Below are 72,089 nucleotides of genomic sequence, written 5' to 3' on the forward strand. Positions count from 1 at the left end.
CATGAGGTGGAATCTCAGGGTGGTTTTGATTTGCATTTCCCTGATGATTAAGGATGCTGAACATTTTTTTCAGGTGCTTCTCAGCCATTCGGTATTCCTCAGGTGAGAATTCTTTGTTTAGCTCTGAGCCCTATTTTTAGTGGGGTTATTTGGTTTTCTTGAGTCCACCTTCTTGAGTTCTTTATATATATTGGATATTAGTCCCCTATCTGATTTAGGATAGGTAAAGATCCTTTCCCAATCTGCTGGTGGCCTTCTTGTCTTATTGATAGTGTCTTTTGTCTTACAGAAGCTTTGTAATTTTATGAGGTCCCATTTGTCGAATCTTGATCTTACAGCACAAGCCATTGCTGTTCTATTCAGGAATTTTTCCCCTGTGCCCATATCTTTGAGGCTTTTCCCCACTTTCCCCTCTATAAGTTTCACTGTCTCTGGTTTTATGTGGAGTTCCTTGATCCACTTAGATTTGACCTTAGTACAAGGAGATAGGAATGGATCAATTCGAGTTCTTCTACATGATAACCACCAGTTGTGCCAGCACCATTTGTTGAAAATGCTGTCTTTTATCCACTGGATGGTTTTAGCTCCCTTGTCAAAGATCAAGTGACCATAGGTGTGTGGGTTCATTTCTGGGTCTTCAATTCTATTCCATTGGTCTACTTGTCTGTTGCTATACCAGTACCATGCAGTTTTTTATCACAATTGCTCTGTAGTACAGCTTTAGGTTGGGCATGGTGATTCCCGCAGAGGTTCTTTTATCATTGAGAAGAGTTTTTGCTATCCTAGTTTTTTTGCTATTCCAGATGAATTTGCAGATTGCCCTTTCTAAGTTGTTGAAGAATGGATTTGGAATTTTGATGGGGATTGTATTGAATCTGTAGATTGCTTTTGGCAAGATAGCCATTTTTACTATATTGATCCTGCCAATCTATGAGCATGGGTGGATCTTTCCATCTTATAAGATCTTCTTTGATTTCTTTCTTCAGAGACTTGAAGTTCTTATCATGCAGAACTTTCTCTTCCTTAGTTAGAGTCATGCCAAGGTATTTTATAATATTTGTGACTATTGTGAAGGGTGTTGTTCTCCTAATTTCTTTCTCAGCTTGTTTATCTTGTATGTAGAGAAAGGCCATTGACTTGTTTGAGTTAATTTTATATCCAGCTACTGCACTGAAGCTGTTTATCAGGTTTAGGTGTTCTCTGGTGGGATTTTTAGGTCACTTATATATAATGTCATATCATCTGCAAATAGTGATATTTTGACTTCTTCCTTTCCAATTTGTATCCCCTTGATCTCCTTTTGTTGTCGAATTGCTCTGGCTAGGACTTCAAGTACTATATTGAATAGGTAGTTCCTTGTCTAGTCCTTGATTTTAGTGGGATTGCTTCCAGCTTCTCACCATTTACTTTGATGTTGGCTACTGGTTTGCTGTAGATTGCTTTTATCATGTTTAGGTATTGGCCTTGAATTCCTGATCTTTTCAAGACTTTTACCATGAATGGGTGTTGGATTTTGTCAAATGTTTTCTCCGCATCTAATGAGATGATCATGTGGTTTTTGTCTTTGAGTTTGTTTATATAGTGGATTAAGTTGATAGATTTCTGCATATTATACCATCCCTGCTTCCCTGGAATGAATCTTTGTGGGAAGCCATTGCGGACTCCCTGGCCAGCCGGATGGAAATCTGTGCCAGGCAGTAAACTGCTTTACACGCCCATATTTGGTGGATGGCTCGTCCTTAATCCCTGATTGGCTGAGCAAGCCTGCCTGGTGAGGTGATGTGACCTGTGGTGATTGGTGGGGGCGTGGTTGTGGTTGGAGTGGGAAAAAAAAACCTTGTAACCAGAGAGTTGGGGGATTTGAAGAGAGAAGCTGCCTGAGTAAACTGCTTTAAGAAGAACTGGTGGTTGCGTTTTTCTGGCTGGCCGAGTTGGACGCGACAAGTGGTGCTGAAACCTGGGACCGACTCCCCCACCGAAGAGGTTCAGAACTTTCTGCACTCAGGGTCTGTCGACAGGATGTGTATGGTAACTCACCATCCTGGGGTTGGGATTAGGCTCTCTGTAAAGAGACAATTAGGCTCTCTGTAAAGAGACAATTAGGCTCTTGGTAAGAGACAATTAGGTTCTCGGTAAAGAGACAATTAGGCTCTCGGTAAAGAGACAATTAGGCTCTCGGTAAAGAGACAATTAGGCTCTCAGTAAAGAGACAATAAGGCTCTCAGTAAAGAGACAATAAGAATCTCGGTAAAGAGACAATAAGGCTCTCGGTAAGAGACAATAAAGCTCTCTGGCTCTGGAGACGAGAAAGTGAAAGTAAGATGGTAGTGAAAGTAAGAGGGTAATAGGGACAGTCTATGGATTACTTTCTTTTTCTAGCCATTTGGGTAACTTTGGTTTAAGGACTGGCCAAAAGGATGGCCGATTCAGGAGTCAGAACAAATATTACCAGGCCTGGGCTATGCAAAAAGCCCAGACATAAGTGCCAGGGTGCTCCCTTGGAAAGATAAGGAAGGGCATGATGGGATGTTTCAACCATATGTGCTTGAGCTGCCCATTCCCTTATGGGGTAGGGATTTGTTGAAAATAGTGTCCTATTTATGAGCAAGGATCGTCCCTACGGCCATTTGGCCTCAAAAGATACAGTTGAGGGTTGATTCCTTGCATACTTTAAATGATTTTCAGAAATTGTTAGGTGATATCAATTGGATTTGGCCCTATTTGAAGATCCCAAATGTTAAATTAAAACCTCTGTTTCAAATTTTAGAAGGAGACTCAGAGTTAAGTTCCAAAAAGGAATTAACACCTGAGTCTAGAAAGGCCCTTACCCTAGTGGAAGAATTGATTAAAGCCCAGCTTCAGCGTTGTAGAGAAGGGTTACCCATCATTTTGATAATATTACCTACTGAGTTGCAACCCACAGGATTATTGTGGCAAGAAGGCCCATTGTTATGGATCCATTCCAAAATATCTGCTGGGAGGACATTAGATCATTATCCTACAACAGTGGCTTCTTTAGCTTTGATTGGAATTCATCATTGTTTACAATTTTTTGGTATAAAACCCAGCTCTATTGTAATCCCTTATGATGGGTATCAGCAAAAGGTCCTAACAGCAGATATTGATGAATGGGCTATTTTAGCCTTTATTAATGAGGGCCCATTTGATAATCATTATCCCAAACATCCGTTAATGACCTTTTTAAAGGAATATCCAGTCATTTTCCCTCAAGTGGTGAGGAAAACACCCATTAAGGATGCAGTTAACGTGTTTACTGATGGATCAAAAACCGGTTGTGGAGTATATATGGTAGAGGGGAAAGATCCTGTGGTCAGGCTGTATTATCCCTGTACTCCAGGGTACAGATGGTGGAAATACAAATAATTATTGAGGTCATTAAGGATTGTGATTTTCCTTTTAATCTAATTTCAGATTCACAATATGTAGTTAATTTAGTTTTATCCCTAGAAGTGGCTGGCCAAATAAAAGCTCATAGTACCATCCAAGCCTTGGCCTTACAATTACAGAAGTTACTGTGGGAAAGAGGCCAACCATTATATATTGGACATGACCATGCCCATAGTGGGCTTCCAGGACCCTTAAGTAGGGGAAATGGTATTGTGGATAATTGTACTCGTATGGAGTTCATAGTTTTAGCATCCCCTATGGAGTTAGCCTCACAATTTCATTCTAAATTTCATGTTAATGCTAAAACTCTGCAGAGAAAATTTGGAATCTCTAGAGCACAAGCTCGGGATGTAGTCACTACCTGTGGATGTTGCTTTGAGTTTCAACACCCGCCTTTTTATGGAGGGAATCCTACAGGATTGCTCCCTCTACAGGTGTGGCAGATGGATGTGACACATTTTTCAGAATTTGGCAAATTGAAATACGTTCATGTATCCATTGACACATGTTCAGGTATAGTTTATGCATCTCCCATGGCAGGAAAAAAGGCCTCCCATGTTATACAGCATTGTTTGGAGGCCTGGGCAGCTTGGGGTAAACCCCAACAACTTAAAACAGACAATGGCCCTGCATATACTGCCAAAACCCTGGTGTCTTTTTGTCAACAGATGGAAGTACAAGTTAAACACGGCCTGCCATATAATCCTCAAGGCCAAGGAATCATTGAATGAGCACATAGATCCTTAAAAGAATTACTAATAAAACAAAAAGGGGGAATATGCTATGGCCATACCACAAAGATCAGACTCTCCTAAGCTCTTTTTACCTTAAATTTTTTGCAATTGGATAAGGAAGGTCGCTCTGCTGCTGAACGACATGCTAATACCAGCCCCAGTAAACTGGGGTATGCTAAATGGAAGGATGTGCTTACAGGATCATGGAATGGTCCGGATCCCGTGTTGGCCTGGGCGAGAGGGTCTGTTTGCATGTTTCCACAGAATCGCGCAGAGCCAGTGTGGGTTCCAGACTGTCAAAATGAAGAAGCTGACCTTGCTGGTGATGAGCATGTGTCTGCCCCTGATGGGTGCAGAACCCAGATGGGGGATACTGTCGGTGTTTAAATTGGACTGCAAATTTTGATGGCAAGATGAATGAGCTTCGGTCGGCGATTGTCACCATGAATTCTACCCGAGTGGATCCTGGCTTGGCATTGGGAAAGAATGGACTGGGATAGGTGCCCTCACTGTGACCCTTGTTTTGGCATGCATGTTGTGTGTGTGCTGTATGTGTTGGTTGCAGAATGCCCAGGTCTGCACTGCCGCCATGGTGGTGCAAGCTTTTGCCGCAGTGGAAGCAGGGTAGTCACCTCAGATTTGGCTTGCTGCCATGAAGAATAAACAATGAAACCATCGCTCCTTAGGGTTGTCAGGCTAAGCACTGCACAGAGGTTAGTCTGGAAGCTGTTTGACAATCTCTGGGATCTTCATCCACAGAGCTTGCTTCAAAAGAATATAAAAGGGGGAATTGTGGGAAGCCATTCCGGACTCCCTGGCCAGCCGGATGGAAATCTGTGCCAGGCAGTAAACTGCTTTACACGCCCATATTTGGTGGATGGCTCACCCTTAATCCCTGATTGGCTGAGCAAGCCTGCCTGGTGAGGTGATGTGACCTGTGGTGATTGGTGGGGGTGTGCGTGGTTGTGGCTGGAGTGGGAAAAAAACAGTTGTAACCAGAGAGTTGGGGAATTTGAAGAGAGAAGCTGCCTGAGTAAACTGCTTTAAGGAGAACCGGTGGTTGTGTTTTTCTTGCTGGCCGAGTTGGATGAGACAAAACTTACTTGGTCAGGATGGATGGTTGTTATTATGTGTTCTTGGATTCGGTTAGCGAGAATTTTATTGAGTATTTTTGAATTGATTTTCATGAGGGAAATTTGTTTGAAGTTCTCTATCTTTGTTGGGTCTTTCTGTGGTTTAGGTATCAGAGTAATTGTGGCTTCATAGAATGAATTGGGTAGAGTACCTTCTGATTCTATTTTGTAGAATAGTTTGAGAAGGACTGGAAATAGGTCTTCTTTGAAGGACTGATAGAACTCTGCACTAAACCCATCTGATCTTGGACTTATTTTGGTTGGGAGACAATTAATGACTGCTTATATTTCTTTGGGGGATATAGGACTGTTTAGGTCATTAATCTGATACTGATTTAAATTTCTTACCTGGTATCTGTCTAGATATTTGTCCATTTCATTCAGGTTTTCTAGTTTTGTTGAGTATAGCCTTTTGTAGAAGAATCTGATGGTATTTTGGATTTCTTCAGGATCTATTGTTTTGTCTCCCTTTTCATTTCTGATTTTGTTAATTATGATGCTGTCCCTGTGCCCTCTAGTGAGTCTGGCTAAGGGGTTATCTATCTTGTTGATTTTCTCAAAGAACTAGCTACTTGTTTCGTTGATTCTTTGAGTAGTTCTTCTTGTTTCCACTTTGTTGATTTCGCCCATGAATTTGATTATTTCCTGCCATCTACTCCTTCTGGGTGAATTTGCTTCCTTTTGTTCTAGAGCTTTTAGGTGTGTTGTCAAGCTGTTAGTGTGTGCTCTCTCTAGTTTCTTTTTGGAGGCACTGAGAGCTATGCGTTTTCCTCTTAGAAATGCTTTCATTGGTCCCATAAGTTTGGGTATGTTGTGGCTTCATTTTCATTAAACTCTAAAAAGTCTTTAATTTCTTTCTTTATTTCTTCCTTGACCAAGGTATCATTGAGGAGTGTGTTGTTCAGTTTCCACGTGAATGTTGGCTTTCTATATTTATGTTGTTATTGAAGATCAGCCTTATTCCATAGTGATCTGATAGGATGCATGTGACAATTTCAATATTTTTGTATCTGTTGAGGCCTGTTGTGTCACCAATTAAATGATCAATTTTGGAGAAGCTACCATGAGGCTGAGAAGAAGGTATATCCTTTTTTTTTAGGATAAAATTTTCTGTAGATATCTGTTAAATCTATTTGTTTCATAACTTCTGTTAGTTTCACTGTGTCTCTCTTTAGTTTCTGTTTCCATGATCTGTCCATTGATGAAAGTGGGGTGTTGAAGTCTCCCAGTATTATTATGTGAGTTGCAATGTGTGCTTTGATCTTTACTAAAGTTTCTTTAATGAAATGCTGCCCTTGCATTTGGAGCATAGATATTCAGAATTGAGAGTTCCTCTTGGAAGATTTTACCTTTAATGTGTATAAGTGCCTCTCCTTGTCTTTCTTGATACCTTTAGGTTGAAAGTCAAATTTATTCAATATTATAATGACTACTCCAGCTTGTTTCTTCAGACCGTTTGCTTGGAAAATTGTTTTCCAGCCTTTCACTCTGAGGTAGTGCCTGTCTTTTTCGCTGTGATGGGTTTCCTGTAAGCAGCAAAATGTTGGGTCCTGTTTGTGTAGCCATTCTGTTAGTCTATGTCTTTTTATTGAGGAATTGGGTCCATTGATATTAAGAGATAATAAGGAAAAGTAATTGTTGCTTCCTATTATTTTTGTTGTTAGAGTTGGCATTCTGTTCTTGTGGCTGTCTTCTTTTAGGTTTGTTGAAGGATTACTTTCTTGCTTTTTTTAGGGTGTAGTTTCTGTCCTTGTATTGGTTTTTTTTTCTGTTATTATCCTTTGAAAGGCTGGATTCGTGGACAGATATTGCGTGAATTTGGTTTTGTCATGGAATACTTTGCTTTCTCCATCTATGGTACTTGAGAGTTTGGCTGAGTATAGTAGCCTGGGCTGGCATTTGTGATCTCTTAGTGTCTGTATAACATCTGTCCAGTATCTTGTGGCTTTCATAGTCTCTGGTAGAAGTCTGGTGTAATTCTAATAGGCCTGCCTTTATATGTTACTTTACCTTTTTCCCTTACTGCTTTTAATATTCTATCTTTATTTAGTGCATTTGTTGTTCTGATTATTATGTGTCAGGAGGACTTTCTTTGCTGGTCCAGTCTATTTGGAGTTCTGTACGTTCTTGAATGTTCATGGGCATCTCTTTCTTTAGGTTTGGTAAGTTTTCTTCTATAATTTTGTTGAAGATATTTGCTGGCCCTTTAAGTTGAAAATCTTCATCCTCATCTACTCCTATTATCCGTAGGTTTGGTCTTCTCATTTTGTCCTGCATTTCCTGGATATTTTGAGTTAGGATCCTTTTGCATTTTGTATTTTCTTTAATTGTTGTGCCCATGTTCTCTATGGAATCTTCTGCACCTGAGATTCTCTCTTCCATCTCTTGTATACCGTTGCTGATGCTCACATCTATGGTTCCCGATTTCTTTCCTAGGGTTTCTATCTCCAGCGTTGACTCACTTTGTGTTTTCTTTATTTTGTCTACTTCCACTTTTAGGTCTTGTATGGTTTTGTTCAATTCCATCACCTGTTTGGTTGTGTTTTCCTATTTTTCTTTAAGGACTTCTACCTCTTTAGCAGTGTTCTCCTGTATTTCTTTAAGTGAGTTATTAAAGTCCTTCTTGATGTCCTCTACCATCATCATGACATTGCTTTTAAATCTGGGTCTAGCTTTTCGGGTGTGTTGGTGTATCCAGGACTGGCTTGGTTGGAAGTGCTGGGTTCTGATGATGGTGAGTGGTCTTGGTTTCTGTTAGTAAGATTCTTATGTTTGCCTTTTGCCATCTGGTAATCTCTGGAGTTAGTTGTTATAGTTGTCTCTGTTTGGAGCTTGTTCCTCCCATGATTCTGTTAGCCTCGGTCAGCAGACCTGGGAGACCAGCTTTCTCCTGAGTTTTAGTGGTCAGAGTACTCTCTGCCAGAAAGCTCTTCTCTTGCAGGGAAGGTGTACATATATCGGGCATTTGGACCTGCCTCCTGGCCCAAGATGAAGGCCCTTAATGAGGTCTGTCCCAGAAGCTGTGTAGGTTCTGTATTCCACACTCTCACCTGGGCAGACTAGTCTCTGAGGGATCCAGGAATCAAGATGGCTCCCCCAGGTGCTCTGGCAAAGCCCTCCCAGGCAGGGAGAACACCTCTCCTCTGGCAGGGAAGGTGCTCTGTTGTCTGGAGACCGAAATGGGGTCTGCCTCAAAAGCTGTGTTGCTTTTGCCTGTCCCAGAAGCTGTGTAGCTTCTGTAGTCCACACTCTCACCTGTGCAGACTAGTCTCTGAGGGATCCAGGAATCCCAGTGTTTACATCTTTATCTTCCACAGGGACACACTAAAAGGAGGAGACGTCACAGAGCTAAATCAATCAATCTTTCTTTCTTTCTTTCTTTCTTTCTTCCTTCCTTCCTTCCTTCCTTCCTCCCTCCCTCCCTCCCTCCCTCCCCCCCTCTCTTTCTTTCTTCCTGGTACTAACTGAAATGGTTAGTTCTTGCTCAATTCTCTTTCTTTTACAAGGCTAAGTTCAAACAGCAGGAGTGCCTTGAACCACACAGAGCCCTGTGGGCAGCTTGGTACTAGGTGAGTTTGAATACCGAGCTCACACTAGCAACCTTAGGAACCGTGGGACAAAGATCCAGGTGTTCTAAGTCCCCATGGTTCTGTTTTCTAGTCCAGTTTCTACCACGGTCCTCATGGAAACAATTTTATATCATTCTTTCTTTACTTTTCTTTCTTTTTATATTTTTTTAGTTAGATATTTTATTTATTTACATTTCAAATGTTATCCCCTTTCCCAGTTTACCCTCTATAAACCCCTTATCCCATCCTCTTACTCTGCTTCTATGGGGGGGCTCCCCCCACCCACCCATTCCCACCTCACCAGCCTAGTATTCCTCTACACTGGGGCAATACGCCTTCACAGGCCCAAGGGCCTCCCCTCCCATTGATGCCAGATAAGGCCCCTTCAGCTCTCTCCATCTGTATTAGTTAGGGTTTTACTGCTGTGAACAGACACCATGACCAAGGCAAGTCTTATAAAAAACAACATTTAGTTGGGGCTGGCTTACAGATTCAGAAGTTCAGTACATTACCATCAAGGTGGGGAGCATGACAGTATCCAGGCAGGCATGGTGCAGGAGGAGCTGAGAGTTCTACATCTTCATCCAAAGGCTGCTAGTGGAACACTGACTTTCAGGAAATTGGGGTGAGGATCTTAAGCCCACACCCACAGTGACACACCTACTCCAACCAGGCCACACCTATTCCAACAAGGCCACACCTTCAAATGGTACCACTCCCTGGTCCAAGAATAGACAAACCATCACACCATCCTTCCCCTAGCTCCTCCATTGGGGTACCTGTGCTCAATCTGATGGTTGGCTGAGAGCATCCATGTCTGTATTGGTCAGGATCCTGCAGAACCACTCATGAGACAGCTGAATCAGGCTCCTGTAAGCAAGCACTTCTTGGCATCATCAATAGTGTCTGGGTATGGTGTCTGCATGTGGGATGGATCACCAGGTGGGGCAGTCTCTGGATGTCCTTTCCTTCAGTCTTTGCTCTACTCTTTGTCCCTGTATTTCCTTTAGACAGGAGAAATTCTGGGTTAAAATTTTGGAGATGGATGAGTGGCCCCATCCCTCAATGTGGCGGGGGATGGGGGGGAGTGTGCATTCCTAACTTCTGGATATGGTCTTCACAGATTCTCGCTCCCCCTTTTGGGGTATTTCAGCAAATGTCATTCCTGTGGGGTCCTGGGAAGCTCTTGCTTTCCTGGCATCTGGAACTTTCTTTTTGCTACCCCCAGTTCCTTATCCCCCATTGCTACACACCTCTGTTCAGTTTCCTGATCCTCTCTTCCATCTTCTCCCATACCTGATTCTTCTGCTCTCCCCCTCCCACTTCTTTTCCTTCCAAGTCCCTCCCAACCTCTACTTCCCTTGATCATTTTTTGTAACCTCCCCCACCCCTCAGCCTGAAACCTGTTTGCTCAGGTTTCACTGTTTGCATCAGGGTGGAGCTTGCCGCTCAATTGTTCTGCCACACCCACTGCTGGAGCCTGCCGCCTTGCTGTTCTGGAGCCATATACATGGTCACCCTGCACTGGACCCCAGAATTATTTGGCGGGAATTAACCCTTTCCCCCTGCTTCATAACTCGGTGCACGGATTAGTAAAATTGAGCTTTGATCAGAATCTGATTTGACTTAGCTCCGTTCTTTCTTCCGTCCGTCTAGTTCCTTTCTTTCAGCTCGAGCTGCCATCTCAGTCATACCATTCCTCACGAGCCACTGGTTGGCCTGCAACAGTTTGGCGCCCAAACAGGGATCTGAAGAATGGCAGAAGGATGCTGAGAGAATGCTGTCTGTGTGGAGCTCCATGGGACAAGCAAATGGTGTTCATATTGGGCACCAGAGCATTTTTTAAAAGTGTTGCTGAGGGTGCGGTATGATACAAACTAAGCTTGAATCGGCACTAACCCAACTCTGGTTCTGCTTTGGTCAGCAGCATATTAATCGGAACTAGAAACTGGAATCAGGTGGTTGTCCGCAGCTTTTAGGAGCTGTTTCAGGCGGGAGAAGGTAGGGTTTAAAGTTATGGATCAGGCGGTTGTCCATAGTTTTCAGGAGCAGTTTCAGGCCAGAGGAGTAAGGCTTGAAGTACAATTGGTAAGAAATTTTTTAGGTAGGATAGATTGCTGTTGCCCATGGTTCAAGGAAGAAGAAACAGTAGATTGCGGAACCTGTGAGAAAGTTGGTGAGGCCTTAAAAATCACTCAGGCAGACAATTTTACCTTAGGTCTCTGGGCACTTGTAAATGATGCTATAAAAGATGCCACTTCTCCAGGGTTAAATTGTACTCAGGCAGAGCTTGTAGAATCTCAGGAAGAGTGCCTATCGGAGAAGGCTTTCTCAGAAAGGGGTCCTCTTAACTCAAAAACTGATAAATTTGAAAACTCTGACGATGAACTAATTTGTAACAAAAATCACTCAGATAGAGGAGCTGCCCATTATTTTGGTGAGAATTGGTTTTCTTGCGAGTCTCCCGCTCCACCTATGGTCCCCACCTTGGGAGGTGCTACTCATAGAGACACGCAAATAAGCAAATTAGAGTTTGAAATCAAGCTTCAGAGGTTGACTAATGAGCTTCAGGAGCTAAAAAAGATGTCAGAAGCAGAGAAGAGTAACTCTTCTGTAGTTCACCAGGTGCTGCTAGAAAGAGCTGTGAGTCAGGCTCATGGGAGAGGACAGAATACGTTTAATATGCCAGCCTTTCCTGTGGTCGAGGTAGTTGATCAGCAAGATACTAGGGCCAGACATTACCAGACTTTGGATTTCAAGTTGATAAAAGAGTTAAAAACGGCTGTTGTGCAAAATGACCCTTCAGCCCCATTACTCAAGCGTTACTGGATACAGTCGTGGAGTCACACTTAACTCCCTTAGATTGGAAGACTATTTGTAAGGCTATCCTGTCAGGAGGAGATTTTTTGCTTTGGGATTCTGAATGGCGAGACACTAGTAAGAAAACTGCCACTTTAAATGCTCAGGCTGGTAAATTAGACTGGGATAGAAACATGCTTTTAGGAGAGGGTCCATATGAGGGACAGACAAATCAGATTGATTTTCCTATTGCAGTGTACATGCAAACTGCGGCAGCTGCACACCATGCTTGGGGATGCTTGCCAGTCAAAGGAGATATTGGTGGAAGTTTAGCTAGCATTTGGCAGAGTTCTGATGAGCCTTACCAAAACTTTGTGGACAGGCTTTTGATTTCAGCTAGTAGAATCCTTGGAAAGTCGGACATGGGAAGTCCTTTCATTATGCAATTGGCTTATGAGAATGCTAACGCAATGTGCCGAGCTGTGATTCAACCGCATAAGGGACAGACAGATTTGGCGGGATATGACAGTCTTTGCACAGACATCAAGCAGTCTTGCGCGATTTCACAGGGGGTCCACGTACAAGCAATGTTCTCATGGAAACGAGGGAATAATGCATGTTTTAAATGTGGAAGTTTGGATCATTTTAAAAGTAATTGTCCTAAGAACAAAGGTGCTGAGGTTAGACAAGCAGGCCGTGCCCCAGGAATTTGTCCCCGGTGTGGGAAGGGCCACCACTGGGCAAGAGAATGCAAGTCTAAACCAGGCATTTTGAGCCGCTTGGTGCCGGGAAACAAGGGAAGGGGTCAGCCCCAGACCCCGACTTACTCAAAGAAAACAGCTTATGGGACTATAAATCTGCTGCCCAGCCAACAAGATCCGTTTTTGAGCTTATCAGGTCAAACCCAGGAAGTCCAAGACTGGACCTCTGTTCCACCACCCACTCAGTATTAACCCCAGAAATGGGAGTCCAAACTCTGTCTACCAGAGTCTTTGGATCGCTACCTGTAGAAACCTGTGGCTTTCTTTTAGGACGAAGCAGTTCTATTGTAAAAGGCCTGCAGATTTATCCAGGTGTTATAAGTAATGATTATGAGGGAGAAATTAAAATCATATCTTCTTCCCCTCGTGGTGTTATAACTGTACCTGCTAATCAGAGAATTGCTCAACTTACTTTGATCCCTTTACGTCAGTCACTGTATAAATTCTTTAAAAATGAGAGAGGACAAAATAACTTTGACTCCTTTGGCGTAAATTGGGTGCAATCTATCACTAATCAGACGCTTAACCTTAAATTGACATTTGATGGAAAAAGCTTTGAAGGATTAATAGATACTGGGGCCGATGTAACGATTATAAGAGGGCAGGACTGGCCTTCAAACTGGCCCTTGACTGATTCATTAACTCACCTTCAAGGAATTGGGTACGCTAGTAACCCAAAATGTAGTTCCAAATTACTAACCTGGAGAGATGGGGATAGGAAATCAGGAAAAATTCAGCCATATGTTATGTCAAATTTGCCTGTAACTCTGTGGGGAAGAGATCTGTTGTCACAGATGGGCGTTATTATGTACAGTTCAAAGGAGATGGTGACTAAGCAGACATTCAGGCAGGGACCCCTGCCTGGTCATGGACTAAATAAGAAGGAACAGAAAATTAAGACTTTTGAGGATCCTAAACCTCACTCTAACACAAGAGGTTTAAAGTATTTTCAGTAGCGGCCACTATCTTGCCTGCATCCCATGCCGAAAAAATCCAATGGCTTAATGATATTCTGGTGTGGGTAGATCCGTGGTCTTTACCTAAAGAGAAAATAGAGGCTGCTTCTTTGCTAGTGCAGGAACAGTTAGAAGCTGGACATTTGGTGGAGTCTCATTCTCCTTGGAATACACCAATTTTCATTATCAAGAAGAAATCAGGTAACTGGAGACTGTTACAAGATTTAACAAAAGTTAATGAAACCATGGTACTTATGGGAATTTTACAACCGGGGCTTCCCTCTCCAGTAGCCATTCCTAAGGGATATTATAAGATTGTTATAGATTTGAAAGATTGTTTCTTTACAATTCCTTTGCATCCAAAGGATTGTGAAAGATTTGCTTTTAGTGTTCCTTCTATAAATTTCAAGGAACCCATGAAAAGATATCAATGGACAGTTCTCCCGCAGGGGATGGCTAATAGTCCCACCTTATGCCAAAAGTTTGTGGCACAAGCCATTCAGCCTGTTTGACAACAATGGCCAAATATTTATATCATTCATTTCACAGATGATGTCTTGATGGCGGGAACGGACCCCCAAGATTTGCTTTTGTGTTACAAGGACTTACAAAAAGCCTTAGCTGACAAGGGATTGCAAATTGCTTCTGAAAAGATACAAACTCAGGATCCTCATAATTATTTGGGTTTTAGACTCACTGATCAAGCTGTTTTTCCCCAGAAGATTGTTATTTGTAGAGATAACTTAAGGACCTTAAATGATTTTCAAAAATTGTTAGGTGATATTAATTGGCTTTGCCCCTTTTTAAAGCTTACTACAGTGGAGTTGAAATCTTTATTTGATATTCTTAAAGGGTGTTCTGATCCCACTTCCCCTAGATCCCTAACCTCAGAAGGATTGCTGTCTTTACAGCTAGTGGAAAAAGCTATTGAAGAACAGTTTGCCACTTATATAGATTACTCCTTGCCGCTGCATCTGTTAATTTTTAATACGACTCATGTGCCTACGGGACTACTATGGCAAAAATTCCCTATAATGTGAATACATTCAAGGATTTCTCCTAAATGTAATATCTTGCCATATCACGAAGCAGTGGCACAGATGATTATCACTGGAAGAAGGCAGGCATTAACTTATTTCGGCAAAGAGCCAGATATCATTGTTCAGCCTTACAGCGTAAGTCAGGACACTTGGCTGAAAGAGCATAGTACAGATTGGTTGCTTGCACAAATATGGTTTAACAGAACTATAGACAGCCACCACCCCCAAGATAGGTTGATACAATTTTTAAATGTACATGATGTGATATTTCCTAAAATGACTTCCCTACAGCCTTTACATAATGCTCTATTGATTTTTACTGATGGCTCCTCTAAAGGGCGAGCTGGATATCTTATTGATAATCAACAAGTTATCATAGAGACTCCTGGCCTTTCGGCTCAGTTAGCTGAATTAACAGCAGTACTAAAGGTCTTTCAGTATGTACATAAGGCTTTTAATATCTTTACTGACAGTTTATATGTTGCACAATCAGTACCCTTATTGGAGACCTGTGGCACATTTAACTTCAATATGCCATCAGGATCCTTATTTTCAGAATTGCAAAACATCATTCTCGCCCGGAAAAATTCGTTTTATATTGGCCACATATGATCTCACTCTGGTCTTCCTGGACCTTTAGCTGAAGACAATGATTGCATTGACAGAGCTCTAATAGGAGAAGCCTTAATTTCAGATTCTGTTGCTTTGGCCAAACATGATCATGAAAGGTTTCATCTCTCTAGGCATACCCTAAGGCTCTGACATAAGATCACTAAGGAGCAAGCAAGAATGATTGTAAAAGAATGTCCTAAATGTATTACATTATCTCCAGTGCCACATTTAGGAGTCAATCCTAGAGGCCTTATGCCTAATCATATTTGGCAAATGGATATAACCCATTATGCAGAATTTGGAAAACTAAAATATATACATGTTTGTATCAATAATTGTTCAGGATTTCTTTTTGCCTCTCTGCATACAGGAGAGGCTTCTAAAAACATAATTGATCATTGCCTGCAAGCCTTTAATGCCATGGGATTGCCTAAACTTATTAAGACAGATAACGGGCCATCCTACTCTAGTAAAAATTTTATTTCATTCTGTAAGGAATTCGGTATCAAACATAAAACTGGAATTCCTTATAACCCCATGGGACAAGGAATAGTTGAACGTGCTCATCGCACCTTAAAGAATTGGCTTTTTAAGACAAAACAGGGGCAGTTATATCCCCCAAGGTCACCAAAGGCACATCTTGCCTTTACTTTATTTGTTCTAAATTTTTTGCAAACTGATATTAAAGGTCAGTCTGAAGTGGATCGCCACTGGCATCCAGTTACTTCTAATTCTTATGCATTGGTAAAATGGAAGGACCCACTAACTAACGAATGGAAGGGTCCAGATCCGGTTCTAATCTTGGGAAGGGGCTTGGTCTGTGTTTTTTCACGAGATGAAGATGGAGCGCGGTGGCTGCCTGAGAGATTAATTCGGCAGCTGAACACAGATCCTGAATCTTCTTGTAAGTATCACTCTGAGGACTAAAATTCCTCTTTTGCATAGAATTCAGTTGGGAACTCAGGCTCCCAGAAAAGCTGTTTTCTTTCTACTCTCAGAACCAGCTCCCCTACAGGAGGCTGGAGACTGAGCTTTAGCTTTACAATTTACAACTCTATAAAGTACCTGGACTTCCCCAAAAGAAGATTTGCATTGCTACTTTCTCATTGTCTGGATCTCATTTTCTTAAGCAAGTCAATCAACATCCTCCAGCTGGACTGTAGCGGGCATGCATCCCCGCCCCCAAGAGCGTACAGGTGGCGACTGCTATTTTCATTCAAAGGACATTCCAGAACGTTTTGTGCCTTTAGGTCTGATTTGAGATTTAGATTTACTATGAAGGCTGCTAGATAGGCAGATATTTCAAATATTAGAAGAGATTGGTTTTTATTCTGATAGACAGGCTTAGTCCCTTAGCTAGTCTCTGGTTTTTCACCCTTGCTGTTACTGCAAGGTCCTCTTAGTTTCTCAGGCTGTGGAAATAACAGAGATGAGAAGGGTGACCTCCAGCTCCTAATTTAGCCACAAATTGTGGTGTTACTAATGATATAATTCTTATCTAGGCCTTGCTAAATCTGAGGTTGACAATTCTCCTTTAGGAGCTGCACAGTACTCAGAACTGTGCATACTTATTTGTGATCATACAAATACAGTATGGGTACTGCTTGTGTGCAGAAATTTACTGCAGGGGAAGGTCCACCTTGACCATTTCTGGGTTCCTTGTGAGATGCACCCAGTTTGGATGGAAGTTGGTATCTAGTTCCAGTTGCAACCAAAAATATCTTTCTAAGGCTCTGCCTCTCCTCCCCAAAAGGTACCAAGAGCCACAAGTGTGGGTCGTGACAGAACCCACAGGAGGAAATGGGTCAAATCCCCCCCCCGCCCCCAAGCCAAGGTTAAAGCCCTCTCATCTACGGATGAGAAAATCATTTGATCACCTCAGTTAAGCGTGGCCTTATTAAACTTAATTAATGGGGGGGGGGGAGAGGTTGGAGGCCATACCATTAGAAGGGCAAGCCCTTCTCAGCCTCCCACCCTAAAAAGCCAATTGTCCTTGTACTATGGAGCCGGTCGTAACCCCCTCTTCTCTGTTCCCCCCCTGTCGTCCAAGAATGTGGAGGAATATCCACATACTCTTCTTCAGTGTTATTCATAATAAAGTGCCTTTCAAATTCATACAGTTAGCCTTCGCCAGGGTTCCAACACCCTGTAGCTGACTACTTAAAATTCAACTAGGAAGTTACCTATTCAGTAACTAATTAACATTATAAAAGACAAAGCCAACGGCTCAGGGCTAGTCTGCTAGTTGTTTACTAGGACAGAAAGGACAGTCTTATCCAGATACGGTTTACCATAAGAAAAGTTAGGAAATCTCACGGAGACGGGTTTCTTCATTAAGCCCTAAGAATTCAGGCAGAACTATTGAGCATAAATAAATTTTATGCCTCAGGCCAGCCTTTCCTTTTTTTTTTTTTTTTTTTTTTGATTAACAACAGGGAGGAGATGTAACTCACCCATCCCTCCCCTCAGGCTGGAACCCGTTTGCTCAGGTTTCACTGTATGCATCGGGGTAGAGCCTGCCGCTCAATTGTTCTGCCACACCTACTGCTGGAGTCTGCCGCCTTGCTGTTCTGGAGCCATACACGTGGTCACCCTGCAACTGGACCCCAAGATTATTTGGCGGGAATTAACCCTTTCCCCCTGCTTCATAACTTGGTGCACGAATTAGTAAAATTGAGCTTTGATTAGAATCTGATTTGACTTAGCTCCATTCTTTCTTCCATCCGTCTAGTTCCTTTCTTTCAGCTTGAGCTGCCATCTCAGTCGTACCATTCCTCGAGAGCTGCTGGTCGGCCCACAACAATTTTTCTTCCCAGTTTAGGTAGGACTGAAGCATTCACTCTTTGTTCTTCCTTCTTAAATTTCATGTAGTCTGTTAGTTGTATTGTGGGTATTCCATGCTCTTTATGTAATACCCACTAATCAGTGAGTACTTACCATATGTGGTCTTCTATGACTGAGTTACCTCACTCAGCATGATATTTTATATATCCATCCATTTACCTGTGAATTTCATGACATCATTGTTTGGTTTTGATTTTTTAATTAGATATGTTCTTTTTTACATTTCAAATGTTTCCCCTTTCCTGATTTTCCCTCTGAAAACTCCCTATACTCTCTGCTCTCCTTCTGCTCACCAAAGGACCCAATCCTGCTTCCTGGCCCTGGCATTCACCTACACTGGGGCTTAGAGCCTTCATAGGACTAAGGGCCTCTCCTCCCATTGATGAACGAGTAGGTCATCCTCTGCTACATAAGCAGCTGGAGCCGTGAGTCCCATCATATGTATTCTTTGGTTGGTGGTTTAGTCCCTGGGAGCTCTGGAGGTACTGGTTAGTTCATATTGTTGTTCCTCCTATGTGGCTGCAAAACCCTTCACTTCCTGGGTACTTTCTCTAGCTCCTTCATTGGAGACCCTGTGCTCAGTCCAATAGATGTCTATAAGCATCCTCTTCTGTATTTGTTAGGTACTAACAGAGTCTCTCAGGAGAGATCTATTTCAGGCTCCTGTCAGCAAGCACATGTTGGCATCCACAATAGTGTCTGGCTTTGGTGATTGTTTATGGGATAGATCCTCAAGTGGAGTAGTCTCTGCATGGTCATTCCTTCATTCTCTGCTCTACTCTTTGTCTCTGTAACTCCTCCAATGGGTATTTTATTCCCCCTTCTAAGAAGGATCAAAGTATCCACACTTTGGTCTTCATTCTTGAGTTTCATGTGGTTTGTGAATTGTATCTTGGGTATGCTGAGCTTCTGGGCTAATATCCACTTCTCAGTGAGTGCATATTATGTGTGTTCTTTTGTGATTGGGTTACCAAACTCAGGATGATATCCTCCAGATCCATCCATTTGCCTAAAAATTTCATAATTTCATTGTTTTTAATAGCTGAGTAATACTCCATTGTGTAAATGTATCAATTTTTCTGTATCCATCCTTCTGTTGAGGGACATCTGGATTCTTTCCAGCTTCTGGCTTCCTTAGACCCCAACCAGCATAGCAGGGAGTAGCTATTGAAAAATCACAGAGGTGTCCAAAGGTTAACCAAATCTGTAATTATAAAAAGTTCAGCCTAATAGCACTCAGGGAGTTGTGAATGTTATAGGATTATTGCCAAGCAGCAGGGTTAGGCTAATGAGGACCTAGGACTTAGGACCTAGCCAAAAAGAGTAGATGCAATCTCCAAATGAGGCTAGGCCTATCAGCTCCCACTTGGCAGAGCATTAGAGAGGGCATTATGATACCCCTTAGGATGAGACCAGAGACATCAACTAGCTATGGTTCAGTGACCATCTCAGCTTTGCCCAGGGATATGCAGGTACTGAAGGACACATTAGCAAGAAAAATTCCACTGAGCTAGCTGATGACTAGGCAGAAACCCATGTGGGCAGGAAGGTTAGTATGAATTCTGGACCTTCAAACATAGAGGAGGTTTGTGCTCAAGAAAGAATTTCTTTTTAAGGCCTCATGCTTCCAGGGAAGGTTTGGGGGAGTTCTGAGAGAAGTTCCATTTCAGTGATGCTGAAATGAGAAGCAGAAGAGTCACAGAATCCCTCAGACTCTATGGAGCAGTGACCAGAAGTTGTCACCACTATACCCATAAGGAAACTGGAAAACCCAAGCAAAGTATATGAGGCAGAGAATGATAAAATGTGACCTGGAAGTTTTTTGTTTAACAAGAACTTCAAAAGTGCTTTGGACACAAAAGGATGAGAATAGCAGCCATCCTAAGTCAGCTCCCTCTGGCTTTGTTAGTGCAAAGTTTCTATCTGTATTCTGTTTACTACTATCAATGCTTATTTATTGGGAAAAAATTGGAAAGATGTGTATAAAAATATTATCAGTTGTAAACACATTGATGGGATCAGAGAAATGCAAATGCCATTTTCTAAAGTTCTTCCAATTAATTACTTTCTTTGAGTTAAAATAGGTCTGATGTCGCATGGCTACCTACATTTTCTAGAAGAGCAAGCAGGCTTAGAGAGATCAAATGTCTAATCCAAGATTACAGAGAGACCTAAATTCACTAACACTAAGGTAAAGGAAAGTAATACATCTCTCTTCATTCCTATCCTCCTCCTCTGCCTCTTCCTCCTCCTCTGCTTCCTCCCCCACCTCCTTATCTTTCTTTTCATTCTTGTCCTTCCCTTTCTGTTCATCTCTCTCCCTTCCTCCCTCACTTTCTCTTTTCTGTTTGTTTTTCTTTTGGATTATATAGTTATATTATCTGTGTAGTTAGCAATACATAACACAGTATAATAAAGTATTTGAGTCTACTACAAATCTTAAGATCATAAACCTTTGGAACATTGGGAAAATTGTTAGCTTCACAAATAATGGCCAGCTATTTGTTTTCTGTGTTTAATGCCCAGTTGCACTTAAACTGGGACAGATATATTAAGAATGCACTAAGAATTAACACATTTTAGAAGAGTAGGTAGGCTCCTCATGGATCTTCTGCACTTGCTCTGATCTCCAGACCTTATTCTTAGGATTGCCCCTAGTGGTGAAATAGAACACCAGCTGTAACCTCCCTTCTCCCTGTCTACTCCTTCTGTGGATCCCACAGAACATCCTCTCTGGCCTCCGCTCCATGCTATTACTGTATATTCCCTGCCCCCCAACTTGGGCAGACATACCCTACTCAACCAAAGGCCAAAGCTGTCAGATGACCAGGTAGTCTAGCCTCAGACGTTTTCAGTTCTTTGTTCCCCACGACCTAATCCTCAGTCACACCTCGTGCTGCGACAGACCATCTCACCCTGGCCTTGCCCTTTCCCCAGCCTCCAACACCAGCAAGCATTCCCATGAACACAGCAGCCAAAGAGGCCAATAAAATTAACAAGGCATTCTCTGAAAATCCTGAGAGGAAACAGAATCTGTGGAACAAAACACCCACTCAACAAAGACAAACCCAGAAATCAGCACCTAGACCTATGGTTACCTCAAACTCAGATGCCTAGATGCCAGCATAAGAACACAATCAGTAACAGCTAGGGAAATATGTCTCCATTATAGCTCAGCTACCCAACCCCATCAGGTCCTGAATAATCCAACTCAACTGAAGCACAAGAAAAGACCTTTGCCCAGCAAAACTTTCAATCATTATAGCTGGAGAAAATAATGTATTCCGTGATAAATCAAATTTAAACAATGTCTATCTATAATTCCATTGCTACAGAAGATTCTAGAAGAAAAACCCCAAACTAAGGTTAACATTAACCATGGAACATAGGAAATGAACAATCTCATACAAGAAAAAACAAATGAAGGGAAACATGCATACATCCCCCCAACACAATAATAGGAATTAACAGTTATTGGTCATTGATATATCTCAATGTCAATGGCCTCAATTTTCCAATAAAAAGACACAAACTAGGAGATGGATGTGAAAGATGATTCATCCTTCTGCTGCATACAAGAAACATACATCAACATTAAATATATCCATTGTAGTAATAGACTCAGAGTAAAGGATTTGAAAAAGATATTCCAAGCAGAAAGAACTAAGAAGAAAGCTGGTGTAACCATTTTAATACCTAACAAACAGACTTTAAACCAAAATTATTCAAAAGAGGTGGGGAAGGACACCACATACTCATCAAAGGAAAAAGCCATCAAAACTACATTTCAATTTTTGATAGCAGTTCCCAAAACACAAGGGCACCCATTTCTGTAGAAGAAACACTACTACAGCTTAAGTCACATATTTCACTTTACACACTGATAGTGGGACACTTGAATACTCCACTCTCACCAACAGACAGGTCATTTAGACAAAATGCTAAATAGAAGTGCTGGAGCTAACTGCGTTATAAACCAAATGAACCCAACAGATACTTACTGAATATTCTATCCAAACAAAAAGATATACCTTCTTCTCAGCACCTCACATAAGTTTCTCCAAAACTGACCACAGAATCAGACACACAGCTAGTCTCAATAGATACAAGAAAATTGAAATAACTCCCTGCATCTTATCAGGCTTGGAGCTTTATATCAACAACAGAAACAACAGAAAGCTTACAAACTCATGGAAACTGAACAGCTCTCTACTCACTGAAACATAGGCCAAGACAGATCGACAGAAATTAAAGACTTCCTAGAATTCAATGAAAATGAAGTCACAGCATACCTGAGCTTATGGACACAGTAAAAACAGTGCTATTTGGGAAGTTCATAACACTATGTGCCTTCATAAAGAGAGTTCGTATACTGGCAACTTAGCAGAACACCTGAAAGCTCTAGAACAAAAGGAAGTAAGCACACCCAAGAGGAGATAGACAGCAGGAAATAAACTCAGGGATGAAATCAATAAAATAGAAACAAAGAAAACAATACAACGTATCAGCAAAAAACAAAGAGTTCTTTAAGAAAATCAAGAAGACAGACAAACACATACCCAAACAACTAAAATGTGTAGAGGCAATATCTAAATTAACAAATCAGAAATCAAAAGGGGGACACAAAAAGATACTAAGGAAATCTAAAAATATCATTAGGCCATACTTCCAAAATCTGTACTCTATAAAATGGGAAATTCAAAAAGTGATGTTCAATCTTTTTGGTAGGCACCACTTACTACAGTTAAATCAAGATTAGATAAACAATTTTTAATGGAAATGTGCTGCTTTTTTTTTTTTTTTTACAAAGAGTCTCATAACATGAAACTATTTAAAAAAGAAAGTTAGACAAACCATCCCTACCTGCAGAAGTAGGTGAGACAGGGTAACATGAGTTGTTTTGCTTGCCTGAGACTCCTGGGAAGGTATACACAGAACTAATAAAAAATGGCTTGTATTAACTTAGCCCAAATAAAGAGTCCCAAAAGACCCAGTCATCCCTTCTAGAAGCTCAGTAAGAACATCTGAGCAGAGCTCCTAAGTTGTTATTGAGCACTTCAGGATTTTGCCTTGTGGTTGTTTCCTTTCCATTCATACCTCGTATGGTTCAAAATGAAGACCTGGGACAGGATGAACAAAATAATTTTTGGGAAGAGCTCCCCAACACCACTGCCCCAGACTCTAGTCCCTATTTCCTATTTAGTCCCTGAGAATATTATATTTAATATATTTCATATGAATTCATAGAGAATAGAATAAAATCTGAGAGACTGTGGAAAAGTGAGGGACTTGGGGAACAGGCTAGAGCTGCAGATCTTGCTCAGGCCAGCTTGACCTCTTCTTTGACCCTTTTGGCATCTGGCTTCTGGCTTCTCCTCTTTGGTTTACCCTCTTCATTTTTTCTCTTCTGGATCTTTCTCTGTTTTATCCTCTGTTTTGACTCTTTTACCCTTTTTTTTTTTAATTAGAAAAGTTCTTGTGACCACCTTCACCCTCCTCATCTGAATTGGAAAAGTCTTTCTTACAGACAATATCCTTGTCAGAGAAGCAGATGGAGATGCGTTCATCTGGATCTTCCTTATCCTCTTTTTCCACTCCCATCTATGATGTCATCTTCAGGTATTACCTGCATTTGGACCCCAGGGGCTTGAGAGAGTATTCTCTAGTTCTCAAAAAGCAACTGCTTGATGTTTTCCAGGTTTTCATCAGTGTTCTGGTTAGTCATATTGGAAAGACTGTTGTGCTTAAAATATGGTCCAAAGTATTCAAAGTAGTCACTATATGGTAGCTCATTAGGGATCTCTGTGTTCAGGGTCAGAGCTGTCTCTTACATCTAGCACAGAGTGTCTTTATGGATGGCCCCTCCTTACAGCATTAACATAGGCAAGTTGAAACTCTTGACAAACTCCAAACATTGGGCATTCTATCTTTGATGGTCAGATAGAAACAATCTAACTACTTCATGTACCAGGAATCTGAGCCCCATTGTAAGGCCACTGCACTTGATAGGAACTTCTCCATTACTTTGGATATGTTGGGCTTGGAAATGGCTTCATGAGACTCATTATTGGTCTCATCTTATGTTAGTTAACAGAATAGTACTTGCCTTTGACATCCCTAATATTCTGTAGGCCCCCAGTTCCTGGGAAGTACTTTCGGTATTTATAAAAGGACACAGTCATGACTTTGTGGTACAGAAGACCTCTTCTGTGTCATCCCCATAGTGAATTTAAACGTCAATATATAGCACCCTTTGATGACACTTGAACAGCTTCAAGAAGACTGAAATAGTATCACCGATGTAACAGAAGCTAAATGCTTCAGACTTCTTTGTATGACACCTAGTTCACAGCAATGTGCACCTGCTGCACCTGTCAAAGAGCCATCAGTAGACAACCAACAGAACTCAAAGAAGCCATCAAATACTGGAAAAAACTCACCAACATTTAATCTTTATATCTGCATGCGATAGTCAGACATGTTGTCTGGGCAATATAATGTAAGAATTTAATGTAGTCATCACAGTGGTACTTGGCCTTTTCCTCAGCACTGACTTAGTTCAACTATAGTTGAACAGCAAATTTTGAGTCATGCAGATTCAGTGAGGCTTCATTGGGTGGCTTTGTCCATAAGGTAATTTCCAAGCATTCCTGTCATAGTAATAACAGACTTTCCTGCACAGACATGTTCCCTGCCCAGTTCTTCTATCAGTCTTCAGATAAACACATCAAAACAATAACATATCAAAAAGATTATCCACCATGATCAAATAGGCTTCATTCCAGAATGCAAGGACAGTTCAACATACAAGAATAAATCAATGTGATTCACCATACACATAAATGGAAAGAAAAAAACACATGTGACCATCTCAGTAGATGCCAAAAAAGCCTTTAACAAAACCCAATACCCCTTCATGATAAATTTCCAGGTGAGATCAGAGATATAAGAGACATACCTCAATGTAATAAAGACAATTTATAATAAGCCTATAGCCAACATCAAATTAAATAGAGAGAATCTCAAAACAATTTCACTAAAATCAGGAACAAGACAAGATTGTCTAGTCAATGTAGTACTTGAAGTTTTAGTTGAAACAATAGAAAACTGAAGGAGATACAAGTTGGAAAGGAATAAGCCAAAGTATCACTATTCACAGATGATATGATACTATATATAAGTGACATCCAAAATTCTACCAGAGAACTCCTCCAAGTTGATAAACATTTTCAGCAAAGTGGTTGGATGCAAGATGAACTCACACAAGTCAGTAACCCTCCTTTATACAAAGGACAAACAGAGTGAGAAAGAAATCAGGGAAAGAACACCTTTCACAATAGCCCCAAATAATATAAAATATCTTAGGGTAACTCTGATCAAGCAAGGGAAAGACTTGTTTGATAAAAACTTCAAGTCACGAAGAAAGAAACTGAAGAAAATATCAGAAGATGGAAGACCTTCCAGGACCATGGATAAGTAAGATGAGCATAGTAAAACTGGTGTTCCCATCAAAAGCAATCTACAAGTTCAACTCAATCTCCATCACAATTCCAACAAAGTTCTTTACAGATCTTGAAAGAACAATTTTTTTATTAGATATTTTCTTCATTTACATTTCAAATGCTATCCTGAAAGTTTCCTATACACTCCCCCCACCCTGCTCCCCAACCCACCCACTACTGTTTCCTGGCCCTGGCATTCCCCTGTACTGGGGCATATAATCTTTGCAAGACCAAGGGCCTCTCCTCCCAATGATGGCTGACTAGGCCATCTTCTGCTACATATGCAGCTAGAGATACAAGTTCTGGGGGTACTAGTTAGTTCATATTGTTGTTCCTCCTATAGGGTTGCAGACCCCTTCAGCTTGAAAGGACAATTTTTTAACTTCATATGGAAAAACAAAAAATCCTGGATGGTTAAAAGAGTTCTGAACAATACATGAATTCCTGGAGGTATCAATACTCCTGATTATAAGTTGTGCTACAGAGCTATAATAGTAAAAACATTTTATTGGCCGAAAAACAGACACATTGATCAATAGAATCAAATTGAAGACCTATACAGAAATCCACACAGCTATGGTCGGTCACCTGATGTTCGAAATATATAATCGGAAAAAGAAAGCATCTTTAACAAATGGTACTGGCCTAATCGGATGTTTGCATGTTGAAGAATGCACACAGATCCACATTTATCATCCTGCACAAAATTCAAGTCCAGTTGGATCAAAGACCTCAATTACAACCAGATGCACTGAACCCGAGAGAAGGGAAAGCAAGAAATAGCCTTGAAAACTTTGGCACAGGAGGCAACTTTCTGAAAAGAACATCAATAGTGCAGGTATCAATAACAATTAATAAATGCATCCCCATAGGTAAACAATAACATCAATCAATTGGATTCCCAAACGTCCCAGTGACTAAACCACCAACCAAAGAGTACACGTGGGATGACACATGACTCCAGCTAGAGATGTAGCAGAGAACTGCCTTAGCAGGCATCACTGGGAGGGGAGCCCCCTTGTTCCTGTGGAGGCTTGATGACCCAGGGTAGGGGAATGCTAGGGTGCTGAGGAAGGAGTGTATGGAAGGGTGGTAGAGCACCCTTATAGGGGCAGGGGAAGGGCAAAGGGATAGAGAGCTTGTGGAGGGGAAACTGGGAAGGGGAATAACAATTGAAATGTAAATAAATAAAATATCCAATAAAAATAAAAAAAATAAAAATAAGAAAAAAATAAATGGGACCTCATGAAATTGAAAACTTTCTGTAAGGCAAAGGTCACTGGCAATAAAACAAAATGGCAGCTGGCAAAAAGAAAAATATTTCACCAACTCCACATCTGATAGAGGTCTAATAATCTAAAACACAAAAAGTATTCAAGGAACTAAATATCAACAAACCAAATAACCCAATTAAAAATGGTACAGATCTAAACAGAGAATTCTCAACCAAGGAATTGCAAATGGTTGAGAAACAGTAAAAGAAATTTTCAGTGTTCTGCTCCTTACTGGCTGTAGCACTCTGGAGAACAGGCTCTGCACCTTGCCTAGGCAACACAGTGGAGCTGGCCCTGATGGTGAAAGCATGGACGAATCAGCTCTGAGAGTGTAAAAACAGGAGAGCTGGCTCAGCTCTTGCTCGCTGCAGCACTTGGGACAGTGGGGTCGGTGTCTCTTCTGGGCAACACAGTGGAGCTGGCTCTGGAGGTGTGGGTGCAGGTAAGCCTGCATGAGAGGGCATGAGAGCTGGAGAGTTAACTCTGCCTCCTGCTGATGGCAGCACTGGGTGAGCTAGCCAGAGCAGTGCTAGAGAGGTCATCCTGATAGTACAGATGTGAGAGAGCCAGTGGGTTGACCAGCTCAGCTACCACCCAGGCCCAGATCCAGGGCTTTGTGTTGGCCCACCCCAAACTCTACATCATTTGTGAACTATTGGAGTGAATGAAAGGTCTGGTTCTGCTAGTCCAAAGCTGCAGGATCACCATGACTGAGGGCAACAACAGGATTACTGGGAGAAGTCCCAGTGAAGATCCAAATAGTGATGGTGTGACAGAAGCCAGAGACCTCGAACCAGATCAATGACTCATTGCAATGACTATTTGCAAATGAAGATGTGTGGACAGAGGGATATACTATTGGACACACTGTGGCACACTACAGCTTCTGCCATGAGATGTTTTCTATGCTATGCTATGCTATGCTATGCTATGCTATGCTATGCTATGCTATGCTTTGCTTTGTTTCCTGCACTCTCCCACTCTCTGAAAGGGGAGGTTGCAAGGGCAGAGGGCAGATGGTACGGGACAGAGAGATGAGTAGGACTGGGGTACATGATGTGAAACTCACAGAGTTGATACAAAAGTTGAAAGAGAGAAATGTTCAGCATCTTTAGCCATCAGAGAAACAAAAGTCAAAATGACTTTGAGATTCCATCTTATACCTGTCAGAATGGCTATAAGATCAATAACATACATGGCGGCTCCTTCTGGAGAGGATATGGAGCAAGGGGAATTTTGGTGGTAGGAGTGCAATCTTGTATAGCCTCCATGGGATTCAATATGGTAGTTCCTCAGAAAATTGGGAATTCATCTACGTCAAGACCCAGCTATATCACTCTTAAGCATACACTCAAAGTATGCTCCATCCTACCACAAGGACACTTGATAGACTTCATGTTTCTAGTGGCTTTACTCATAATAGCCAGAAACTGGAAACAACCTAGATGTCTCTTAACTGAAGAATAGATAAAGAAAATGTACATTTACACAATGGAGTAATACTTGACTGTTAAAAAGATGACACCATGAAATTTGCAGAAAAATAGATGGAATTAGAAAAAAAATCATCCTAAGTAAAGTAACACAGACCCAGAAAGACAAAAATTCTATCTATTCTCTTATAATTGGATATTATCTATTAAGTAAATAATAATCAAGTTACAATCCCAGCCCCAGAGAAGTTGGGTAAAGAGGGAGGGTCTAAGGGAGACACATGGAGCTCCTAGGGAAGGGGAAATAGAATAAAATTTACAGGTGGATATGGATGGGAGGGGCTGGGAGCCAGAAGGATCAGTATGGAGGAGAACAGAGGGATAGAAAGAGAACCAGCTGAAATTGGGGGGCATTTGGAAGGTGTTATGGAAATCTAGTGTAATTGAAACTTCCTGGAATCTCTGAGTGTGATCCTAGTGGAGGTGAAGGAGTCCGAATTGGCCATCTTTTATAGCTAGGTAAGTCTTCCCGTGGCAAGACTAGGTTGCATTTGGTTGAGTTTGGGGCTGAGGGTATCCCATGAAGTTCCCTAAACAACTCAGGATGACTCTAGCACAGAGGGTCACTCTCTGAAACCTGACAATAGGGCCCCATTGCCGAGAACAGCATCCACAGAACTCATTGGGTGTGGAGAGTGCCTGCTTGGGGCCTTCACCTCTGTGTTCTAGTCTCTTTGAAGCAAGGAAGTACAATGTAGGTTTACAGAAAGAGAGACCTAGACACCAACCCACCCACAAAACCCTCTACCTACAACCTGTCCTGCATGCAAGACATTCTGGGGCAATGATGGCTCAGAACTTGTGGAAATGGCCAATTAATGTCTGATTGAATTTGAGGCTGATGCCAACCAGGAGAGGAAGCCCATTGCCTAGACTGCCTGGATGAATAGCCCAGAGACCTACGGTAGAACCAAACATAACTGGGTTGGGGGGAGAAAAGAGAGAAAAAAAAGAATCTAATAAATAACTAGCAATATTTTGTTTAGAATAATATCAGAATGACACCCCATCCCAAACACACACACACACACACACACACACACACACACCACACACACACACCACACACACACACACACACACACACACACACAGACACACACACACAGACACACACTGACACACACACAGACACACACACACACACACACACACACACACACACACACACACACACACACTGATGGAAACCATAGCAGTTTCTGTCTGAGAAATGTGTGTCCTGAACTCTGCAGCAAACATCTTTCTCTTAAGGCAGACCTCCAAGCCTAGATCAATGTAATCAATGTCAAATGTCAAGTTCTGTTCCTTTCTCAGTTCAGGTGTGGGGCCCGAGACTAGACTAGAGGCCAGCTGTAAAACAGAGTCTTTATAGCAAGGTTAGGCTATACTGCCACAAAATGAGAACAGGAATCTATGTACATGGTTTTCAGTTTTCTTAAAATTAAATTTTCTAGTACCAATTCTTTTCTAAACAGAAATTAATTTGAATAACATACCTTATTTTTCTCAACATATAAAAAGTATTACAATTTCCACAAATTAGTACAAAAATTACTGAGGAAGTATTTTGCTTTTGGGGTGTCTTTGTGCTAAGTCTTTTTACCGGTCTGTAATCCACCAGGCACCTCATGGCCCAGCTGGGTCAAAGGGTCAGTGCTAACATGTACAGGTACTTAGGATACTGAGGTACTGCGCCGTGTACGGAGAGGCAGAGTTGTAAAGTCTTGGGAAGGACTCGCTGCAGAGGGCCAGAGGCTGGGGCTTGGGGGTCTCCACTCCCCAAGGGACCCAGGAGGCTTTGCTTTTCAACCTCCAGAAGGTTCCCATCCCTTACAATTGTTTAGCAAAAGGCCTGGTGTGTGGTTTCCCTACAGAAAGACTTAGGAACATAGTGGAGCAACTGTTCTCATCTGGAACCACACTGCTGTGAGCAAGCATGGTCCCTCCAGGAAGTCACTAGGTGAGGCTCATTCTGTAAAGCTCTTTCTATTAAGGATGTCCTGTCTGGCAGGCTGAATGTGTTCTTTCAGTTGGAGAAGAGGAGATGCAGCTCAGAGGCAGATGGAAGATGTGTTGTTTACCTTGAACTATGATCAAGACTGAAGCACCAGACCAGGGACTTATATATCCTCTTATTTGCCGATGTACTCAAGTACCCACAGCAGCCAAATAAGGTTCCTGTTGCCAGCCTGTCTCTCCCTGCCTCACTGGTTTTTAGAGCAGAGATAAGAGAGACGTGGTCACTCCCAGAACCACTGTCTGAATTACCCAAAGCAGAGGACAGATGCTCTCCTTGACTGAGTTTGTTTATATTTAAAATGAATGTCACAGAATGGCACAGGTGACATACAGCTATAATCCAAGCACTTGGGATGCTAAGACGGGAAGGGTGCAAGTTCAGAGCCAGCCTGGATTACATCATGAATCTGAAGCTAGGTTGGGCTGCAGAAAACGAACCCAATTAAATAAGAATAAACAAATATATAAATGGTATAATATTTTCCATATGATTGAGTAGAGTTCAAGAAAGACATACCTGTGGTCGTGCCCCCCACCATGTCAACACACATTAAGCACAGTGAACATGAGCCTCCTTTCTGCCTAACCTCCTTTGTTTTACAGATGGAAAAGCTGCCAGGCACATGAGAACAGCTGCTAGACAGCTGCTATTGAACTTGTAACCCCATGCTTGAGGGCTAATCATGTCCACATCACAGTTGAAATATGGAATGTTCTCACTGGACTGTTACCTCTTGGAATCTTCTCGAGATTGAGAGATGCATTTAGTCGAGACTCTAAAGCCAAGCTCCCTAGACAGGCTCTGGGTCACACCTCTACTCTTCAGTTTCAGGCTTCATTTCAGGTATAGCATCAAAGCTCATCTGTCCTCTGGCCTTCTGGAAAAGAACTGGACAGGCTAAAAAAGAGAAAAAAAGAATATCGACTAAGTATAACCTATAGCCTGACCTGTCAACTCAGGGACTACTGAGAGGTGAGTCTCACAGGCCTCTCACACTCTCTGCTGCAGGTATCAGATGAGATACGGTAATGCTTATAACATTTCCTGCAGCAGTGAGCACTCTGAAATGTGAGCTCCACTTTTAAAAAAATCATTTGGAATTTATTTTTTTTAACTCCATTAATTTATTTGTTTATTTTACGTCTGGTTCATTGCCTCTTCTGGTTCCCTCTTCACAGACACCCTTCCCGTTCCTCCCTCTTCTTCTTTATTAGAGTGGGGTCCCCTCTGGGGGTCCCCCCACTCTGGCACATCAACATCAAGTCTCTGCAGGGTTAGGTGCATCCTCTCCCACTAAGGCCAGACAAGTCAGCCCAGTTCTGGGACAGATTCTACAGACAGGCAACAGCTTTAGGGGATAGCTCCCACTCCAGTTGTTGGGGTACACACATAGAGACTGAGCTGCACATCTGCTACATATGTGCCAGGGCCTCAGACCAGCCCGTGCATGCTCTTTGGGTGATGGTTCAGTCTCTGAGAGCCCCCAAGGGTCCAGGTTAGTTGACTGTTGGTCTTCCAGTGGAGTACACACCCTTCCCCCAACTCTTCCATAAGAATTCCAGAGCTCTGTCCAATGTATCTGTTTCAACCAACTGCTGGGCAGATCTTCTCAGAAGACAGCTATGCTAGACTCCTCTCTGCAAGCATAAACGGGTATCATTAATAGTGTCAGATATTGGTGTTTGCTCATGGGATGGGTCTAAAGTTGGGCCAGTTATTGGTTAGTTTTTCCGTCACTCTTTGATGAGCCCTACTTTTTCTTACTCTCTTTTCTTTTCTTTTCTTTTCTTTTCCTTTTCCTTTTCCTTTTCCTTTTCCTTTTCCTTTTCCTTTTCCTTTTCCTTTTCCTTTTCCTTTTCCTTTTCCTTTTCCTTTTCCTTTTTTCCTTTTCCTTTTCCTTTTCCTTTTCCTTTTCCTTTTCCTTTTCCTTTTCCTTTTCCTTTTCCTTTTCCTTTTCCTTTCCTTTCCTTTCCTTTCCTTTCCTTTCCCTTCCTTTCCTTTCCCTTCCTCTCTCTCTCTCTCCTCTCTTTCTTTCTTTCCTTCTCTCCTCCCTCCCTCCCTCCTTCCCTCCCTCCCTCCCTCCCTCCCTCCCTCCCTTCTTTCTTTCTTTCTTTCTTTCTTTCTTTCTTTCTTTCTTTCTTTCTTTCTTGAGACAGGGTTTCTCTGTATAGCCTTGGCTGTCCTGGAACTCACTCTGTAAACCAGGCTGGCCTCGAACTCAAAATTCTGTCTGCCTCTGCCTCCCAAGTGCTGGGATTAAAGGCGTGCACCACTACTACCTGGCTCTTTTTAATAGAATTTCCAAGTCTGTTCCTCAGGCCAGATATCCACTGTGAGGACTGAATATCTGTTGTGCCCAATCTGTTCCTACTGGGATGAGGAAAAGCAGAGTAAGAACAACTTTTCTGGAATGTTTGAAGAGGCGTTACTTGTCCTACTTTGCTTTCTGTTGCTGTGATAAACATGACCACAAGCAATTTGGGGAGGAAAGCATTGCTCCAGCTTACAGGATACAGCCCATCCTTTAGGGGAGTCAGGGCAGGAACTTGAAGCAGAAAGCATGAGGCAATGCTGTTATCAGCTTGCTTTCTTGTCTCATGCTCAGCTGGCTTTCTTTTAAATTCATGGTCATCTGCTCAGGGGTGGCATTGCCCACAATTCATTGGGGCCTTACATGTCCATCAACAAAAGGCCACACAGACTTGCCAACAGGTCAATTTGAGCCTCCTCAGATAACTCATGGCTGAGTCAAGTTGACACTGAAGTTAACCAGGAGACCAACAGTTTCCTCAAAGTCTGCTGCACATGTGGTTGGCTTGTGTGGGGAATTGGGCTATGCATAGAAAGGCTGGTCTCCAGTCGAGCTGGGTCTGAACCCCGAAGGGTGATAATCCACCTTCATGACATGGTAGGTGTTCCCTCATGCTCCTGGAACTCTGGCCCCTGCCTAAGTTACTGCCCACGACAGCCCCCATAAGAGAAGCATGGCTAGAAGTCAGGTAAGCAATGGCCCAAGCTTCTGACCTTCAGGCTAAACTCCTCCCCAGTTACCTAGCAACAGTGAAGACCATAAAAAGGGCTGTTCAGCCCCTGCTTGCTCTCTTACTTCTTGCTCTCTTACTTGTCTCCCTCTTACCCTTCACTCTCACCCTCTCCTTTCTCTTTGTCTTCTCCTCTCCTCTTTCCTTTCTTCTCCTCTCCTCTTACTCTCTTTCTCTCTAGTGCTCTCTCTCTCCTCTCTTTCCCCCTGCCTTTCTACAATAAAGCTTTAAAACCACAGAGAGTCTGCTCCAGTCAAGACCTGCTGTGCCACTCTCATCAGTGTTGGGAACCTCTTCCCTCATACCTCTCTCCTATAACCCCAGTGGCTTTAGCAAAGTAGCTCTGGGAGGCTTGCATGCTTACTCTTGAAGTTTTATGTATATCCATCTACAGCCTTTTCTTTTCACTACATCTACATATGATTTTAGAATATGACACGTTATCTGTGTCCAAAGTGGTTCAGTGTTGATTTCTAGCACTGGGCAGAGAAGGCTGAGGCATTCATTTGCTTTTCTTGTATTTGTGTCCAGTACTCCTGCCCAGTGCTGCCAGGATGGCCCATCAACTTTTGAATGCTGCTGTGTAAGCTGTAGGAGCTCCAGGATGGACCTTAGGATGCAGCTGTTTGTAGCCATGCCAACATGTTCAGGCATCACTATCATAACCCAGCCCCCATGCCAGAGAGTTTGAACAAGGTTTTTTTGTTTTGCTTGTTTTTTTTTGTTTTTTGTTTTTTGTTTTTTTTTTTCTGGTGAAAGGGCTAAGAACAGTCTGCATAGTGAACAATGAGCTGGGGGCACAGAAGTGTAGACTGTCACTTCTGAAGAGCCTAAGCACTTTGGGGCACTAAAGTGGTAAAAATTCCTAGGGAAGATGGCAGAGGTCTTAGAAGGTCTGTGGGATTATCTCATGGTTGTGTCATCTGCAGATGTTTGTAGACCTGACACCGAGGTAGGCTTGGGAAATGACAGCTGAGCCAGGTTCCCACTGACACTTGCACCTGAGCAAGTGCCAAGAGAAGACCTAACTTTACTCATTTTCTTCCCAGCAATGCCTCTTGTGAAACAAGACCACAAGATCCCCTTTCTCTTTCTCCTTTTCTTCCTTTTTTCTTTCTCCTCTTCTTTCTTTCTCCTCTTCTTTCTTTCTCCTCTTCTTTCTCTCTTTCTTTCTTTCTTTCTTTCTTTCTTTCTTTCTTTCTTTCTTTCTTTCTTTCTTTCTTTCTTTCTTTCTTTCCTCCCTCCCTCCCTCCCTTCTTTCTTTCCTTCCTTCTTTCGTTGTCTTTCTTTTCTTGTTTTACTTTTCTTCCTTCCTTTCTCTCTTCCTCCCTCCCTCCTTCCCTCCCCCTCTCTCACATACACACTTACACACAAACATACATACACAGATACACACATAGACACAGACATAGACACACCCACACACAAAACACATACACACAGATACAGTCATACCCACACATACACACAGACACATAGACATGCCCAGACACAGACACACATAGCTAGATACACAGATATAGTTACATATAGAGATGCATACAGATAGACACATGCTATATACACACATACACACAGACATGTCCATACACACACAGAGATACACACACTCACACACACACACACACACACATATAAGTAGACACATACAGAGACACATACACACAGATAAACATACTCAAACATAAATAGAGACATACATACAGAAACACACACACACACATAGACACACAGGCACACACAGAGACACATACCCAGACACACAAATACACAGACACACACAGACTCACACATAATCACATACATACATACATACATACATACATACATACATACATATACACCACACACACATACACACACACACACACACACACAAACAAACACACACACTCAGACACTCACAATTCTCTTCTGGGAGCTTGGATGATGGGCAGGCAACTGCCAAAGCAGTTCCTGGACATTTAAGAAGCAGTTACTTGGATGCTGACTTGTGCTGCAATCCCCGCAGGGTGTTTGTAATTCTGTGTTTTCACTCCTGGAGAGAAAAATTCACTTCTAATAGGATATTCAACTGCAATGTGCAAGGAGATAAGAATGGATCAGTTCTCATTCTCCATGATAACCACAGCTGCAGCGTGAGCAGGCTGGGCTGGGGGACTGTGTGGGAGGGAGTGGCCGGGCTGGGGGACTGTGTGGGAGGGAGTGGCCACAGCCATGGCAGAGGTGAGCAGGAGCTTCTCAAGGGCAAGGGGATGCTGGAAATCTTCCTGTGTCGGCCCCTTTGAAAGCTTTGTTGTCATATCCATTTGGTTTTAATCAAACAAATATTCCAATAATATTGACATAAACTGAAAACTGTTGTTTTTTAGAAAACTTTTTATTGGTTCTTTGTGAATGTCACATCATACACCCCAACCCCACTCATTTCCACCTCCCCTGTACCTAGCCCCTATCCCTTGCAACCTCCCTCAACAGAGAAAAAAATCTTATTGTAGAAGCCGTAGTGTATCCCACTGTGTCCCACTGTGTCCCACAGTATTCCCCTTTCTACAAATTTCTTTGCATTCAAAGTTCATTACGATTTATTGTTCTTGTAGGAGGCCTCTGGCTTCTGCTACTCTATCAGTACAGGAACATCACTGGGACTTCTGGAATATCTTGTTGTTGCCTTGAGTCATGGAGATCCTGTTGTTTTGGATCTGTGGTACCAGCCCCTCTAGTACTCCAGCAGTTTATCAGTGGGGTAGATGTTGGGATAGTTAGTCATTGTTTCCTGGCAGAAGGGGTTGGCAGTTTTCACAAGCCTTTCCCAAGGTAGTGTCGTGCAGAACTCCCTGTAGGATTCGGGAAATTTGTGATGTTCCGGGTGTTCACACTGAACAGCTCTCAGTCTTCAAGTCAAACCTTGTGATCCTGGGGCTGGAGGATGTTATAATGACGTCACTGAGGGATGCCAACAGGTTTTGGGGCTTGTAATTGGTGTTGTGGACTTGAGATGCTCAATAAGGAAGATCGACACTTTCACCTGGCGATGGCACTTAGGACTTTTTTAGTTACTGTTCCTTTATTCTTTCCTATCTTTAGGATTATGGTGTTCATGGGAAGGTGCTATTGAATGATATCATTCTTGCTAGAGAGCCCATAGATTCATCCTTGACTGCTAATATTGATGACCTGGAAAGACAGCTAGTACATAGCAAATTGTGGAACATGCTCCAGTCTACATGGGATATTTGTTTATCCACCAATAGCTGCTGGATGCTGTCCACTGACCTCCTATCCAGGTGGACCCTAAGGAGGTCATCTGCTTTAATTCTTCACCTCTCCTCCACCTCTTGCTGGAGCACTCTTTCCCAGTGCTGTGGGAATGAGTCAGAGCAATGGCATGTCATCATGCCAAGTCCATTAGTGACCATAAAACATCTGCTCTCTGCAACTCAGAATGCTAAGACCCTTACTGGATCTGCCTTTCTTTTTCAAAGCAACTGTCTTCTCCAAAGACTATTGAAGGATACTGTGAAATCCAAAGCTATCCAGCCACCCTTTCTCTCTTAATAAATTTCTTCTTTTTCTTCTTGTGGTAATAATGATAACCTGAGGGATTGCTGTAGAACAGAACATCCTGTTGTGTGTGTAGTGCAGGGAGTGGATGACAGAACAATGCAGAAAGGAACAAGGACTCCATGAGGTGGACTGGCTGACTTTACCCGGGTAACATTTCAGAGCAATGCAGAGGATAGCCATGGAATGGCCTAGTTGTTACCTGCCCAGCATTTATGCTTTCATTGTTTCCCTCAACTGAACTGAACTCTAACTTTATTCAGGTTTCTGACCTCAGAATCACATTTTCCAGGGAAAGTCGACATTGTGCCTTTTGCTTCAGTTGACCTCTGATAAGTGAGGGAGCATGTTGGTGGAGGAAGAATCACAAGATCAAAAGGGAGAGAGGAACCTAGCTGTGGGGCAGGGTTTTAACCTTTCAAATACCATTCCCAATGACATACTTTCCACAGCAAGGCCATAGCCACTCCAACCCACTCCCAAAGTACCACCAATAGGGACCTATGAGGAACATTTCTCATTCAAACCACCATGAGCACACATTTCTTATGGATTTCATAGGCCTACCTGTAGGGCTGAATCCATCTTTCTGATCCTGGCATGTATGCTCTCCACAGGTTTCTTACTGTTGAATTTCAGCATTTTATAGTTCCAATTCCTCTTAGCTGTGACAACCAAGATAGGAAAGAAAGTGTGTGTGTGTGTGTTTATGCATATATATTTGTTTGCAAGCATTTATGTTATATACTCATATGTGTTTATAACTATATCTTTCTGTCTTTCTATATATTTATCTACACATTATCTATCACTTGTCTATCATCTATCTGTCTGTCATCTATCTATCTATCTATCTATCTATCTATCTATCTATCTATCTTCTATCATCTCTCTACTTACCTGCTTGCCTGCCTACCTATGTACTTATGTACATGTATGTGCATATAAATTGTTACCAGAGTTGTAGCATTGGATTCTATGCCCTGAAAGCCATAACAAGCTAGCTTTGGCTCCCCATCTTCAGAAGCTAATTAGATTACAAAGAAAAGGTGGACAGCATTAAAGAGGCTTATTAAATACAGGCACATGGAGAAGAACAAATGGCTCAGAACCCTATAAGTACAACTTTGAGGTCCTAATATGAGGGTAGGGTCTAAATAGAAGGCAAGAGGAATGTATAGCTAAGCAGTCCTGTCAAGGTGTGGTAATGACTAACATGGTTGTTTCCCCCAATGTGTCTTGCTAGGCTGTCTGACAAACTTTCAGAACTGAGTGAAATCTGTTTATGGGTGAAAAGCTCCACCCCCACCCCCAGCAACTCAACATCAAAATTCCAGCTTTCTTATTCTGCCCGTGTGAGATACCTGGGGAAATCCAAATTTCTTGTAGTCAATTCTTTCAATGTTCAGATAACCACAAGGGATAGCAAATTGCCTTTAAAACATATTTATTGTTGCCAATATGGCTACATATCCTCTCTTCTCTTTTAATACTTTACTCTTTTTAATATTTAATGATTATGTACTACATGCTAAGAAATCTGGCCACACCAGGGAAAACAGTCAGCAAATTCTAACCATGAGATATGGAGACTCTATATTATAGTGGGTAGAGACAGAAAATAAATAAGCAAGAAAAATACATTGCTTTATTCCTTGATTCTGTATGTTCTTCTGACCTTTTATTTTATTAACTTCTAATAATCATTTTAACACTTCATTCTTGAGGTGATTTATGCTTATGTGTGAAACAAATATGGGACCAGAATCATAGGATAAGAGGTGAGGGGGGCACAAAATCTGCCCTAACACCTGAAGTAATTGGGACCAGCAGTATCCAGGCATCCAGGAACTCTGCCTGACCAGTGACACAGGTTCCTTCCTGTCTGGGCCGGTGCCCTGAGTAGACTTTGGGTGAGAACTCTACAGCCAGTCCCACAACACCCAGAAGAAGCGCCTTTCCCAGGCACTCTAACATGCCCAGGACCACAGCATCATAGGACCCAGAAGCTTGGTTACACCAGGATCTCAGGGTCGCAGAGGCAGCTTGACTCCCAGGAGCTAGGACACACCCAGGATCTCAGGATCCCAGGATCCCAGAGACAGCTGAAATTTAGGAGCTCTGACACAACCAGGATTATAGGAAGGACAGGTTCCAGCCAGATATAGTGAAGTCAGGTAGCACTAGAGATAATCAGATGGCATAAAGCAAGTGTAAGAACATAAGCAACAGAAAACATGGTTACCTGGCATCCTCAGATCCCAATTCTCCCACTGTAGCAAGTCCTGGATACACCATGACACTGTAAAAGCAAGGATCAGATCTAAAATCACTTCTCATGATGGTGATAGAGGATTTAAGAAGGGAATAAATAACTCCCTTAAAGAAATACAGGAGAACACAGGTAAACAGGTAGAAGCCCTTAAAGATGAAACACAAAAATCCCTTAAAGAAGTACAGGAAAATACAATCAAACAGGCAAAGGAAGTGAACAAAACCCAATGGAACTAGAAATAATAAAGAAATCACAAAGACAGACAAACCTGGAGCCAAATAACCTAGCAAAGAGATAAGGAGGCATATATGCAAGCATCACCAACAGAATACACAAAATAGAAGAGAGAATCTCAGGTACAGAAGATACCATAAACACATTGACACAACACTCAAAAAGAAAAGGCAAAAACCAAATACCTCCTAACCGAAAAAACCCTGGAAATCCAGGACAGAATGAGAAGACCAAACCTAAGGATAATAGGTATAGAAGAGAGTGGAGATTCCAAACTTAAAGAGCCAATAAATATCTTCAACAAAATTATAGAAGAAAACTTCCCTAACCTAAAGAAAGAGATGCTCAGGAACATACAAGAAGCCTACAGAAACCCAAATAGACTGGACCAGAAAAGAAATTCCTCCCATAACATAATAATCAAAACACGAAATGCACTAAAGAAAAATATTAAAAGCAGTAAGGGAAAAATGTCAAGTAACATATAAAGGCAGACCTATGAGAATTACACCAGACCTCACCAGAGACTATGAAAGCTTTAAGATCCTAGCCAGATGTCTTACAGACCTTAAGAGAACACAAATGCCAGCCCAGGTTACTATGCCCAGCAAAACTCTCAATTACCATCGATGGAGAAACTAAAATATTCCATGACAAAACCAAATTTACACAATATTTTTCCATAAATGCAGCCCTACAAAGGATAATAGATGAAAAACACCAACACAAGGAAGGAAACTACAAACTAGAAAAAGCAACAAAGTAATCTTCTTTCAACAAACCCAAAATAAGATAGCCATACAAACATAATTCCACCTTTAACAACAAAAATAAGGGGAAGTAACAATTATTTTCTTTATTGTCTCTTAACATCAATGGACTCAATCTGCCCCCACCCACAAAGACATAGACTAACAGACTGATACATGAACAGGACTCAGCATATTGCTGTATACAGAAAATGCACCTCAGTGAAAAAGGCAGACACTACTTTAGAGTAAAAGGTTGGAAAACAATTTTCCAAGCAAACAGTCCCAAGACACAAGCTGGAGTAGCCATTCTAATATCGAATAAAATCAACTTTCAACCAAAAGTTATCAAAAAAGTTAAGGAAGGACACTTCATACTAGTCAAAGAAAAATTTTACTGAGATGAACTATCAATTCTGAACATCTATGCTCCAAATACAAGGGCACCCACATTCATCAAAAAAACTTTACTAAAGCTCAAAGCACACATTGCACTGCACATAATAACAGTGGGAGACTTCAATACCTCACTTTCAGTGATGGACAGATTATGGAAACAAACTAAACAGAGACACAGTGAAACTAACAGAAGTTATGAACCAAAGGATTTAACATCTATCTATAGTACATTTTATCCTAAAACTAATGGATATACCGTCTTTTCAGCACTTCATAGTACCTTCTCCAAAACTGATTATATAATGAGTCATAAAACAATCCTCAACAGATACAAGAAAATTGAAATAATCTCATGCATCCTATCAGATCACCACAGACCAAGGCTGGTCTTCAATAACAACAAAAACAACAGGAAGCCTACATACACCTGAAAACTGAACAACACTCTACTCAATGATAACTTGGTCAAGGAAGAAATAAAGGAAGAAATTAAAGACTTTTTAGAATTTAATGAAAATGAAGCCACAACCTATGGGACAAAATAAAAGCAGTGCTTAGAAGAAAACTCAAAGCTCTGAGTATCTCCAAAAAGAAACTGGAGGGAGCATATACCAGTAGTTTAACAGCACACCTGAAAGCTCTATAACAAAAGGAAGCAAATACACTGAAGAGAAGTAGGCACAGAAAACACTCATACTCTGGGCTGAAATTAACCAAGTAGAAACAAAAAGAACTATACAAAGAATCAAGAAGCCAGGCAATAGTGGTGCATGCCTTTAATCCCAGCACTTGGGAGGCAGAGGCAGGCGGATTTCTGAATTCAAGGCCAGCCTGGTCAACAGAAAGAGTTTCATGACAGTCAAGGCTATACAGAAAAACCCTGTCTTGGAAAACAAAAAACAAAAACAAAAACAAAAACAAAAATAAAAAAATAAAAAACAAAACAAAGAAAAAAAATCAAGAAAACCATTAGCTGGTGTTTGAGAAAATCAGCAAGGTAGACAAATCAGACTAACCAGAGGGCACAGAGACAGTACCAAATTAATAAAATCAGAAATGATAAAGGAGACATAACAATGAAATATATCTTAAAATAATTATTTTGTTTGGTGAATATTAAGAGTTGAAAATATTAAAATCATGTTCTACAAAAAAAATTAAAACTGGTCAAAAACCCAAAACAAAACAAAAAAAGAAACAGATATGACAAATAGTTTACACATAAGAGCTAAGTTTTAAAAACAATATTCAGTTAGTGAGATGGTTTAAATTAAAATGTTCCCATAAGCTCATAAAAAGCACACTATTAGGAAGTGTGTCCTTATTGGAGTAGGTGTGGCATTGTTGGAGGAGGTGTGTCACTTGGGGCAGGCTTTGAGGTTTCAGATGCTCAAACCATGTCCAGTATCTCATACCCTCAGCTTCTCTCCAGGCCCTTGTCTGCCTGAACTCTCCCAATCTTACCACCACAATGATAATGGTCTAATAAACCTCTGAACTGTAAGCCAGCCCCAGATAAATGTTTTCCTTTAAAAGAGTCGCTATAGCCATAGTGACTCTTGACAGCAATGAAACCCTAAGAGAGTGACAGATTATGGTGTCAAGAAGTCAGTTGCTATCGTCTCCTTCTTGGCTTGTTTACTTGAGGCAGGGCCTGATTATGAATCTTAGGCTAGCCTCAAGTTTACCAACTTCTGTCTTTAGCTTCTCATATGCTGGGATTACAGCAAAGTACTACCAAGATCACACTGACATCATTTCTGCTCTGATAGCATCCTCTTCTTAGAACAATATATTTGGAGTGCATTGCTGACTAACTTCTGCATGGTTTTGTCTCTGCTTTTCCTGTGGATCTAATCTGATTGCATGTTGTGGCTCACACATGAAATCATGATTTCACATGATTCCAACATGTGTCAAGGAGTTAGTACCAATAGACCCTTTGTGGCTAATTTAACGTATTATAAAGCATCTTAAAACTATTGCTTACAGATGTCAATTGGCAATAGTTACTTACAAAGATAAAATAGGTGTGTATGTATATGTGTGTGTATGAACACATGTGTATACACATATGCATAAGTGTGTATGTTTGTGTGTCTGTACATCAAAAGCCATGACTCATCCCTTGATTCTTCAAGGCCCTGGGAAAGATTTTGTTTATGTTCTTGTCTCACACATACTGCATTATTTTTTCTCTTAGGATTTTGCCAGATGTTCCTTGGTTTATCTAACATCTGGCTCCTTGGATTCATCAGGATTCCCACTCACCCTCTTAGTCCTCCTTAACATTCTCTCCAGGTCAGACACTTTCCATCTTCCAGGCAATAGTCCTTAGCTTATTCGAGTATAGTATTAATGGTATATTGTACTTCCAAGCCATTGTACAATGAACCTTGCATGCATAACCCCGGTCACCCTGGGATGTGTGGTAATCCTAGGCCAGCTTTCCAATGCTGTTTCTGAGAACTACCAGCTTAGGTAGTGTCTTAGTCAGGGTTTCTATTCCTGCACAAACATCATGACCAAGAAGCAAGTTGGGGAGGAAAGGGTTTATTCGGCTTACACTTCCATACTGCTGTTCATCACCAAGGAAGTCAGGACTGGAACTCAAGCAGGTCAGAAAGCAGGAGCTGATGCAGAAGCCATGGAGGGATGTTCCTTACTGGCTTGCTTCCCCTGGCTTGCTCAGCCTGTTCTCTTATAGAACCAAGACTACCAGCCCAGAGATGGTCCCACCCACAAGGGGCCTTTCCCCCTTGATCACTAATTGAGAAAATGCCTTACAGTTGGATCTCATGGAGGCATTTCCTCAACTGAAGCTCCTTTCTCTGTGATAACTCCAGCTGTGTCAAGTTGACACAAAACTCGCCAGTACAGGTAGGTAAGCTGAGTTCTGAGTTTTTCATGTTACTATTTTGCTTTGTTTGTTTTCTAAAATAAACAGAGAGCACTGGGAATCTAGGACTTGAGAGCTGCTGCTGTCTGAGGCAGAAAATAAAGAATGTTAAATGTGTCATCTATCAGAGCAGGACAGGCATTTTCAACTCCATTACATTTCTGTAATTAGGGTGTAGTAATCCAGACTTAAGAATGCTGTGATTGTGTGCTACTGCCTGGGTGATGGGTTAAGTAAGCGGTTATCTTGGTTTGATTGAAATTTATTTCTTAAGGTTAATTCAGTGTTTAATTTTAGAGGCATATATCTCTCAAGGGGAAATATACAGCTCAAATTCCTTACTGGGTGTAACACTAATTCCTTTCATGAATATTACTTCATAATCAGTTTCTCAATATTGCTACAAAGTTCATTAACAGCCCTTCCTGCTAAAGGGAGCCACTGGCAGTTATATGTCAAGGGTTATTGTAGATGACCATAGAAAACAAGGAACCTCTTGATAATCTTCAAAATTTACTTGGCCAGTAGTTTCATCTTCAATTTTTTTGTCTAGATATAACTAAATAGATGTTTTTGTGCTCGTTTCTGTCTCTGACATGGAAGAAGTGGTATAAAGGGTCACATTTGCATTTACTGAGCAGATGAGGGTTTCCATCTCATTCAGTTTTCTGTGGCAGTTCTTAGATTCTGTTGCATGTGAGAATCTCCTAGGAGATTTCTCATAAATCCCAGAGACAGGGCTTCATCCCACACCAACCCACAAGTAAGTGATGAGCTCCCAGGATGCACACACGCCCACCTGCACACTGGCACCTGATGGATAGGAGTGGGCTGCAGAGGAAAAATCTAAATGCAGCTCTGGTCTGGAATGCTTGTACCTTTCACCTGTATATGGCCTCTCATGCTTACAAACAAACAAACAAACAAACAACAAAAGACAAAGCCCCCATTCCTTTATTCCTTCATCTCAGAATAGGGAATTAAAGTTAAGACCCTCAAATATACTAAGCCACATCCCCAGCCCACAGGAGGATTCTAGGCAGCAACATTGCTATCCACAAACTGATATATTAAGTATTATTTTAAATTCTCTTTTATTGTGATTGCAGCTGATTTCTAAGACTATATCATGGTGTCAAGGCAGTCATGCCAACCCCTGGGGTCCCTGAAGCAGTGGATGCTCCCCAGCCCCCCACTCCTACCCCCTCCCAGGAGCCTGAGGAGTATTCAGTTACATGGGTGCTTTCTTATTCTTTGTTGCCTGTTCCTCTGTGGATACACATAACTGCAGCATGGTCACAGTTTCATGTGCCTCCCAAGGATTTATATATTGAAATTCGATTCCCATTATGAGGCATTAAGTGTGTGGAAGTGATTGAAGTAAGGCTATGGTATTGAGAGGCGGGGTGTGTGGAGGCAGTTAAGTATATAAGATCCCTGGGCTAGAGCTGCATGTTTAATCTTGGTAACTTTATATGCTATATAAAAACAGAGGGTGCACACACACACTCATTCCTGTGCTCATGTTTCCTGCCATGTACCCCAAGCCACCTTGGTACTTTTCCAGGAAGAAATCCATCTCTACTTATGATCTTTGAATTTCCAAATCTGTGAGCTAAATCAGCTCACTCCTTATACAGTTACTTGGCCACGTGCATTTTGTTACAGCAATGAAAACCTGGCCAATGTACACGTCCTGAAATGGGTGCTCATGGGGACCCAGGTCTCCTGTGCAGAGCTGAGAGCCGGCACCTTTGCTCCTCTGGCTGAGGCCTGCAGGTGGCAAATAGAACCCCTGCTTGCTCCTTTCCTGCTATGCTGGGCAGTGATCACTGACATTTAGATAAAGGGATGTGTTCTTGGGTCTGTGTAGCTAATTTCCTCTTGTCATTTACAAACCTCAGGAGATTGCCTGGTGTGACAAAAGGCATTGCAGGAAAGTCTGAACTTTAAGGAGGAAATGGAGCAGTTGGCTTTTGTGAGAACAGCTGTGTAGAAAATGGGCTTCCTGTTCTTCTGATTGAGATATCTGAAGGGGAAGCCTTGCCAATTAGGCTCCTCCTCCCTGCCCTCAGGTTACACAGAGCACTGCTTGTTACTGAGGGTAAAACTGTGCTGCAGGAATGGAGGGCCTCAGGATAGAGGAGAGCATGATCCAGGCGATCAGTCCGAGAAAACAAATTATAAAGAATTGTAGGTACTTACTAATGCCAGGCCAGATGAGGGAAAATACCCTCTGTTTCCCATCAGCTGTTTTTTTTTTCAATGGTGTCCCCAGAGACTTCCTCTCTCTGGACCAGCCTTGCATGTTTTCAGGTAGGCCAGCGTCAGACAGTTTAGGCCACGTGTCTGTCCTGTTTCCAGGCCTTTCAAGAGCATGGAGCCCAGGGTCTATTTTTGCAGCCTGTTTCCAGCCTATAGTGTGGATTTGCTTCACTGGTGATGAAGGCAGCTGGGACAGGTGCCCTGCAGAACTGGTGGGTAAGGATTTTCTGCTAGCTTAATTTGAAGCGCACAGGGATTCCAGCAAAACAACCATGCCTATAGGGAGGTAGCTTCTGAGAAGTCTTGGTCTCTGCTTCATTTTGGTGATTGCTCGGCAGAGATAGGAAATTGTACAGGCAGCCTGCCTTCAATGGGGGAAGTCAGAACATGCTGGAGAATGAAACTATGTTAAGCACAGTGGGCTCTATTCTTGGTTGACAGAAGCATCTCAAGACACAAACAGATTTGTGGCAATGACCCAGGAATGTTACAAAGGGGTTAATTTAGCCTTTCTGTAGGAGTATAAAAGCCCAAAACAGCAGATTGTGTGACAGATGAAGGCAGGGCTAAAACCCTGTCCATGGACAGCCCTGCTAGTCATATATCAGGAAGGGACTCTTACCTATGATGTTTAAGCCTGTTCACCCTCAGGATGACTAGTGCCTATGACTTTCTCAGGAATTACAAATTTTCATGCCTTATAGATTTCAGTCCCAAATTTAAGTCCCAGACTAGCTGTGTCAGCTGGTTACACTAGGTGAGAGACACACTCGACTTTGCTTTTGTCCCCTCTAAGGGGCAGACATTTTGCCTACTGTCCATCAAATGAGTGAGACAGTAGCATGGAGGGGATTTGCAACAGACACCTCTCTGCTCCTTCCTGGAACCTGGCTGTCTACATAGATTTGGGTGGTAGAAGTGGGCTTTGCCTCATTTTCTTAAAGAGAGGGCCCTTGTGAAGTTTTTGCACCAAAATTTGGCTGGAGAGATTGCAAACCACCTCTAACAATGCCTCACACTTTGTGCTATGCTTAGCTGCTCAGAACTGTCTTCTGTTGTGCTTGTCCTCCAGATATAAACAAAGGTCCTGTTTCTTGTAGTTGAGCAACTGGCTTCCAATGATTGGAGAAGGATCCAGGGCTCCCCACCAGAACTTCTGGTTTCAAGCTGAGGCTGTAATCATTTATAATCTGGTAAGAAACACTTACATGGATATAATAACACAGGCACAACACACACAAATGTTTCAGTTTTCACTGAAGGCTTTGGTATCAGAAACAAAGATGTGGTAGCACGTTAGTGAGTTGCACCGTTCCTCAGATCAGACCTGTCTTATCCTCCAAATCTAACCCTGAGAAGGACACTTTCTGTGCAAGACCTGTTTAACTCTTACTCCTTTCCTTGTTTTCTGCACTAGATTTTCCCAGGGAACAGAAACAATAGAACAAATATAACTTACAGTTGGGATTTATTACACGGCTTGCACAATAGGTCTGTGTAGTCCCGAGTGGTTGTGTGAGCACTGGAGAGGCTCCGAATGTGGGATCCGTTCAGTTCACAAGGCTGAATGTCACAGCAGCGGGTCCCAGCCTGCTTCTAAAGGCTCAGGGGATTCCTGCAGGGTCATTGGAAGAGTCCACATTGGAAAGCTAAAGATGTTGGGTTTCTAGGTCATTGAAAGAAGGCAGCAACAGAAAACACAGAGTGAATGCACTCACCAGCAAGGACCAACGGCAGGCAGGCAAAAGCATCAATATTTTTCCCTCAACCTCTACATCTGGGCTGGTACTGCTCTCCCTTCTGGGTAGCATCTCCTCGAAGAGTAGTGTTGAAGCACATCTCTTGATTGATCCAAGATCCCATCAAACTGGCAACCAAGATAAAGATCCCCTAAGGTAAGCCTCCTTTCTGGAGGCTCCGGAAAGTTAAATTTCTTATGCAGAATAGTGATGTTCTGCAGAACAGTGCGAGTATGGCATGTGTTGACACATCTTTTCATGCCCCAGGCAGATGCTCTTGGGTTCTAAGGGAAATAGATCTCTGTTGAAACTGTTCATTCTGCTGCTTCTGGGTTAAAGTATTCTGGATGGTAGCCAGCAATCACGGCTGTGTCTCAATAAAATTTTTGTTTACAAAAACAAGTGCCTATCATTCCTACTCTATGTCACCCGGTCCTTTTAACTGCACTGAACATATTGTATGAGTCATGAATTGCTTCTTTTTACTAAAAAAAAAAAAAAAAAAAAAAAAAAAAAAAAAAAAAAAAAAAAAAATGGAGGCTCAGACTGAGATAAAAGGACTGCCCTGCTATGTTTTGGCTTTTGGTGTTTTGCTTGTTTTCTGTATTAATTTATTAGTTTCTGACCTTGTCTGTAATTATGGTAACCAACAGAGTTTGAGACTAATAATTCCTGTACAGCCATGGCTTGCCATCATCTCTAGTCTCAGCGTAAGAACCTCTGCTGCCTCTATTTGTAGAAGGAAGACTTCCAGACTGGACTAGGAGACAACATGGATCAGAGATGAGCTGCTGAGATGTTCTCTGAGTGGAGTTAAGAGAGCAGTTGGAAGTCCATGGCTCCTTAGGAGTTGGTTTTGGAAACCAGGTTGGTACTAAGTCTGAGTGTATCTGCGCTTTGGGATGCTGTTGGGTGAGTACAGATACTTTCCTAGAAACAGATGAGTAAGTACACAGGTAATGCCAGCCTAGAGCTCATGGGGACTCTGAGGCTCAGGGAGCAAGAAGTAGGGAGTTACTAAGTACCAGTTCCCAGAGCCCCATGCTCCATTTTATAGCAAAATACCCCTTGGCATTCTGAGTAAGTAAGCTAGTAAGTTTCCTTAAGTGCCTTTCTTTTCCCTATATCTTTACAGTTTAGCCTAAGGCTTTGGATCATCCTGGGTAACGTTTTGTACACTGTGTGAAGGGTTATCTCTGTATATTCAATTTTTAATTTTATACTTGCAGAACGCATGGCTCGTCACATTCACCTTCCTTATTTGCTGATTGGCTTAATAAAAAGCCTATGACCAATGGCTGGGCAGGAGTGGGAAAGTAGAACTTCCTTGTAGGGCAGGGGTCTCCGGGAGAAGGAGAGAGGGGTTTCATCAGCAGGACACATAAGGAGCAGACCTACCAGGGCTGCAAGAAAGGTAAAGAACTAGCCTTTAGGTAGGATGTGAGCTAGAATGGTCAGGATGATTTTGATGAGCTAGCTGAGAGTCTGCCTAGCAGTATGCCTAAGCTTTAATGAATATTAATAAGTCTCTGTGTCATGATTTAACCCCTAGCAGGCACGAGGAAGTTCTGCTAGCTATATTATTCCTCTTTTTCTTTTACTTTTGTGCTTTCAAAGCCATCAGTGACTTCTTCCTGCTTGGAACTGCTGACACTGTGTGAACTCCATAGATGCCTTAAAGTCAAGTCAGAGAATATAGAACATCACATGAATACAACACTGTAGTGTGGAAAGATCATGAGTTTGAAATAAGGGTCATCCAGCTTTGGCTGTGATGCTCCCAAGTGCTGTCCTTGTGGTCATAGGATAGTAGTGTGACTCACTTGAGTCTGAACAGCCTTGTCTGTAAAACCACACAGGCATTGGACTGTCTCATTGGACTGCAGTGGAGATGGAAGGAAAAGCTGCAGCAAGATGTCACAGTATGGTGTTGCCACCATGTTCGTGCTCCTGCAGATGGCACTGCAAACTTTCTACATCTGAGTTGGAAGATGGAAGGATGTGGATTGGTTTAATATTATCAAAGAACATCTATCTGGAGATGCTTAAGAGTTGAAATTAGTGATACAACAAAGCACAGTGAGATTGTGTAGGCTTGCAATATCCTGGAGAAAGAACCCAGTGCATCTGAAGGGAAGCAGCTCGCTCAACACATGAGGTAAATATTTCATCTGAAAGTTTTCTTCATGTGGGTGTGAGCCTGCCGTCTAAGCCTTCCTGATACACAGGACATTGTACTTCTCTGCAAAGGGCAACATTTGATGCCTTGCAGCTTCTAGGAAAAGGATAAGGTCTGTTGGGCTCCCTAATGAAGGACACATGGAGGCAAGCATCACTCACTGACTGGAAGCATCCTGGGACATGCCATTCAGGATATCATTGCTTCCTGCACATGGTAGAGTATGTGCTCACATGTTCAGGTTGGGCACACAATTTGGCCTTTGATACAAGCAAAAAACATTAGTCAACATGGACATGAACAGTAGGATTTTGCTGCTATAATAACACGGCATTCTTTTATAGTACGTTCACCTATATTTAGGTAGAATATTCTTATTCTTCTAGAACTGTAAGCTAATAATAATCTCTCTTCTCCTTTAGTGATCTTGATTATGATGTTTCATCACAGCAACATCAAAAGTGACTAATACAATTATCTTTTACTTTCCCTAGTATAGCTCCTGTGATATGGTATGGGAATCCCCATTGGCTCTTCAGGCCAGGGACAGTCCTCCCTGTGCTCATAGCCCTTTATACAAAGGGGGTATCAACTGGATGCCTCCCAAAAACTTGGTAACTGACAAATGGATGGGAGATTAGTGTTCCTGAGAGCAGTGGAGTGGTTTTGAGCCAGAGAAAGCACATGGACATGATAATATGTGGATGTCAGTATATGTCCTGCCCAGGACCCCAAGAATGTAACCCTGGTAGCTAAGTACTGACTTCTGGTCTAGGGCCAATGGTGGGTTTTCCTAAGGTTTTCAATAGAGTGAAAGAGAAAAAAAAAACAAAAAACAATAAAGAAAAGAAATCAAGTTCAAGTGATCATCATTAGGGTTTGCCTCACATGGGTACAATAAGCACACTGAGCTAATTAGCACATTGATGAGCCCCTGATTTGAATGAATGTCAGGCTTGATTGCATGCACTTGTCACTACTGCAAACCCCAAGTAAATCAAAGTTGAATAATCTTCATGTCAATGTCATGTAATGAACTTTAACCCATGGAGCCCTTGAGAGACTCAGTCTGTGTCCATCCTTATTCTAAGTCCACACTCACTTCCAGCATGGACCACAGCTTGCTGAAGCTCCAGCACAGAAATCCGTCATGTACATGGGGTATTTCAAATTCTGGTTGGGAGTGGGTCTAGAGCATTTTGCTGTCATTGTACAGTGACACTTCCAGTATTTATGAGGGCTTCTGGATAAGTGGACACTGTAACTTAGAAGTAAGCCATTTTTGTCTCTCTATCTTTTTAGGGGGAAGGGCCTGGGGGCATTAGAACAGTCCAGTCTCTGGGGGGGGGTACTCATTTGTGTTTGTTCAATGAACAAATGAATGAATGAATGAACAGCTGAGTAAAGGAATGGAGTTGTACATATGAGTAGGAGTGTTCAGGGGACACCCACATTCCCTGCATTTCTAAGTACTGGTTAGTGCAATGAAATCAATCATGCATCTTCACACTATCTTCCTGAAGATAGCATGTGCTGTTTTCCTCATTTCCACATTGCACACTGCACTGTAGGACCTAAAGGGAGTCAATTAAGCCTCCTTGTTCCTTGTTCCTCCTCACCAATGGGAAGAGAATCTAAGTATTGAGAACACTGCGTTTAACAGCATATACAAAGTGCTTGGCAAACAATGGACACTCAGTTAATGCTGTTTCTCTTCCTTAGGATTTCTGAGTAACTGAGTGGTCTGTTAGAGGTCATTGTTTGGAGGGTGTTCTTGGTGTAAAGATGTGGTCAATGTTTTCATTCATTCTCCAGGAGGAAGGTCATAGAGGCATAGAATGCTGTGACCATAGAACTCTCTACCCCAGAGCACAGTCACCTGAGAGCATGGCAGAGTAGTCCTTAAGCTGTGTTCACATGAACAGCAGTGAGGGAACTGCTTGGTAAGGTGACATGCCACCAACCTTCTCTCTAGGTGATGGTGCCAGGTCTACCCCCTGTGTTCTGCAGAAAGCCCTTCTGTCTCAACATGAAGGCAGAGACAGACATAGACAGAGGGCCTGTGTGCCAGTGTTGTCTCTGAAGTATGGCTGGGAATGTCACTGCTTTAGATTATTATATCTTCTGGAGAATTTAGGATCAGTCCTACCTAGTTCTTGCCAATGTTTTTAGGTTTTAAATTCAGAGTAACAAAACATCTGAAAAATGGATCACCACAAAAGTGATGGATATAGTGGTCAGAAAGGGCTGGAGGTGGGCTGAGATCTAACAGGACAAGACTTCCTTCTTGCCGGGAGTCATGGCTGAGGCCATGGCCTTGTGGAAATTTTCTAGCTTACATAAACAATACTGAGAGAACATTTGTGGTCACAATAGTAAGAATGTTTGTGGGTAAAGAGGATACTGTGACCATTGGTTCCAGGAGCTGAAGATTACCACCTGACATTTGGAGAACTCCTGGATTCTTTCCCGCTCCCTTGAAGCCTCCTCTTGCTTATGCTTATATTGCCACTCCTGAATAAAGTTTTTCAGGGATTGATCAGTATAATTGACTTGCTCTCATTCTTTGTGTCTCTTTTCCCTCCCACTCTCTCACTCCCTTGCCCTGGGTCCCCGCTGATTATCCCTGTAGGTCAGGGCGCCTTCTCTCGTTTCTCTTCTCCCTCAGCTCTGCTTTCAAGGCTCAACTGAACTCCACTCCCCAGGCTCTGCAAGAGATGAAACTCAAATCACAATGGTGGATGAGGCTGATGGTGTGGGAAGGACCTGGTCAAAAACACAGAGAGGGGAATCATAAGAAAGCAAGCTGGGCAGTGGGAGAGTGTCTACAGAATAGTGCTTTGCCATTTCCCACCATCATTTGCTGGTCTCCATTTGTACATAAGGTATGACTGTGCAATTGAGGGGAATAGAAGGCTGTTACAGCGAAAGAAGGAATCAAAGATAAAGGGGAAAGTTTATGAAAAGAATAAACAGAAAGTTCTATTCCCTGGTGTCTTTTCTTTGGTCAAAGGATGCCTTTGGCAAAAGGAGTTGCTGAAACATAAATACATCAAAATATGCTTTCAGATGTCTAAGTGTTTGGAATGAGTGTTCACCTGCTCACTGTGAAAGAGAGTCATGCTTCTGCTCTCAGTGTCTGAAAGGAGGAGAAGCAGCAGCAGTTGGAGCTGTTCACAAATTGCTGTTGGCCAATCTAGAGGAAGGTTAAAGGATACTTGTGAGACCCTCCAATAGAGTCAGAGTAGATTTGGTGTGAAGGAGAGTTCAAATATTGTGCTAAATAATTTAACATTATTGAGATGCTCAAATTAAAGGGATAGTCAAGGTGGGAGATATGAACCCCTACCTGTGACATTGCATACAGCATTGTCAATCTACTTGGATTCTAACAAAGAAAAAGTCTCAATATGACATTGTCATACATATATCATATCCCTTCCTTATATTTACACCCTATTTTCACAATTGTTAAACTTTATTAGTATACTAACTGTACAGAATAAGAAATTAAATGATTGTTTTCATACATATATTAATTGTTTACATTTATTTATATTACTGTGTGTATATGTGAGGCATGAGACCCATGTGCTCTATGTGAAGAGGTCAGAGGACAACTTACAGGAGTTGGCTTTCTTCTACCATGTGGGTCCCTGAGATTGAACTCAGGTCATCAGGTTTAGAAGCAAGTAACTGGGTGAGCCATCTTACCAACCCATCATACATACATATATTGTATATTCTGATCCTGCTCCCTTGTAACTGCATTAACGTACTTTTGATTTGTAGTCCCCTGAGAGTCAATGAGGTTGGATGGTTTTCATTGCGTATTCATTTGCCATTTGTACTTGTTTTTCCTCTTTTCTTCCTTCCTCCCTCCCTTCCTTCCTTCCTCCCCTCCCTCCCTTCCCCCTCTCTGTCCTTCATATTAGGATCTAACCTAAGGTCTAAATTGTGCTCTGCCATTGAGCTGTCCTTCAGTTCTGTACTATGTATTTGCAAGAGTATCTGATCAGTTCAATATACATTATTTATGCACTGTTAATTTGGTATTTAGCATTCAAATTTTAAGTTCTTTATATATACTGGATATTAACCCCCCTTAGGTTACATAGCTGATAAAGACTTTTCTGACCTTATTTGCTGGGCAGACACTTTCCCTCTGTATAATCCCACTTCTCTGTCAATTCTCACAGCTGTTTCTTGAGTTATCTGAGTAAATATTGTCTTGTGGATCTGGCAGGATTGCTGCCTCATGAACTCATAGTACCAGTTGCTGCTTCCATATGCCCTCCTTCATGACTCACATAGCATCTCTTTCCTCCTGTGCTCTCATGGTTCTGCATGTGTTCCTCTTTACTGGGTAGAATTCCTTTATATTTCTTCTGTAGTATGGCATATAGCTATGAACTCCTTTATTGACATATATCTTAGAAGGTCTGTTTTTTTCCTTCAGCTTGCTGGATATGGTGACCTGAGTTTAGTTTTTTTTTTTTTTTTTCATTATGTCATGGCCTCTTGTCCTTTAGTGCTTTTACTGAGATGTATTATTGTGATAACTTTGCCTTAGGATGTGAGTTAGCACTGCTCTTCTGTGGCTGGTCATATTCTTTCTTTGTATGGTTGGAATTTGATTTTAATACAGCCTACAGAGGATCTTTTTCTTGTTATACCCACTCAGGTGCTAGATGGCTCTTCTGCTTGCTGCCTACTTCTTTTCTGATGTGTTATTAGCTCACTGATTGGGGTTTCTTTGCCTTTAATCTGTACCTGAGCATCTTCTACACTAACAATATATAAGTTTGCTATTTTATTATCTCAGCAATATTTTTTGTTCATAGTTTCTTACTTTTTTCACTTACTACTGAATGTCTTATTTCATTAACTTGTTGTGCTTAATTTTTAAAAATTTGTTATTATTATTTTTACTTATTCACTTTACATTCTGCTCACTGCCCTCCTTCCAGTCACCCCCTCCCACAATCCTTTTCCCCATTTCCCTCCCTTTCTCCTCTGAGCAGGTGGGGGCTCTCTGAGTATCACCCAACCCAGGTACATCAAGTCTCTGTGAAGCTAGGTACATTTTCTCCCACCAAGGTCAAACAAGGCAGCCCAGCTAGAAGAACATATCCCACATACAGGCTACAGCTTTTAGGACCCCCCCCCCCAGTTGTTTGGGACCCACATGAAAACTAAGCTGCACATCTGCCACATATGTGTAGCGAGACCTAGGTCCTGCCCATGTATGTTTTTTGGTTGCTGCCCCGAGGGTCTAGATTAGTTGACTCTGTTGGTCTTCCCATAGAGTTCATATCCCCTTAGAGGCTGCATTTTTTATCAACTTGATGCATTAAAGTCATCTGGGACGAGTGAATCTCAGGTGAGAAAACACCTCCATCAGATTGGCCTGTGTGGCATTTTCACGATTGGTGTGGGAGGTGGGAGGGCCCAGCCCACTGTGGGTTGTAGCATTCCTGGGCAGTGGTCTTGGGTTGTATAAGAAGACAAGCAAAGCAAGCCACAGAGAGCAATACAGTAAGCTGCATTTATCTATTATCTCTTCTTTAGTTTCTGCTTCCAGGCCTGACTTGAGTCTCTGAATTTGTTTCCCTCAATTTTGAGACTGATCGGGGTGTATAAACTAAATCAAGCCTTCCCTACCCAAGATGATTTTGGTCATGATGTTTTATCACAAAAAGGTAAATCAAACCAGGACAATATATAAACCCTGAAATATTTTCTGTTTCATCTAGCTTGTTAGTAAGACTTTCCACTAGGTTTTAATTTGTGTTATTTTGTATTTCCAAGATTTCTGTTTATTTGTTTCAAAAATATTTATCTCTTTAGTAAACATCTCTTTCATATCATGCATCATATTCCTTGATTCTTTTAGCTATTGTTTTGTTGTTTTGGAATCCACTGATGTTTTATTAAAAAAATTCTTTGAATTATTTGTCTTGCATTTCATTAAGTTCAATCTCTTTGGAGTTAGTTACCAGACTTGTAACATTTGGAGGACATGTTTTTCATATCTCTTAACATTTGTTAGTTGATGTTTATACATCTACTTGGGTGCACAAATTTTGTAGTTTTACTTGAGGATATTTTAAATGATTATTGTTGTGTATGTGCCAAGTCAATCAGTTAACCTGTTAGTAAGTGCAATTCATTTTAAAAAAAATCTTAATTTAAAACTGTGTTGCCTCCACTGGAGTAGTTGTCTGGACAAGAGTGAATAGATATCCTTCTCTGACAGCCAGTATGTAATTCCATGTCCTTTGGGGCTCTGCTGCATCCCTTAAAAAGCAAACACTAAGGACTTGACAACCCTCTTTTATGGCACTGGTCACCAGTAGTTCAATGGGAGTGGTTTGAGATTCCAGTTAACTGGAATAATTTTGCTTCCCGGCTCTCTCCTATAAGGTGGTCTGAAATCAGAATGGTTTTTATTTATTTTTTTATTATTTTATTTTTTTGTGCTAGAATTTACTTTTAACAGCTTATTTCAAAACCCCTGAGATGGTCAACACTGAATGGGGCTCTGTCTCTGAACTGGAGCACTACATCTTTACTTCATGAACTTTACATGGAAGTTGAGGCAAAACTCTGAACTGTGAAGAGGGACCTACAATGTTCAATGCCCAAGACTAGTTTTCTGAGACCTAGTTCTTATAGGCAAACCCATCCATGGCTTAGCCCCCCTCTTCAATTTATCTGGCCTTAGAACTATCTCTAGAAGGAAAATGAGCTCTACTGTGTTCCAGGTTTCAATACAAGCCCCACTGCACAGATTCCTCAGTGAACTAACTTTCCTCAGTGGCATCCTACCTGTGCCATGGGGTAGATGCTGGCTGGGACTTTAGAACTCACTATGAGTTCCAGAAGAAAGGAGAAGTGTCAGATGCATGTTATTTTTAGACATGCTGGTTAGGTGTGGCCTTCCTAAGGTGGCTCCTGTTCTAACAGCGGCATTTATGTGGAGATATGGGAAGACCCTCTCCAGTGGAGCATGTGGGATCTCCCAGATAAGCAAATTCCATTATCTCATCCCATATTTGTTTCTGTGCCCATTGACTTCTGTGTCTCAGTCCTTTTATACTCCCCTCTGAGGGCTGGTGAGGGCTGCTGCCAGCTGGAGGTTAATGGTTGATTCCTCATGGTTCCAACAATCAATGTCTCCTGCTCTTTTCTAGGCTCTGTCTATCCCATATCAAACACATTCATGTTCCCACAGTCATTCATCTCATTGAGACGCTGTATTTTGGCTCTGATGATTATGAAGAGAAAATGTTTGCTTTCTTTTAATTGGCCATCTTGGCTCCTCAGTAAGATGTTTGCAGGAGCACATCTGGATTAGCACCTAGTCCCAGGAAAGTATGAACAGCTGGAATTGTGCTGAACTCAGTTTATGCCATCTAGAAGCACATGGCTGTCATTCTAAGCTACTACTGTGGCTTTGATCTATTTCCCATATTCTTAAGACAGTTTTAAAAGACTCTCCTATGAACACAGTACCCATACATATGAGGTTTATTTATGTTGACTGTAGACTAAGAATTTCGAATGGAATGGGACTAGTGGGTAAAACTTCACTTTTGTTCAAAGTGAAACTCAACAGAACAATGGGAAATTCTACCATCATTAGTTGACAGTGGCTAAAACTTTGTGTGTGAAGCTTTGAGTTACAAAAACATTGAAGAACCTTGGAAATTAGTATGTGAGTTTGCTGTTACCACATACCTGGTGATTGTAAAATCAGCAACCTGTTGGTCACTGGCTTCCCTTATTTTTTGATTCATTAAAATGCTCAGTAAAAAAATTATTATCATGTATTAGTTATACAAAACAATAGGTTTCCTTATGATATTTTATACATTCAGATAATGTACTTTGATCACATTTACCTCTCACTGCTGTGGCTTGCTTTTTCTTCCCCTCTTACTGGTAGTCCTACTCTTCCTAAACAGGCCACATTCTATTATATTTTCCTGGTTTTTCAAATTCAAACCCACATACAAGAAATAACATATTATTTTTTTCTGAGTCTGATGTATTTTGCTTGGCATTATGATGCCCAGTTCCATCCCTCTTCCTAAGAGTAACAAGATTTTATTCTTTATAAATAAGCAAAATTTTCATTATGCATATGTACCACATTTTAAATTAAATAACCCATCAATGAACATCAAGGCTGGCTCCACATTGTGGCTATTGAGAACAGTGGAGCCATCCTGGATACACAGAGTCTCTGTGGTGTGCTGACTTGCACTCCTCTGGGTATATACTCACGTGTAGTATAGCTGTATACCTATTGACATAGTATACCTATGTCAATTCTAATTTTAGTTTTGTGGAGGTGCCTCCATGTATGTGCTACATGCTGATTGTCAGTGGTTATGGAAGCCAACCTCTCTGCCAGCATGTACTAGGCTTCCTCTTTCCCACCCCTCCAGCACAGGTTGTCCTTTACCCACTCGGTAGTGGGCATTCTGACTGGGATGAGTAATCTCACTGAGGTCCTATTTTTCATTTCCCTGATGGCTAACAATGTTGAGTATTTTTATGTGTTACTGACCATTTGCGTTTCTTCTGAGAATGTCTGTTTGCTGCTTACTGTCTGGATGGTTGTCCTTCCTCGCCAGCTCTACTGCCCTATGGGAGAAACTCTGGTCTCATCCACCTCCTTGTTTTCTGGGTTAATGTCAGTCTGGATCGGCCAAGGCCCGATGCTCTTTTAGACTCTGAATGATGGGTCATGTGGGGACAAGAAATTTCATAGTTCCAGAAATGGAAAATTCAAGTGCTTTTACAGAGTGATTAAACTCCGTAACTAATCCATTATTGAGGTAATTACTTTTTAATTTGCTGAAATGTTAGAGCACAGCCAGCTGCCACACCAGGACAAAAGCAACTGCTTGGGGGTGTTAGAGTCAAAGAGAGTAAACAGAGAATGACAAGAGCAGAATGTTTTGCTGGGGCGGGTGGTAGGGTGGGCTGAGTATCACTGCTGCAAGGACACAGACACAGACCATGCCCCTCTCTTCAACTTTTAAGACCATCACACAGTGAATTTCCTCCCTGAACTGAACACAAGTCACAAAGGACGACTTTGACAATCACTTCCTCTTTGCAAGCTGTGCCCCTACTTTCCAACCCCTGCCTCCTCTTAAAAAGGAAAGCTTGGTATGAACACATTCTGTGTTGAAGCTGTATGGTGCTCAGAAGGTCTAGTTAAGGAGATGCCATTCACAGAGCATGAATGGAGACCCTGAAAACTTTTGGAGACTGAGTGGAGCCCTGGGATGATCAACAGGAGCTCTCATTAGCACTGTTCCTGATTAAGATTTGTCTCAAAGCATCAGCTGACTGCCTGTAAGGCAAACTGGGAGACTTGTTGCCTTGACTGTGAGATGTTATGGATGGGGAGGAAGGCAGAATAGAAGAGAACAGAGTTGAAGGTGCACTGTGTGTCCATCAACCCCTGAGCAGCACCTTTTGGTGGCCTCTTTTGGTTTTGTCGTAGCTGGCTATAGATAGCACAGCAGGCATAGGACCTGCTGAGATTCAGAGAAAGTCACATGTGAATCACCTGTTAATTTTTCAGTGGTGTCACCTTAAGTTCATCATATAATTTTGAGGTATAGTTCAAGTATAATGTTGGAAATTTAATATCTGTCTCACATATGAGATCTAAGTTAAAGTTGAAACAATACACATGGGGAAGTATCTCAGCTTCAACCTGACCTAAGCCCCTGTGGCTTTCAGCTCCTGGTGATGGGGTTGTCTCAAAGTAAACGTATTCGCAGGGATTTTAAGGGGAGGCAGGGTTGACCCACTCAACTTTTTGTGTGGAGAGAAATCTGATTGTAAAAGGAAGCTACTTAGAATTCCATAGAATTCTGGCTCAGAATATCCAAGATACAATTCACAGACCACATGAAACTCAAGAAGAAAGAAGACCAAAGTGTGGATACTTTGGTCCTTCTTAGAAGGGGGAGCCAAATACCCATGGGAGGAGTTACAGAGACAAATAGTGGAGCAGAGACCATCCAGAAGGAAAGGCCATCCAGAGACTGCCCCAACTGGGGATCCATACACACAGTTAACAAACCCAGACACTATTGTGGATGCCAACAAGTGCTTGCTGACAGAAACCTGATATAACTGTCTTCTGAGAGGCTCTACCAGTTCCCGACAAACACAGAGGTGGATGCTCTCAGCCAACCATTGGACTGAGCACAGGGTCTTCAATGGAGGAACTAGAGAAAGGACCCAAGGAACTGAAGGGGTTTGCAGCCCCATAGGAAGAACAACAATATGAACCAACCAGTACCCCCCCCCCCCCCCCACCCAGAGCTCCCAGGGACTAAACTACCAACCAAAGTGTGCACATGGAGGGTCCCATGGTTCCAGCTGCATATGTAGCAGAGGATGGTCATGTTAGTCATCATGAGAGGCCCTTGGTCCTGTGAAGGCTCTTTGCCCCAGTGTAGGGGAATGACAGGACAGGAAACCTGGAATGGGTGGGTTGGTGAGCAGGGAGTTAGGGATGGGATAGGGGGTTTTTGGAGGTGAAATCAGGAAAGGGGGATAACATTTGAAATGTAAATAAAGAAAATATCTAATACAAAAGAAAGTAGATACAAAAAAAAAAGATTTCTAAGGGAGAAAGTCTTGTAGTTTTAGAAACTTGCACATAATCCATGCAAGCCTGTGCCTTTTTGTCTCAGGGGCGTTGGTTGAAAAGGAAAGTTAAAATAAAGCATCAGAGACCAAGGAGGAAAAAGCCAGTAAAGATGAGCTGAAATCCATGACTATTTCATCCATGGGCAGAAGGTTCTCTGCCCAAGGTGTTGTTGTCTTATCCTCTGCAGCCAAAGCATCTTGGTCCAGGACTGAGTAATGCAGGAGGAAAAGGCTCAATGGAAGCAGAAAGAGCAAACTATCTGAAGCTCTCACATAGTCAGGTGAGTGTGTGCTGGGAGCAGTGACATAGTACATGGACCAGCACCTGATACAATTACCTCAGAGCTTAGCAAAACTGCTCTCTGTATATTTGTACCTTTTATATCTGAGCGACTTTCTCTGTAGTCAAACTAGAGCCACTTAAGGGAATTTGGGGGTGTCATTTCAGCTTAGAGAAGCTGGCAAGCAAAAATCCTATATGAATAGTGCTTTAGGAGGCTGCTCAAAGAAACAGAGCACAGAGCACAGAGCACAGAAAAGGGAGCACAGCCTGGCCCAGACTCACATGGAGTCAGGACAGGACAGTTAGACAGGGAAAGAATATGGGCAAGGAGATAACAAAACAGAAGTGCACTCTGGGTACCAACTTAAAAATACCAAATAGATTACTAACTGTAAATTTTGTCAATGATGCAGCCAGACCACATGGATTTATTTCATAAGTACCAGTAAAACTTGATGCTTCAGTGTCAAATGTTCCTATTAATATCTCAGAAAATAAAAGCAATTACACTGATATGACAGCCTACATGCTTCAAAGAAACAAGTATCTTTTCTTTAATTTCATCTTTTGTATCTGCTTCATGCCTGCTAGGAGCTGAGTAACTCTTCCTATGGAGGGCTCCTGCTAATCAAATAAAGACAGGACATTTCTTATTACAGTTTTCCATTTGAAAATGTTAGGTGGCAAGCTTAAAGGGAAGATAGCCTTGAAAGAGGGACCTGGGGTGGAAATTTAATGCCTCCTGATGCCTATTTCCACTTCTAGTGTGTGACATGTAGGGATCTGAGCATCTGTGGGGGGAGTACCAACCTGACAAAGTAGGGTGGAGTTCATCTAGGTGAACAGTCTATGCATATAATGAGCTGAGGAAAAAGACACCTAGGCTTTGTCAAGGCTTCACCTCTGGAAGCCACATGCCAAGTCCTACATGTTTGGGAACCTCAACTCTTAGGGTAGGTCATACTGAGTGACATTTGTCACGTGGCTAAACTCTCATGACTCATGGCATTTAATAGACATACTTTGTGATAATTTTGGTAACTGATTTTTTTTCCATTTTAATGTGAGTAAAACAAATTCACTTGCAAAGTAAGAAGAAATGAGAGGCCAGTATCATGAGTAATTACGTCATCCTTGAACGCTCACTATTACTGTTAGATTTATGAGGCAGCATCTAGAGACAGAAGGCAGAAAAAGACCAGAATCTACCTTTCAACAGTTGGGACTGTGTTTATTAGCACATATAGCAAGGGGAAGCCTGTCTCCCTTGGGACATGGAGGGGTCTGCTTGGGGGTGTGGAAACTGGCTGGGGTGAGGGGCTTGGAAGTGATGAGGTTGTTGTAGCTTTAGGGAGCTATGTGGGTTTTACTACGTCCTTCCTGAAATTGTTTGCCCAAGGTTAGCAGATGATCTTGGGATACAGGCTGTCCCAACAGACATTTCTCTCTGGGCTGACTGTATAAGGCCAGCTGTAATCTCATAGGAGTCCTGTTTTTATAACTGAGATACTCTATCAATTACTATTTTGCTATATTTCCTTCCATGTAGTCTTGTCATTTAAGTACCAAGCTGTTGATTTTTCCAGGTGTCTTGTGTGGGGCCTAACATATAATACACACACACACACACACACACACACACACATATATATATATATTTTATATATATATGGTTCATATATATATGTGTGTGTGTGTGTATGTAGTGCCAATATATTATTTATTACAAATTATCTCTTTTAAAAGTTACAATCATAACTTTTATAAATCATTTTAATAATTAACATAAAATTCTCTGTATGTATGTATATATATATACATATATACACATATATATGATATATAATACATTTAATAACTCCCCAGCACTCCCTGTTATGGATTGTATAAAAATCTCTTGCATGCTTGGTCACTTTCAAGTTCTTGTCATTAAAAAGAATGCTAATATACAAATCTTGGAGCAAAGTCTTTGCACACTACCTTAATTGTTTTGTTTGTTTGTTTGTTTTCTTTTTTTTTTATCTCAAGGCAACTCTAAGAGTGGAAACAATGGATCAGAGACTATATGCACTTTAAACAGTAGTCTTGTCTGTCACCAAATTGTTTTCCAAGAAGCTTATATTAACTCCTTCCTGTAGAAGAAAATAATCCTAGCAAAAGGGATTCCTGTCATTTCTGCTATATAGAATGAACATCTGCCGTGTAAATGTGTACTGGGCCAGCACCCCTTTACCCCTCTGCTAATATCTGCAGGGTGATTAACATTTCAGGAAGAGGCCATGGTAGCCAAGGTTTGTTGAGACCGTCTGGCAGTTGCCAGCAGTAGGTCTTAAGGGCACCAACTGAACTCAAGTCTCAGCGACATTAGCTAAGTGCTATGATCTCCGTTGATCTTAGTCATTGCCTGTTCTGAATGGAAATAATGAGAGGATCTATACAAAGAGTTGTGTAAAATTTAAACATGACATGTAAAGTATACAGTGTTTGGCCTACCATGGAGAAAGCATCATGACTTAAAAGTGTTCAGTGTTATTACTTCAACTAAGGGAAACTTAGAAGAAACAGGAAAACTAGAAACAGAACAATCTACATAGTTTACTTGTTAAAAATAAGTTTATTGAACTGGATTGAAGTGGCTCATAGCAAGTCAATACTGTCATTCTAATGCCTTTCAGAATTTGGGCTTTTGCTGTACAGCAATGTGAAGAAAAGCAAGGCTATAGGTGCATATCAAGACAAGGGCAAGTGTTAAGAGGGGTCAGGGGAGCAATACCTCTTGGAAACCATAATGAACTTCACAAGGACACCTTGTTAGAGTGAAGGAGTGCTGTGGGGGCAGGTTTTGTAAATCAGAAAATCAAAGGCTCTATGCAGGTGGTGCTGTTCCAATCTGGGAGCTTGGTGGGGTTTGGACAGGCTTCTGCAGAGTGAGTACTGGGACTCAGAGATGAGGGAGGGACTCCTAGCTGTTAGCTTATTGAGATCAGAAGTGATGGAGAGTTGAACAGAGACAAGAGCTCTTTATAAAGTCAGACTAACAGCAACTGGAGACAACAAGGGTCACTGGCAAAACCCTGGGGCTGCATGTTACCTGGACAACCAACTTTAGCCAACTGGTGTAATTCTCCTGAGAACCAGCTCTTTCCTTTCTCATTTCCTGTCTCTGCTCCCCAATTTCGTCTCTGCTCCCCAATTTCGTCTCTGCTTTCCCCTCTTTTTCTTTTTTTCTTTTTCTTAGCCTAGCTAGAGGTCAAAGAAAGAGAAGACTGGCAATGCCCTTCAAACAGAGTCACTCTGGTGTCTGTGAAAAGAAAGCTAAAGCTGTTAGCCAGCTCCCTTTGCCTTTGTTGTTGGATTTAATGAGAGCAGTAAAGGGTTTTTTGATGGGGCTGGAATGACTTCTCACCAGTTAAGAACAGAGGACCCCAGATCCATTCACCTCGATCATATCAGATAGCTCACAAGTACAGCCCCAAAGGATCCAACAACCCTTTCTAGCCCTGACCCCCCCCCCCCACACACACACACACACGCACACACAATTTGTTTTTAAAGATTTTTATTTTTGGAATAATCTTAGTTCATAGGAGAATTACACAGAGTGAACAGAATGTACATCATCAGCCAGTTTCACCACTGCCAAATCTGCAAATCCAGAATCACTGTGAAGGAAAGAACAGATAGAGCACGTGTCACTGGACCTCACCACGTCCCCTATGATCGTCCCCTTCTCTGTCCATGTCTGCCTGCCTGCCTGCCTGCCTGTCTGTCTGTCTGTCTCTGTCTGCCTGTCTGTCTGTCTGTCTGTCTGTCTGTCTCTGTCTGCCTGCCTGCCTGCCTGTCTCTGTCCCACCCCCTTATCTGTATGTCTATGTCTATGTCTATGTCTATGTCTATGCCTATGCCTATGCCTATGCCTATGCCTATGCCTATGCCTATGCCTATGCCTATGCCTATGCCTATGCCTATGCCTATGTCTATGTCTATGTCTATGTCTATGCCTATGTCTCACTCTGTCTCTCCTTCTGCTCCAGGGTCCAATTCTGGGTAGTACATAGTATTTAGAGGCCACTTCTCCCATTTTCCATTGGTCCATGAGAGATTTCAGAGCTCTCTTTATTTTTCTTTATAGTCTTGAAGTCTCGGCTAGTTACTCTGTAGCATGACTGTAGTGCTTTGAATAGGTTTGGCCTCTAGAGCCTTATATGCTTGGCCCACAGGGAATGATACTATTAGGAGATGTGTCCTTGTTGAAATAGGTGTGTCCTTGTTGGAGTAAGTGTGTCACTCTGCAGGTAGGCTTTACCAGGCTTCTAGTGGCCTTCAGACCAAGATGTAGAACTTTCAGCTCCTCCTGCTCCATGCCTGCCTGGACACTACCATGCTTCTGCCTTGATAAAAATGAACTGAATCTCTGAACCTGTAAGCCAGCTCCAATTAAGTTGTCCTTTGTAAAAGTTGCCTTGGTCATTGTGTCTGTTCACATCAGCAAAACCCTAACTAAGATAATGGCCCATCTAATTTTTCCTGAACAGCCCATCCTACCCCATGATAAACCAAAATTATGTTTTTTTTAAAAATAAATAAAACTACAGGGTTAAAGTGGCCCTCTGGTTGAATTCTGTCAGCACATACATGGTGAATAAAAAAATGAAATAAAAGTTGGGAGACACGTGTAGAGAAGAATTTTATAGTAGATTTAAGGGAGGAAGCAGGCAGAGGGAAGAGTCCAGGCTGAACATGGCTGTCAGACTAAACCTGACTGTAAGTGGAAGGAGCAGGAAGGAAAGCCAGAGAGGCAAGAGAGGCAGCTGAGGCAAGAGAGCAGCTGAGGCAAGAGAGGCAGCTGTAGCCAAATGGTTGGTGTGTGTGTGTGTGTGTGTGTGTGTGTGTGTGTGTGTGTGTATGCATGTATATTTATCAAGCTGGGGAGAGTGAACCAGAAGCCCTGCCCCAGGGAGGGAGGGGTTTAGGGTAGAGGGCTGGATGAGAAGGGCTAGGAAGAGTCACAGGTACTTAGTGAAACTTGTCCCAGGCACTTGTCCTTGACACATGGTATTTATCCAGTTCAGAAATTCAGATTTACACTGACTGCCTGTGTGGTTTAGAACATTTGGTCCCCATTGTTAGGGTCGGAGGATTTAGGAATAATCCACTATGAAACCCAATCGAGCCAACAAAAGTTTCTTTATTCAAAAAGCTGACATATCAGGGAGACAGCTGGGTTTGGGATCCAAACTGTATCAACAAAAAGGCAGAATAGAGCAACCTTTTAAAGCAAAAAAAAAAACATAAACCAGGAGAGGTGAGGCCAAGGGTTGGAGTCCCCAAAGGGGTACATGCTGTATGCTTCCAAATGTTTTTTTTTTTTCCTCCTGGCATCCTGAGCAGGTTACTGCTTGTCAAATACTCAGAGGGCTTCCCTGATAACCTGGCCTAGATCACATTCAGCCAGCCAGAGCAACCATGAGGTTTCAGTCCTAACCAACAAGATGTGAGGCGAGACACTGTGGTCTAGTTCATAGGGACACCAGGGGCCTATGTTTCTGGGAATTTAGCTGTTTTTCAGAATTCAGCCTGGACAAGATGGCAGTTATATACAAAATGGGGTTTCTGAGGCTAATGCAGCCTCTAACACCCACCAGAGTCACGGTTTCTTTTGCTCTGGTGGGAGAATGGATTCTCAGGAAAAAGAAAAAAAGCACAGAACTCTAGGATACTGGAACTGCAGATATATAAGTTTGAGGTTCAGAAGTCTTAGCTGTAGAAGTATGTCCTAAGATTAGAGTTCTTAGCCTCTAGTGAGCCATCCACTGGCCACTGATAGGCTCAGGGCTCAGACACTCAGAAGCCTCCCCTAAGCAGTTCCTTTAGCTAGACATCTACACAGAGGAAGTCACAAGCCAAGTGCTATTGCAGTGCTGTGAGGTGCCTAGTGGGGTTGGGACGTCACTCACAGTGCCTGTCACCTGTGTAGTGTTGCCTCCAGCTGCCACTTCCTGCAGGCAAAGACTTTAGACAGCTCAGCAGGCTCTCCACTGACTCTCCCTTGCTCCTGTGTTGTCAGCCAATTGCCTCAGTAGAATTATCCTCTCAGGTTCTGATTAGAGAAACTGAGTCAGGACAATGGTGTTGTTGAAACCAAGGGTGAGCCTCTAATCTGGAGCAACACTCCAGGTCTAGAAAGCAGTTAGTTAAATCTTGTTTAATTTGTAACCACTAAATTTTATTCCTTTTAAATTCTGGTTGACATTATAACATTTGGGTAGTACAAAGTATTTAGAAGCCACTTCTCCCATTTTCAATTGGTCCATGAGAGGTTTCAAAGCTTTCTTTATTTTTCTTTATAGTCTTAAACAGAATACTTTACCCCAGGATTCTGAAAGGGACTGCCACTAGTAGGTAATTGTTATTATTTGGATAGTCTGATCAACTTGCTCTAGCAAGCTCATCCTGTGACACTGCAGGAAGAGTGCCTTTGGCTTACAGGGCCGGTTGTTGTGTTCAACCTCTATGGGAGGCAGAGAAGCTGAACTGATCTTCAGGTCCCATGTGGGAGTTCATGAAGTGAAGTTTCCAGAGGTTATGGATCCCAGAAGTGGTTTTTGTTTTCTCCCCCAAGTCTGTCTTTTCAGCCTTGGTTTGGTTTCTGCTACTATGCTAAGCACCATGGCTGACAGTAACTTGGAAAGAAAAGCATTTGTTTCATCTCATAATTACACATCAAGATCATTCCCAAAGGATGCTAGAGTGGCATCCCAGAGGCTGGAACTACAGAGATCACAGAGGAAAGCTGATGTCTGGCTTGTCTGCAGAGCACCAGGTGGTGGCCAGCCTGGACCTAGTCTTAGATCCCCTTTGGCCACAGCTTTCTCTGTGCTGACCTTAAGGAAACACTTCCTAGAAGATTTCATCTCAATAATGCTTATTTCTCATCCATTAAAACTGATTCTTTACCATTCACCATACAGAAACCACAGATTCTTAATTCAAATTACAGGACTAACCCTAGTGGACTATACTCTCTAAGGGACCCTCAGATACCAGTCATGCTGCCATTACCAGGATTTGAGGTTAGAAGTTATGAGCTTTAGCAGGGAACACAGAGGAATCCCTTGTTGGACACAGAATCTGTGCCTTAGCTGAGGACTCTCAGCTTTGGGCCTCATGCCTGGCTTTTCTGGGTTGCCATCTGAAGTCTGAAGCTGGAAAGAGCTCCCACCATGGTTCAAGCTTGGTACGTTCTCCTGGAGAGTTTGACCTGGATTCTAGAATCCCACAGAAAGTCAACAGTATTGTAGATGGCTTCCTACAATAACAAAATGAGAGAAAATAAGTCAAAGTAAATTTCTTCACGATTTATTTGTGTACAGAGCATATTTGCTTGGTTTCTGGATCTCTGCTGTCAAGTACAAGTCCACAGAAGGTTGGCACTGCTCTTTTTGTATGAAAATAGTATAGTGATGGAAATAGAGCTGTCTGAGTAATTGTAAATAAAACCTCTAACCCTAAAGAAAGTATTCAACGTGTCTCTTTTTTGGTTTCAGGGCCACTTTGTAAATTTAAAGATCATTGGGACACCTTACAACAGAGTTTTTTCATGTTATATTGGGAAGAAATTAAAATTCTTATTATCAATAAAATCATTGCACAGTTATACATTATTTTATGCCTCCCTGTTTTCTCAAGGAAAAGAAGAATCTCTTCTATTGGCATTTTATGACTTCTTTTTCTTTTCCTTTTTTCTTCTTTTCTTTTTTGAGATTTATTTATTTATTTTATGATGTGAGTACACTGTAGCTGTCTTCAGACATACCAGAAGAGGGGATCAGATCCCATTACAGATGGTTGTGAGTCACCAAGTGGTTGCTGGGAATTGAACTCAGGACCTCTGGTAGGAGCACTCAGTGCTCTTAACTCTTGAGCCATCTCTCCAGCCCTTGTGATTTCTTTAATTTCTGTCTCCATAGAAAATGGCGGGGATCAAATAATCCGCTTTATTTTTTTATAGAACCTGCTGTGGTGTGTTGTTTTCATTAAAGATATGAAAAATATATGAAAAAAGAGCCTGTTTTCTCACATGTGTATAAATCAGACAGATAGAACCATTACATCATGGAGGCCTCACAGCATTGGTGCAACCCCGGGAAATCCCACACTGAGAATCAGTGCCCTAGCAGCCAAGAGCCAGGAAGGTTCAGATTTGAAACACGGAGGATCTTTCTTTCCAGACAGAGAACAACTCACTGGGAGCCTCCACAGTCAGCCACACACAAAGCAAAATCAGCCATGTCTATGAAGGAGGCATCCCACAAGTTGTAGCGGCTAGTATGCTGAAAACTAATGATAAAAGGCATATACTTATTGTTAGGAATGTGTATGAGTTCCCAAGAAAATAATCCCACAATTCAAAATATTTTGACAAATCAAAAGTTTTGCCTTTGCAAAAGGATGCTCAGCTACTTAGATATCAGGACCAGTAGGCCACCCAGGAGGAAGTCAGCTAAGTTTTGAGCGTAAACTCAAAGGGTCCTGTGCATCATTCTGATTGGTCAGAACAGGGCCTCACATTCTTACATGATTGACTAATAAGAATGGCGACATTTCTAGGAAAAAATGAAGCCTGAGCATATATGTTGATTTTAGGTATTGCTGACTCAGGGGAGTTCCACCAAGAAGCATCTAAGTGTGGCCTTGTCTTAGCTACTTTGGTTTGTTAAAAACTTTCTAGGCAGGGCTGCATTTTCGGCACCTAGAAAGGGCTTGGGTTGCAGAGGAAGGTATATTGTTCAACTCAGAATAGGTAGCTATGATTCTGTCCTCATTTTTTAGATTAATAAACCAGACACTAAGAAGTCAACTTCGCAGGGTCACACAGCTAATAGTGGCAGAGTTGGGATTCAAGGCCAGGATATGAGTGTCCAGAGTCAATGTTCTTAGCCAGTGTACCATATTGCTTCCTAAAAGGAGAGTGGCTAAGGATTAAACTACAGGTTTCTGTTGGGGACACTGCATTCATTGCAAACTGGTTTTGAGGGTAAATTCTTTTCTAAAAGGACTCAGTTCCAAAATCCAAGTTATGCATGTGGGGTCAGTTAGAGGTTAAGAAGTACTGAATAGTTTCCATCTGGCTACAATCAAGGTGTCAGCAGAGTTCATGAGAAAATCTATTTCCTGCCCTTTGTAGCCTCGGGGGTCCACTAGAAGTCACTTGCTGGCAGCCTGCTCTTCTAGCTTCGAGGCCAACAGCATAACATCTCTTTTATTTTAACTGTTCGGCTTCCTTCTGCGATTCCAGTGTCGCTTTTGGTTGTACTGGGATAACTCAAGGGAATCCCAAATGATCAAAGTATCAAAGTCCCCTCTGCCATGTGACATTTAGTTTGCTTTCCATTGCTCTGATAAAACATTTGAAAACAAAACAAAACATCAAAACACTTAGTAAAGGGAAAAGTGTATTTGGCTCACATTTTCACGTCACAGCCCACCATCGAGGGAAATCAGAGCAGGACCTGAAGCAGAGACTCTGGAAGTATGCTGCTTACTGACTTGCTCTCTTGTGTCTGCTCAGCCTGCTTTCTTCATAACTCAGTATCAACTGCCTAGGGGAAACACTGCCCACAGTGGGCTGGGCCCTTCCACATTAATCACTAATCAAGAAAATGCCCCACAAGCCAATCAGATGGAGAAATGTTCTCAATTGAGGTTTCCTTTTTCCACATGACTCTACCTTGTGTCAAGTTGACAAAAACTAAGCAATGCAGTGACATAATCACAGGGCATGGATACCTTTAGGGCCACTCTCTGCATCCAATGGAACAGAGTGAGCAGAGAAGCTGGCTCTTTGGGGTTGGCAGAGCTTTGCTGGGCACAGGCTAGGTCTGGGTTAGGTCGTTGAGAGAAGAGCCTTGTCACGAAGTATGAGACTGATTCAGATAGTGCAGAGATATGAGTCCTTAGCATGGAACCGGGAAGGTTTACAGGCATTGTCTGCTGGTTTTAGGAATGTGTAAGAGTTCAGCTAACTAACATCTTTTTTTTTTTTTTTTTTTTTTTTTATTCTTTTTTTTTTTTTTTTCATTTTTTATTAGGTATTTAGCTCATTTACATTTCCAATGCTATACCAAAAGTCCCCCTTACCCACCCACCCCCACTCCCCTACCCACCCACTCCCCCCCTTTGGCCCTGGCGTTCCCCTGTACCGGGGCACACAAAGTCTGCGTGTCCAATGGGCCTCTCTTTCCAGTGATGGCCGACTAGGCCATCTTTTGATACATATGCAGCTAGAGTCAAGAGCTCAGGGGTACTGGTTAGTTCATAATGTTGTTCCACCTATAGGGTTGCAGATCCCTTTAGCTCCTTGGGTACTTTCTCTAGCTCCTCCATTGGGAGCCCTGTGATCCATCCATTAGCTGACTGTGAGCATCCACTTCTGTGTTTGCTAGGCCCCGGCATAGTCTCACAAGAGACAGCTACATCTGGGTCCTTTCGATAAAATCTTGCTAGTATATGCAATGGTGTCAGCGTTTGGATGCTGATTATGGGGTGGATCCCTGGATATGGCAGTCTCTACATGGTCCATCCTTTCATCTCAGCTCCAAACTTTGTTTCTGTAACTCCTTCCATGGGTGTTTTGTTCCCACTTCTAAGGAGGGGCATAGTGTCCACACTTCAGTCTTCATTTTTCTTGAGTTTCATGTGTTTAGGAAATTGTATCTTATATCGTGGGTATCCTAGGTTTTGGGCTAGTATCCACTTATCAGTGAGTACATATTGTGTGAGTTCCTTTGTGATTGTGTTACCTCACTCAGGATGATGCTCTCCAGGTCCATCCATTTGGCTAGGAATTTCATAAATTCATTCTTTTTAATAGCTGAGTAGTACTCCATTGTGTAGATGTACCACATTTTCTGTATCCATTCCTCTGTTGAGGGGCATCTGGGTTCTTTCCAGTTTCTGGCTATTATAAATAAGGCTGCTATGAACATAGTGGAGCATGTGTCCTTCTTACCAGTTGGGGCTTCTTCTGGATATATGCCCAGGAGAGGTATTGCTGGATCCTCCGGTAGTACTATGTCCAATTTTCTGAGGAATCGCCAGACTGATTTCCAGAGTGGTTGTACAAGCCTGCAATCCCACCAACAATGGAGGAGTGTTCCTCTTTCTCCACATCCTCGCCAGCATCTGCTGTCACCTGAATTTTTGATCTTAGCCATTCTCACTGGTGTGAGGTGGAATCTCAGGGTTGTTTTGATTTGCATTTCCCTGATGATTAAGGATGTTGAACATTTTTTCAGGTGCTTCTCTGCCATTCGGTATTCCTCAGGTGAGAATTCTTTGTTCAGTTCTGAGCCCCATTTTTTAAGGGGGTTATTTGATTTTCTGAGGTCCACCTTCTTGAGTTCTTTATATATGTTGGATATTAGTCCCCTATCTGATTTAGGATAGGTAAAGATCCTTTCCCAGTCTGTTGGTGGTCTTTTTGTCTTATAGACAGTGTCTTTTGCCTTGCAGAAACTTTGGAGTTTCATTAGGTCCCATTTGTCAATTCTCGATCTTACAGCACAAGCCATTGCTGTTCTGTTCAGGAATTTTTCCCCTGTGCCCATATCTTCAAGGCTTTTC

The 72,089-nt window shown here is 42.0% G+C and overlaps 2 long non-coding RNA genes and 1 pseudogene across 2 annotated transcripts in view; all 3 read right to left on the reverse strand.

Moving 5' to 3' along the window:
- The window catches only part of Gm46441, a 15,782-nt gene extending 6,010 nt beyond the window's left edge, over positions 1-9,772 (reverse strand). The window contains exon 1 of the long non-coding RNA XR_001781174.2: positions 9,624-9,772. This is a non-coding gene — a long non-coding RNA (predicted gene, 46441). The remainder of the gene's footprint in view (positions 1-9,623) is intronic.
- Positions 23,180-24,550, reverse strand: Gm18142 (predicted gene, 18142; annotated as a pseudogene).
- Positions 35,696-47,582, reverse strand: Gm31517. The gene is made up of 5 exons (XR_383094.2): positions 47,293-47,582; positions 47,034-47,189; positions 38,999-39,055; positions 37,321-37,418; positions 35,696-36,111 (listed from the first exon to the last, which is right to left on the reverse strand). It is a non-coding gene; the product is annotated as a predicted gene, 31517 (long non-coding RNA).
- Positions 47,583-72,089: the final 24,507 nt, after the last annotated feature.

The sequence above is a fragment of the Mus musculus genome, chromosome 14 (assembly GCF_000001635.26).
Source record: "Mus musculus strain C57BL/6J chromosome 14, GRCm38.p6 C57BL/6J".
Lineage (NCBI taxonomy): Eukaryota > Metazoa > Chordata > Mammalia > Rodentia > Muridae > Mus > Mus musculus.